Source organism: Oncorhynchus keta, unplaced genomic scaffold, assembly GCF_023373465.1.
Source record: "Oncorhynchus keta strain PuntledgeMale-10-30-2019 unplaced genomic scaffold, Oket_V2 Un_contig_30164_pilon_pilon, whole genome shotgun sequence".
Classification (NCBI taxonomy): Eukaryota; Metazoa; Chordata; class Actinopteri; order Salmoniformes; family Salmonidae; genus Oncorhynchus; species Oncorhynchus keta.
The window spans coordinates 1-67,139 of NW_026286926.1; the positions used below are offsets into that span (position 1 = coordinate 1).

Genomic DNA, 67,139 nt, shown 5'->3' on the forward strand with positions numbered 1-67,139 from the left:
CGGTTAATGTAATAACACGGGTTAACAACACGGAACACCGGTTAATGTAACACTAGTTAATGTAATAACACGGGTTAATGTAACAACACCGGTTAATGTAATAACACGGGTTAATGTAATAACACTAGTTAATGTAATAACACTAGTTAATGTAACAACACGGGTTAATGTAATAACACTAGTTAATGTAATAACATTAGTTAATGTAATAACACTAGTTAATGTAATAACACTAGTTAATGTAATAACATTAGTTAATGTAATAACACTAGTTAATGTAATAACACTAGTTAATGTAATAACACTAGTTAATGTAATAACACTAGTTAATGTAACAACACCGGTTAATGTAATAACACTAGTTAATGTAATAACACTAGTTAATGTAATAACACTAGTTAATGTAATAACACTAGTTAATGTAACAACACGGGTTAATGTAACAACACCGGTTAATGTAATAACACGGCTTAATGTAATAACACCGGTTAATGTAATAACACTAGTTAATGTAATAACACTAGTTAATGTAATAACACCGGTTAATGTAATAACACTAGTTAATGTAATAACACTGGTTAATGTAATAACACTGGTTAATGTACTAACACCGGTTAATGTAATAACACCAGTTAATGTAATAAAATGTTTTTTTTAATTTTTAATTTTACCTTTATTTAACCAGGCAAGTCAGTTAAGAACATATTCTTATTTTCAATGACGGCCTGGGAACAGTGGGTTAACTGCCTGTTCAGGGGCAGAACGACAGATTTGTACCTTGTCAGCTCGGGGGTTTGAACTCGCAACCTTCCGGTTACTAGTCCAACGCTCTAACCACTAGGCTAATGTAATAACACTGGTTAATGTAATAACACCGGTTAATGTAATAACACCAGTTAATGTAATAAAATGGGTTAATGTAATAACACTGGTTAATGTAATAACACCGGTTAATGTAACAACACTGGTTAATGTAATAAAATGGGTTAATGTAATAACACGGGTTAATGTAATAAAATGGGTTAATGTAATAACACGGGTTAATGTAATAAAATGGGTTAATGTAATAACACTGGTTAATGTAATAACACCAGTTAATCTTTTATCAGAAAAAAGCGTTGTTAAAAATGTCATGTGTCCAGCCTTCTACTAGTGATGCTCCTAACATTTCCTGTTCTGTTTTAGTGGACTCTCTGCCACAGAGGCTTCCCCAAGCAACAGAAGTTGCAACAGAGGCTGAAAGGGAAATGGCCGAAATTGCACAGTCTAACAGGTACACCATTGTATCAATTCTCGAAGCATAGAATGTCAGTATTGATTCGAATTTGTTGTCACATCTGTCAATGTTTTTATGTTCTAGAAACACTGGATACCATTACAGATTGTGTCAGAAATGTCAGTGTCACACTTGAGAGGCAATTCTCCAGCAACATACAATTGCAATGTATGTAATTAATTTCAGATGACTGAACAAAGTTGTTATTTTTTTACAGGCATAATTGTATGCCCTGTCTCATTCATTTTTTTTTCAGGGCATAGCAGGAAAGTGGCGATGGAACTGCTGTTGGTCAACTTGTGCAGATCAATAGGTACTTCCTCAGTTTGTAACAGTGCAATATTGTTAGATCAATGAATATAATTCATCTCCCTGGTAAAAGTATTTAGAACCTTTCCGATGACCGAAAAGGCGTGGAGAGGAAGAACAGCATCCCCCATCGATGGTGCCCCACCAGCAGTCGCTTCAACTCATATCAGTTCTATGATATTTCTCGGTGGGCAAACACAATAATACATTTTATTCTTTGCTGTTTCTGAACTTGTTTCGGTTGGTAATGGTCTATTGTCGGATGGTAATAGAGTAATTGTATAGCAGCTCTTGTCATTTTTCAATGTTTTGCCTTTGTCTATTTGTTGTGTGTTTCTTGTTTATTGAACATGTCCATTCTGTTTTAATGTATGTCATTGTATTCCTGTCCTTTGTTTAAAATGTAAGTATCTGTGGACATTTCTGTTTAATTGTTAAATGTGAGCCTGGTATATCCCAACCTAAGTCTAATGGAATAGACAGGTTTGCTTCTTCCAAGGTATTGTGTTTTCATTGACCTGTTAGTTGTGGAGTTTGTATATCAATTTAGATACTTTTGTAAATATTGTCATTTGAACATCTATATCACCATTGTCATCTTTAAATAAAGTAATTACTTCTACACCTGATCCTACCTGCCTCCTGCAACATTTAACTGTCCAAAAATGGATTTAGCAACTAAGGATTCTTGCTTTAAGGGTTAAGTGTGTAGAGAAAAAAAAATAGAGATGTAGACTTCTGATAAATTGACTTTACTGGAGAGAGGAGACACGAGGCCATGGTATGGTTGAAATGTAATAAATCATTATTCTGGGTACATGCATTTATTGGGCAATTCCTCGAGGGCCTGATTGGTGTCACAGTTTTGCTGCAGCCCCAGCTAACACACCTGACTCCAATAATCAACTAATCATGAGCTTCAGTTTAGAATGCAATTTGATTAATTAACTGTGTTTGCTAGGGATGGAGAAAAAGTGTGACACCAATCAGGCCCTTGAGGACTGGAGTTGCCCACCCCTGATTTAGGGCCTAAATTCAACATGCAAGAAGCAAGAGCAAGTTAATCCTACATCTTAGATGTAAAGGCATAGTACAAAATGAATAGCATGGCATTTCCATCTACAGTTGGGTGTCAAAAGCTGTGGCTAAAAATAATTGTATTCTTTACAGTGTACACTATGTTTAAACAAACGGCAGAAGGGGTTAGAACTACAATTTCGGCGCCATTTCCGGTCGCCGCCGCTGGACACAATGCAACGTGAAACAGGGAGTTGTAGTTCACAGAAAGCATAGGTGTATTTGAACCATTATACTTCCTAAGCACTGAAACATTGTGACATTTTTGGTTTTGGAATCCCAATCATGGAACACCCCTTAAACATATTACATAATGTTCTCACTACAATCTAGGACTTATGGTGAACTTAATTTTTTATAAACAGGCCTGTAGGCTTTTATCTAGGGCATAACATACTCCTCAGTAAACTTGGGAAACAGCTTGATTGTACAACTCGAAACGTTTAATGATAAGAATATGCACATATTTGATTGATCAGAGGGGTTATATACACACACGTCAAGCCAACAGGCTCTGGGCGAATTTAGGTCAGAGGTGTGGTGTCGTGAAGTGTTGTCTCACTTGAAGCTAACTGCTGCGTGCCTGAGTGACGCGAGATAGAAGGGAGTTCAGTATGACCATCTGAACTCTGACTCTCCTATTGTACCCACTGATGATGAAACAGGTTTAAGGTTATTCAATCCGCATCGCTGAAGTTCAGCTTTACAGCGTGACTGAAATTTAAAGGAAATGTTCCCAAATCAAATTTTATTGGTCACATACACATGGTTAGCAGATGTTAATGAGAGTGTAGCGAAATGCTTGTGCTTCTAGTTCCGACAATGCAGTAATAACCAACAAGTAATCTGACAATTTCACAACAACTACCTTATGCACACAAGTGTAAAGGAATGATTAAGAATATGTACATATAAATATATGGATGAGCGATGGCCGGACGGCATAGGCAAGATGCAGTAGATGGTATAGAGTACACTATATACATATGAGATGAGTAATGTAGGGTATGTAAACATTATATAAAGTGGCATTGTTTGTGACTAGTGATACATTTATTACATCCACTTATTAAAGTGGCTAGAGATTGAGTCTGTATGTTGGCAGCAGCCACTCAATGTTAGTGGTGGCTGTTTAACAGTCTGATGGCCTTTAGATAGAAGCTGTTTTTCCGTCTCTCGGTCCCTGCTTTGATGCACCTGTACTGACCTCGCCTTCTGGATGATAGCGGGGTGAACAGGCAGTGGCTCAGGTGGTTGTTGTCCTGGATGATCTTTTTGGCCTTCCTGTGACATTGAGTGGTGTAGATGTCCTGGATGGCAGGTAGTTTGCCCCCGGTGATGCGTTGTGCAGACCTCACTACCCTCTGGAGAGCCTTACAGTTGTGGGCGGAGAAGTTCCCGTACCAGGCAGTGATACAGCCCGACAGGATACTCTCGATTGTGCATCTGGAAAAGTTTGTGAGTGTTTTTGGTGACAAGCCAAATTTCTTCAGCTTCGCTGTCTGTGTGGGTGGACCATTTTAGTTTGTCCGTGATGTGTACGCCAAGGAACTTAAAACTTTCCATCTTCTCCACTACTGTCCCATCGATGTGGATAGGGGGGTGCTCCCTCTGCTGTTTCCTGAAGTCCACGATCATCTCCTTTGTTTTGTTGACGATCGTGAGGTTATTTTCCTGACACCACACTCCGAGGGCCCTCACCTCCTCCCTGTAGGCCGTCTCGTCGTTGTTGGTAATCAATCCTACCGCTGTAGTGTCGTCTGCAAACTTGATGATTGAGTTGGAGGCGTGCATGGCCACGCAGTCGTGGGTGAACAGGGAGTACAGGAGAGGGCTGAGAAGACACTCGCTTTCACGGTAAACGCTGCATATGTCAGCTCAGTCTGAAATGACCTATTCATTTCTATCGCCTGTGTCTCAGCTGCGATTCTGTCTGCATTTTCTGATTAATCAATTCTAGTTGCGCCATCGTTCATCATAATCTTTATTTAACTAGGCAAATAAGAACAAATTCTTATTTACAATGATGGCATACCCCAGCCAAACCCACACGATGCTGGGCCAACTGTGTGCCGCCCTATGGGACACCCAATCACGGCTGGATGTGATACCTCTTGCAATGAGACGCCTCTTGCAATGGGATGCAGTGCCTTAGACCCCTGCGCCACCCGAGAGCCCAAAATCACCACTACGTTTTGGTATTACGACGTTGGATTGTTTTAAATCATTTATGTAACAAATAGGCTAACAACTGACATTGTTACAGAGTGAACTACAAATATGGTGCTATTTTGTAGTTTTCTTTCCTAACCCTAGCTCGGTTGATCTTCTTTATCAATATTTTCACCAATATCATTACAATTGACGTGTAACATGAAATGTACCTTCATTAATACCGAAATAAAATTGTACCGCATCAGCACATGCAATTTCAAGGTTTTAAGTGGTGCACTTAAAAAAACTAATGGGTCATTAAAATGATATGTCAATCTATTCATGATTTACAAATCATTAAAGTGTGGTTAAAATGTACCTTTGGGGAGCGCCACTGAGCCCCCCATGTGCCCCCGAGTTATGGGGTTGGAAAATTATCCCAGAATCATCCCAAAGATGTATTTGTGCCAAACCCCAAGTCTGAGCTACAAAATACAAGGAAGTCTGTTTTTGCATACATGACCAGATCTGGCTTGATAAACACATAGGGTATTAGTGCGCCAAAAGCTGAATAATAGGTCAAACAAGTATTTAAATGTAAATATAAAACCAAAATTATATCGACAAACTAACAAAAATACATCATTTCTGTATTATATTATATGTGTAGCCATTGAACCCCCTATAGCCTATACAGGCACATTACCATAGGCCCTATATGTCTATTTTAGAAATTGCGTGACATTGATCCACTGAATTGCCATGATATGTGTTCTAACTTTTGATGACGTTTGCCAACGACAAGTAGGGTCTCAAGCAGAAGGTCACGTTTTTCACCCGCATAAATGACCTATATGCTGCAGCGCCATATGATGCAAGCAGCCTAGCACCATACATGTTAGAACATACACTTATTTGCATGGTTTTAATATAGGCTATGTTGACATATAGATGTAGGTCAATGTCCAGTAATATCCTATGGATTTAGAGCCTAAGCAGATAGATGCACCTGTCGCATCCTTGTCACGCCCTGGCCATAGAGAGGCTTTTATTCTCTATTTTGGGTAGGCCAGGGTGTGACTAGGGTGGCCATTCTAGTTTCTTTATTTCTATGTTTTCTGTTTCTATGTTTTGGCCGGGTATGGTTCTCAATCAGGGACAGCTGTCTATCGTTGTCTCTGATTGGGAATCATACTTAGGCAGCCTTTTTCCCCTTTTGTTATTGTGGGTAGTTGTCTTTGTTAGTAGCACTATAGCTCTAGTAAGCTTCACGGTCGTTTCTTTGGTTCCAGCGGGCGAAAGCCCCCACATCAACTTCACCTCATACACCCTCCATCGCCATGCTGAAAAAAACTATTCAATTGGGTTTAGGAATGGGGGATATGGTGGGAGGTATAGAACAATACTTTGTGGGTGGTTGATGACCCAGTTGCGGACCAGAGCAGCCCGGTGGAAACTCACATTGTCCCAGATGACAACATACCTGGTTCGCTCTGGTCCACCCCTCTGCTCGGCTGGAATGAGGATGCCATGTAGTGTGTCCAGGAATGTGATGAGAAGGGCGGTGTTGTAGGGACCAAGGTTGGCGTGGTGATGGAGGGCACCTTGCTGGCTAACGGCTGCACATGGTGATATTCCCTCCACGCCGTCCAGGGACATTCACAATGGCCAATAATGTTCCATCCCCGTCCCTTTCTTTTGGCTAGGTAGAAGCCAGACTCATCAATGAAAATATTAAACGTGCTGAATTGCAGTGGCATCCAGCTCCAAGACTCTCTGAAACAGACAAGACAATGTGTGACATAGACCTAGAGCAGTCAATATGGTGAGGCACAATACACTGGATCACAGTGCCGTAATGTGTCTATACAGTGCTGATATGATAGTAAATTCACAGTATAGTACTGACTTGCACATATTCATGGCGCTGTTCTTTAACCCTCTCTGAGTTTCACTCAAATGGCAACTTATAGACCTGTTTTAACTGGTTTCGGTTGCGCTGTAATACACAGTCCAAGCCCACCTGGTGAATGTTATTGAATATTGTGTTGTCTGCAATTATGTGGTTCTGGATTTCTCATAGTCTAATGGTATTGTTTGCCACCACCATGTTCACAATAGCGGTCTCCTGTTCTGGTGTGAACAGCCGGTGTCTTCCACCATGGCCTGGCCATCTCTCAGTTCTGCAGAAGATCCACAAATATGATATGATTGGTTACAGTAAGCTAAGATAATCTATTTTCTTTCAATATGAAATTACATTACTGTAACATTGGCCAACAATCACTGAGTAACATAGGCCTACTGATATGTTGGACTGCAGTATACTACAGTATACATACAGAAAGAGCATAGTGTAGATGGTAGGTAACCTACCGGTTGTCATTTCTGAATGTATGGATGAACTCTCTGCCCAGCCTCCCTCATACTCAATCCATGGTTAGGCACATGGTCAACCAATATGGCCCTGATCTCACCTGAGACAACTGTCCTTCCTCATCCTCGTCCTCCTCATCCTCTTACTCTCACTCCTTCACCTGTAGCTCTTGCTTCACCATTGACTTCCATTTTCCTCCAAAACAGGAGAGCTCATCTGTGGCCTTTTATAGTGTTAAAGCTCTGATTTCTAAGTGAACAATTCAGCAACTAGTGCTACACCTGTGAGGAGTGGGTGTTGCCAATTGGTGTATAGAGCTTGGCATTGTGTTTGGTGTTGCTTTCCAAAGGGACTAAAGAGATTTTAATTTTGAATGTTGTGCCTAATGTAGAGAACTGTGTGTCGTGTTTCGCAAAAAGTGTGATATAGAATTGAAAACTGAGTGTAAAGCAGGAATTGTGCTTGCAATTTAACAGACTTAATTTAGGGATTTGGTACATGAGTTTCAGGTTTCGGTGATTGCATTTCTAGTTCCAATTTTAGTGTGTAAACAATTGGGAAAAACTGTAAGAGCTCCATACTGTATGATGTTACATGGTCAATCGTTTTACAGATTTTGGCAGTACGTCAAACCGGCCCCATGTGTAACCACGCCAGCCAAGGACCTCCACATCCGGCTTCTTCACCTGCGGGATCATCAATGACCTGCCACCTGGACAGCTGATGAAACTCAGGGTTTATATAATTGAAGAATTTCTGCACAAACTGTCAAAAGCCATCTAATCTGTGTGCTCATCGTTCTCCCCAGGGTCTTGAACTGACTGCAGTTCAGTGATGTAACCGACTTCAGTGGGAAAATGCTCACCTTCGATGGCCACTGGCATGGTGGAGAGTGTGCTCTTCACAGATGAATCCCAGTTTCAACTGTACTGGGCAGATGGCAGAGAGGGTATGTGAGGTTGTGTAGGTGAGCAGTTTGCTGTGGTCAACGTTGTGAATAGAGTGCCCAATGGTGGAGGTTTTATTTTATTTATTGAATCGTTATTTAACTAGGCAAGTCAGTTAAGAACAAATTCTTATTGACAATAACGGCCTACCAAAAGGCAAAAGGCCTCCTGCGGGGACGGGGGCTGGGATTCAAATTTTAATATAGGACAAAACACACATCACGACAAGAGAGACACCACAACACTACATAAAGAGAGACCTGAGACAACAACATAGCATGGCAGCAACACATGACAACACAACATGGTAGCAACACAACATGGCAGTAGAACAACATGGTACAAACCTTATTGGGCACAGACAACAGCTTATAAGGCAAGAAGGTTGTTAGAGAATTATGTCCTCAATGTTCATAAACCAATTCAATTAAACTACTTTTTAAGATACTGATTGAAATGAGCAGACGGAGGCCCAGCTAAAATAGTCAATAATGTTTATTCACGATGAGCTCGCTGCTCTGTTGTACAAAACAATTCATTTTATAATGGCTTCTCACGCACACACATTCACAAAAACATATGCACACACATTCACACTAACATACGCACAAACATTCACACTAACATTAGCACACAATGTCCTGCTACCCAGCCGACAAAGATTAGGGGACCCCGTGAGACTTACTCCCCATCCTCCCTCAAGACAGGGAGACGCTGGGAGGTACTCTCAGAGGCCCCAGCCAAGGTCGGCACTGAATCTTGCTCAGACAGTCTGTCTGTTATTCAGATACTATTACAGACATATTGTACATGGATATACATAATTCTAATCAATTTCATACTCAGACATATTGTATGGCTTCAGGGTGGAATATTCTAGTCATTCATATAAACTCCATCAACAAAGGTATCGACAACAATACAGCACCCGAAGCAGCCACAACTGTCAGTAAGAGTGTCCATGATTGAATCTTTGAATGAAGAGATGGAGATAAAACTGTCCAGTTTGAGTGTTTTTTGCAGCTCGTTCACGTCGCTAGCAGCAGCGAACTGAAAAGAGGAGCGACCCAGGGATGTGTGTGCTTTGGGATGTGTGTGTTACAGTATAAGTGGAGGATGAAGGCTGCAGTAGGTATCTCAGATAGGGGGGAGTGAGGCCTAAGAGGGTTTATTAAATAAGCATCAACCAGTGAGTCTTGTGACCTGTATACAGAGATGACCAGTTTACAGAGGAGTATTGAGTGAAGTGATGTGTCCTATAAGGAGCATTGGTGGCAAATCTGATGGACGAATGGTAAAGAACATCTGACATGGTGGTGGGGTTATGTATGGGCAGGCATACGCTACGGACAACGAACATAATTGCATTTTATCGATGGCAATATGAATGCACAGAGATACCGTGACGAGATCCTGAGGCCCATTGTCGTGCCATTCATCTGCAGCCATCACCTCATGTTTCAGCATGATAACGCACGGCCCCATGTTGCAAGGATTTGTACACGATCCCTGGAAGCTGAACATTTCCCAGTTCTTCCATGGCCTGCATACTCACCAGACATGTCACCCATTGAGCTTGTTTGGGATGCTCTGGATCGACGTGTACCACAGCATGTTCCAGTTTCTGCCAATATCCAGCAACTTCGCACAGCCATTGGAAAGTGGGGCAACATTCCACAGGCCACAATCAACAGCCTGATCAACTCTATGTGAAAGAGATGTCGTGCTGCATTATGCAAATGGTTGTCACACCAGATACTGGCTGGTTTTCTGATCCACGCCCCTACCTTTTTTTAAGGTATCTGTGACCAACAGATGCATATCTGTATTCCCAGTCATGTGAAATCCACAGATTAGGGCCTAATGAATTTATTTCAATTGACTGATTTCCTTATATGAACTGTAACTCAGTAAAATCTTTGAAATTGTTGCATGATGAATTCATAGTTTTGCTCAGTGTAGTTAGCCGTAGTCATAGTACTGGCATATATTATGGTATTAGAGTACTGTATCGGCCATTGGAATCTTGTTAAAGCAGTGTGAACCCCCCCCCCATCAAAAAGACCCCTACAACTTTGTTTTGGATACATGATGTTTACTGTATAGGGGGTGCATTTCTTTCTTGTTTTGGACTTTCTGAATAATTTGCATATTGGTATTGTATTGATATTATATTACTACACTGTAGGAGCTAGAAACACAAGCATTTCGCTGTACCTGCGGTAACATCCATTAATCTGTGTACCCAACCAATAAACTTTGACATTAATCTGTGTACCCAACCAATAAACTTTGACATGATTTGTTACATACAGTACATCTCTGATCTTGTCATTATCAGATTTAAAAAAAACACTTACTGTGAAGTAAAATTCTAATAGTCATCATCACAGTAGTACATTTGAGTATACAGTTGAAGTCAGAACTTTTCATACACCATAGCCAAATACATTCAAAATTCTTGACATTTAATCCTAGTAAAAATTCCCTGTCTTAGGATCACCACTTTATTTTAAGAATGTGAAATGTCAGAATAATAGTAGAGATAATTACTTATTTAAGCTTTTATTTCTTTCATCACATTCCCATTGGTTCAGAAGTTTACATACACTCAATTAGTATTTGGTAGCATTGCCTTTAAATTGTTTAACTTTGGTCAAGCGTTTTGGATAGCCTTCCACAAGCTTTGCTCAATAAGTTGGGTGAATTTCGGCCCATTCCTCCTGACAGAGTCAGGTTTGTAGGCCTCCTTGCTCGCACACGCTTTTTCAGTTCTGCCCACAAATATTCTATAGGATTGAGGTCAGGGCTTTGTGATGGCTACTCCAATACCTTGACTTTGTTGTCCTTAAGCCATTTTTCCACAACTTTGAAAGTATGCCTGGGGTCATTGACCATTTGGAAGACCCATTTGCAACCAAGGTTCAACTTCTTGACTGATGTCTTGAGATGTTGCTTCAATATACCCACATAATTTTCCAACCTCATGATGTCATCTATTTTTTTAAGTGCACCAGTCCCTCCTGCAGCAAAGCACCCCCAACAGGATGCTGCCACCCCCGTACTTCACGGTTGGGATGAGGTTCTTCCCTCTTTTTCCTCCGAACATAACAGTGGTCATTATGGCCAAACAGTTCTACTTTTGTTTCATCAGACCAGAGGACATTTCTGCAGAAAGTATGATCTTTGTCCCCATGTGCAGTTGCACACCGTAGTCTGGCTTTTTTATGGTGGTTTTGGAGCAGTGGCTTTTTCCTTGCTGAGCGGCCTTTCAGGTTTTGTCGATATAGGACTCGTGAATGAATGGAATTGGAACTGGGATGAACTATACAAATACAGTGGGGCAAAAAAGTATTTAGTCAGCCACCAATTGTGCAAGTTTTCCCCCTTAAAAAGATGAGAGAGGCCTGTAATTTTCATCATAGGTACACTTCAACTATGGCAGACAAAATGAGGGAAGAAATTCCAGAAAATCACATTGTAGGATTTTTAATGAATTTATTTGCAAATTATGGTGGAAAATAAGTATTTGGTCACCTACAAACAAGCAAGATGTCTGGCTCTCACAGACTTGTAACTTCTTCTTTAAGAGGCTCCTCTGTCCTCCACTCGTTACCTGTATTAATGGCACCTGTTTGAACTTGTTATCAGTATAAAAGACACCTGTCCACAAACTCAAACAGTCACACTCCAAACTCCACTATGGCCAAGACCAAAGAGCTGTCAAAGGACACCAGAAACAAAATTGTAGACCTGCACCAGGCTGGGAAGACTGAATCTGCAATAGGTAAGCAGCTTGGTTTGAAGAAATCAACTGTGGGAGCAATTATTAGGAAATGGAAGACATACAAGACCACTGATAATCTTCCTCGATCTGGGGCTCCACGCAAGATCTCACCCCGTGGGGGTCAAAATTATCACAAGAACGGTGAGCAAAAATCCCAGAACCACACGGGGGGACCTAGTGAATGACCTGCAGAGAGCTGGGACCAAAGTAACAAAGCCTACCATCAGCAAGTGCATTGAAGATGAAACGTGGCTGGGTCTTTCTGCATGACAATGATCCCAAACACACCGCCCGGGCAACGAAGGAGTGGCTTCGTAAGAAGCATTTCAAGGTCCTGGAGTGGCCTAGCCAGTCTCCAGATCTCAACCCCATAGAAAATCTTTGGAGGGAGTTGAAAGTCCGTGTTGCCCAGCAACAGCCCCAAAACATCACTGCTCTCGAGGAGATCTGCATGGAGGAATGGGCCAAAATACCAGCAACAGTGTGTGAAAACCTTGTGAAAACTTACAGAAAACGTTTGACCTGTCATTGCCAACAAAGGGTATATAACAAAGTATTGAGATAAACAATACATGAATTTAAAATCCTACAATGTGATTTTCTTGATTTTTTTCCCTCGTTTTGTCTGTCATAATTGAAGTGTATCTATGATGAAAATTACAGACCTCTCTCATCTTTTTAAGTGGGAGAACTTGCACAATTAGTGGCTGACTAAATACTTTTTTGCCCCACTGTAGATACTTTTGTACCCGTTTCCTCCAACATCTTCATAAGATCCTTTGCTGTTGTTCTGGGATTGATTTGCACTTTTCGCACCAAAGTACGTTCATCTTCAGGAGACAGAACGTGTCTCCTTCATGAGCAGTATGATGGCTGCATGATCCCATGGTGTTTATACTTCCATGCTATTGTTTGTACAGATGAGTGTGGTACCTTCAGACGTTTGGAAATTGCTCCCAAGGATGAACCAGATTTGTGGAGGTCTACACATTTTTTTCTGAGGTCTTGGCTGATTTCTTTTGATTTTCCCATGATGTCAAGCAAAGAGGCACTGAGGCCTTGAAATACATCCACAGGTACACCTCCAACTGACTCAAATGATGTCAATTAGCCTATTAGAAGCTTCTAGACCAGGGGTGTCAAACTCATTTCGCATCGTGGGCCACATACGGCCGAGGGAGATGTCAAGTGAGCCGGACCATTAAAATTATACCATACTCTGCTATAAATAACCAAAATATCATGTCTTTCCTTTGTTTTGGTGTAAAGAAGCACAAGAACATTAGGAAAATATTGAAATTTAATGAACTATCCTTTTACAAAACATTTCATGAAACACCTCATATTTCCTTAGACAAATGTGCAATTTACTTTTATCATTCACAAATATGCATTGCAACTGATCCCACTGATTGTACAAAGGCACAAAACTTTAATTGGTACTGAAAAATATAGTAATGCACTTTAAGATTAAATGAGACTTTTAAAGAAAGGAATTTTTAAACCACTTACACATACGCATATAAAATCTAAATGTAATCCCTGCGTACACCTTACAAACTAAGGAGTGATTTTAAATGTGTAATGAAGAAAGTGTTCGCCTGTCCTGTAAATCTGTAAACTTCATACATGAAACATACATACACATACAATACATACTGAAAATGTATGGAGTTGTATGAACAGTAGAATTCCATCACACAACTTTTGTTTTGAAGCTGCTGACTAACATTAAAGTGCACATTTTTTAAATCACCACAGTAAGGATTCATCTTCACAGAGCTGTATTCTTTCAATGCAAACAGTATCTAAGGCAGCATTTTAAAGGTGTTAGTCTAGTCTGGACTTGTATTTGTACCTGAAACTTGGCATCTTTTGGCCTGTACAAGTGCATCAACACCAGGTGTCATGTCCTGACTAGCTGTCACTTTCAGAATGTCATTTAAGTGCTTGTTTGTGAGCCTTGAACGCATTTTTGTTTTATTGATATTCATCACTGAGAAAATTTGTTCACAAAGGTAGGTTGTCCCAAACATGCACAAAATTTTAGCAGCCAGGGCTGTTAATTTGGGGTACCCTGGTAGTAGATACTGACAAAATCTGTCCAGACCTACAGAGGCAAATTTGCCCTTCAAATCTGCCGAGGATTCCTCGTCAGGCTAATATTGGCAAAAGCTTGTCGCTTCTCGGGACATACAAGTTCAGCCGCCTTCATCATGCATCGTTTAACAAAGTCACCGTCGGAATATGGCTTCGATGCTAATGCTATTTCGCTAGCAATTAGGTAGCTGGCTTTACCGCTGCTTCACTGACTTCTCGGCTCTGGATGAAAGTTGACTGCTGTTTCCTCAGACCCGCCAGCAATTCGTTAATCTTATCTCTTCTCAGTTGTCCTTGCAAGCCGTCATATTTTTCGCTGTGATGAGTCTCGTAGTGGCGTCGAATATTATATTCCTTCAATACCGAAACTTGTTGCAAAACACACCAAGCACAAAGGTTTTCCGTGCATCTCTGTAAATAAATAGGACGTGGTCCATTTTTCTTTGAAAATTCTACACTCCTTATCTACTTTTCTCCGTTTGGATAACGACATTTTGGCTAATGAGGGTGTAGCGGAGAGGTAGAGACCAAGGTATTAACAACGTCGTAACAAGCAGCAGATGGCGCATTGATACCATCTGCTGTTTTCAGTCTGTCTCAGTGATGCGGCTTGTCTTCTACTCTGATGGAAAGAGTGCGCCCTTAGCGGATAATCCATGAATTGCAGCGAATTAAAAATATTAATTCCATGTCTTTTATGCATTTTTTCCACTTTCAAATTATCCTGCGGGCCTGATCGAACCTCCTTGGGGCCGGTTCGACCCGGCCCGCGGGCCGTATGTTTGACACCCCTGTTCTAGACCATGACATTATTTTCTGGAATTTTCCAAGTTTACAATTTAGTGTATGTAAACTTCTGACCCACTGGAATTGGAATACTGTGAATTATAAGTGAAATAATCTCTGTAAACAACTGTTGGAAAAAGGACTTGTGTCATGCACAAAGTAGATGTCCTAACAGACTTTTCCAAAACTATAGTTTGTTAACAAGACATTTGTGGAGTGGTTGAAAAATGAGTTTTAATGACTCCAAAAAAGTGTCATTTATTCACCTAAATCTGTTTCTATTGGTTTATTAACAGTCTCTTGATGCATTTCTGTTTTTGATTCATTCATTCTGATTTACATACTGTAAATAAATATCTGTTGCGATGTGATGATGTCTCCCACATTTTGAACAGAAATGACAAGTTATGAAAACAATGCTGGAAAAAAACTATTCACTTTTGATAGATGTTACAAACTAAGTGCTATGCTGTAACACACTGTCAACACGCTGGAAGGAGTATCACTACTGTCTTAATGAATACTATATTAATAACTTTTAGGTTTTTCTTTAGCTTTAGGATTATATTTCTGCTATACAGGTATACCAATAAAAAAAATGTCATCTGGAAATTGTTAACATCAATGTAAAACTAGTGATAAAACTACCTTGTTTTTTGTTGTTGTTTTTTACCCCTTCTTCTCCCCAATTTCGTGGTATCCAATTGTTGTAGTAGCTACTATCTAGTCTCATCGCTACAACTCCCTTACGGGCTCGGGAGAGATGAAGGTTGAAAGTCATGCGTCCTCCGATACACAACCCAACCAGCCGCACTGCTTCTTAACACAGCAAGCATCCAACCCGGAAGCCAGCCACACCAATGTGTCGGAGGGTACACCGTGCACCTGGCAACCTTGGTTAGCTTTTACTGCGCCTGGCCCGCCACAGGAGTCGCTGGTGCGCGATGAGACAAGGACATCCCTACCGACCAAGCCCTCCCTAACCCGGACGACGCTAGGCCAATTGTGCGTCGCCCCACGGACCTCCCGGTCACGGCAGAGCCTGGGCGCGAACCCAGGGACTCTGATGGCACAGCTGGCGCTGCAGTACAGCGCCCTTAACCACTGCACCACCCGGGAGGCCCATGATGACACCTTTTTAGGCTACAAATATATCCCTGGGTTTTTGTGATACATATTCCATGGTGTCCAGTCCATTGTATAGCCGTTTTAAATCAAATCAAATCAAAATGTATTCGTCACGTGCGCCGAATACAACAGGTGTAAACCTTACAGTGAAATGCTTACTTACAGGCTCTAACCAATAGTGCAAAAAGGGTATTAGGTGAACAATAGTTAGGTAAAGAAATAAAACAGTAAAAAGACAGGCTATATACAGTAGAGAGGCTATAAAAGTAGCGAAGCTACATACAGACACCAGTTAGTCAAGCTGATTGAGGTAGTATGTACATGTAGATATGGTTAATTTGACTATGCATATATGATGAACAGAGAGTAGCAGTAGCGTAAAGGATGGGTTGGTGGGTTGGTGGGTGGTGGGAGGTGGGTGGGACACAATGCAGATAGCCCAGTTAGCCAATGAGCACTGGTTGGTCGGCCCAATTGAGGTAGTATGTACATGAATGAATAGTTAAAGTGACTATGCATATATGATAAACAGAGAGTAGCAGCAGCGTAAAAAGAGGGGTTGGGGGGAGGTTGGGGGGGAACACAATGCAAATAGTCTGGATAGGCATTTGATTACCTGTTCAGGAGTCTTAAGACTTGGGGGTAATAACTTTTGAGAAGCCATTTTGTCCTAGACTTGGCACTCCGGTACCGCTTGCCATGCGGTAGTAGAGAGAACAGTCTATGACTGGAGTGGCTGGGGTCTTTGACCATTTTTAGGGCCTTCCTCTGACACCGCCTGGTGTAGAGGTCCTGGATGGCAGGCAGCTTAGCCCCAGTGGTGTACTGGGCTGTAAGCACTACCACTTGTAGTGCCTTGCGGTCAGAGTTTGAGCAATTGCCGTACCAGGCAGTGATGCAACCAGTCAGGATGCTCTCGATGTTGCAGCTGTAGAACCATTTGAGGATCTCAGGACCCATGCCAAATCTTTTTAGTTTCCTGAGGGGGAATAGGTTTTGTCGTGCCCTGTTCATGACTGTCTTGGTGTTTGGACCATTCTAGTTTGTTGTTGATGTGGACACCAAGGAACTTGAAGCTGTCAACCTGCTTCGCTACATCCCTGTCGATGAAAATGGGGCCGGCTCGATCCTTCTTTTCCTGTAGTCCACAATCATCTCCTTAGTCTTGATTACATTGAGAGATAGGTTGTTATTCTGGCACCACACAGCCAGGTCTCTGATCTCCTCCCTATAGGCTGTCTCGTCGTTGTCGGTGATCAGGCCTATCACTCTTGTGTTGTCTGCAAACTTAATGATGGTTTTGGAGTCGTACCTGGCCAAGCAGTCGTGGGTGAACAGGGAGTACAGGAGGGGCTGAGCAGGGTCTAGGGTTTCTGGGATAATGGTGTTGATGTGAGCCATTACCAACCTTTCAAAGCACTTCATGGCTACGGACGTGAGTGCTACGGGTCTGTAGTCATTTAGGCAGGTTGGCTTTGTGTTCTTGGTGGTCTGCTTGAAACATGTTGGTATTACAGACTCAACCAGGGACATGTTGAAAATGTCAGTGAAGACACCTGCCAGTTGGTCAGCACATGCCCGGAGCACACGTCCTGGTAATCCGTCTGGCCCCGCAGCCTTGTGTATGTTGACCTGTTTAATAAAGGTCTTACTCACGTTGGCTACGGAGAGCGTGATAACACAGTCGTCTGGAACAGCTGATGCTCTCATGCATGCCTCAGTGTTGCTTGCCTCGAAGCAAGCATAGAAGTAATTTAGCTCGTCTGGTAGGCTCGTGTCACTGGTCAGCTCGCGGCTGTGCTTCCCTTTGTAGTCTGTAATAGTTTGCAAGCCCTGCCACATAAGACGAGCATCAGAGCCATTATTCTTAACAATTCTGTACAAATTATCTTCTCATATCATTACAGTTTTATAACAGACACATTGGGGGTGGCCTGAGTGCCAGTAGGTTTGTGCTATCATGCCAAAGAGTTGGTAAGAGAGCAGAAACAGTACCCAGGCTATTTAAAAAAATATACTTTGTGTGATTTATTTTTCTATGTAACTGTTAGGTTGAGGATTACAATCATAAATGTGTATATACGGTTGATTTACTATCTGATGACATCATACCTCATCAGATACTGTCCCCTTCATTCTCTGGTACACAGGCTATACTGTTGCCCTCACAGTTAATCTAGTTACTTGACCTTTGACCCCTCAGGCCAGACATCAACATGGCTGTTAAGACACAGTTATCACTAATCAGACATGTATGAAAAGAAAACACACAACTACAACCCTCATTATAGTTCACCCATGGGAACCAACATGGCAGACAAGGCAGATCTATGTAATAGACAGGATCTGAATGACCAGTTGTCTACTGGAGAAAGACTAGTGAACTGGTGTAGATTATGTAAGCATTATTGATGCCTCCATATCAGGGGTTCTCAAACCTCTCCCCAGGAACCCCTATAATTAAATGTATTCATCAGTATCACCATTAAAACATCTCAATAATCAATTACATTTACTTGCACTTTCTCTTTCAACTTATGTTTCTCAGTTCTGCCTGGTGCCTGATGACATTGTAATTATTTAATCTCCTATTGGATCATAATTCCTCCACTGGTGTGTTTTCATGTCATCTACAGCATCATACCCAACAGTCACTCATTTTGATGTTTTATGTGTGAAATAAACATAACACCATAGCAAACATTTGGTGACTGTATTGGCAAAAAATAGTAATTGTACAATATATATAATTAAGTGATCCTATTAAGCTTTTAATGTCATTCAAAATGTAATCTTGCTGAAATATTTTTATACATCCAATTAACAGAAGAAATCAGATGCCTAATAAGGGAAGCTCACCCTAGATCGATAACTAGGGGAAACTTCACCTGACAGACACCAACATTTAAAATTACTCATCATGTGATTTCTTTGAAACGAGTAGTGAGGAGAGTTACAGTCTACATATAGATGGCACTGTGGCATTGTTTATCCTTCACTGTAGCCTATGCGACGGCTGGTTTGTCTCTTATTGTTCATTTCAGGGACTTTCCATTCACAAACTGAACTTGCTTTGGTTATTCCAGTCACGCACATACCAGAACACACTGTGGGAGCTGGCAAGATTTCCAGAACATGGTTCCATCTGGTAGAGAATGTGTAAATATTGGTGAACAATAAGATGAGACCTGGTTAGTGCTGTAGTTACTTTACAACATGGTCAAAGAGTTCACATCTATTATCTCCTGCCACTGTATTTCATTTAACATGTACGTATTTACACAGAGTGAGACAAAAAACCCTTGTTGAATGGCGAGATTGTATGTTCATGACAATAACAAACAACGCATATTTATCAATGCAAAGCATCCCACTCAGCAGTATGGATATGAACAACCATGTATAGGCTACTAGAACTAGATGATGCTTCAGTGTGTCGGCCATCTCATGATTGAGGATAGATAGACACAAGATGGCTGCATACTGACGCTCTACTGGAAAGGGTGTGGGACTTACCTCAACACTTTTGAGTCCTCCCACCACTGTATGTACAAGGTATTTACCATTGCATTTCTATGTTGTATTCTTTCTTCTTTTTAAAAAAAAACACATTTTGCTGTGTTTTTCAATGTGATAATATAAAACTATTTCCTATCAAATGGAGCGAGATCCAACACAATGCACCTCCTTCAATGGGTCACATAATTATGCCAAATAAACCTCCATAGACCTGAGGCCGTGTCTAGACTTGACAGTTCATGCAGCTTTTATTCTGATCATAGAGTTCTGATCATGGAATTCCGTACGTATCATATATTTAAATGTGTCTACCGTGTCCACAGTGTGTTCGCATACCCTTTCCCTGCACTATATTCAAATGACAGTATACATTGTACAAACAGTGGAATCGGCTAAATATGATAATAACACAAAAACTTATGGCAATAGCTAACTACTGTAGCTAACTAGCCAGCAAGCTAGCAAGCAATGCTAAAGGGATTGCAAATGGGTTAGGATAACTCTAGCCAAACAAAAAAGTTTTCTTCTAAATATCAGCTTGCTGGCTAGCATTTATGAGGCCAGCTAACACATGCAACTACTGTTTCGACCACAAAGCGACTTTTGATTCTAGACCTGTCTTTTCAATGTGATCTTAATATTCTGATAGCAGAAGTTGCATGTAAGTGTCAAGTATAGACACGACCTGAGATAGCTCTATTGTGTCATCCTCCCAAACCACAAGCCCTCGGAGAATACTATTGGAAGAATACATTGTTTCTCCTCTTTCACATCAAAGTCATCCTCCTCCCATGTTATTGATTTGAGTGACGGCCATTGTAAGAACTAAACCTCAGCAGTAGATTGCTATAAGACCTCCCTGTATGTAGGTCTACCACCATACGCTTGCAGGTTATCTAGACAGGCTTGTCTTAGATTAGAAATATATTACTTTATTGTCAATTGTCACAGACTATTTGTCTATTTCTTTTATCCCAATACGTCTGACATATGCCAAAGAATGACCCGTCAATACGTTGTGGTACATTTTAGAGCTGGGGACCTACTGTACATGAACCTGGCAAAGATCAAGATATGGCTTCTCATTCCCAGGTCGGACCATAATACAGGTCATTATAAAGAGTGTTGGGACCTCTCAGTGATTGGGGGGTGGCCATTTACTGTATGTTTCTGTATTACAGCCATTGAACTATCATAGACTTAATTACATTATGACTGTCAGGCCTTTTCTTCTGATTCAGATCAAATACAGTTTTACATTAGTTTGCTTGTCTGTCCTCATTTCCCCCTGCAACACGTGCTGTGTTTTCATGACAAGCTGACACTGAAACCTACGAACTCATATTCGTGCTGGGGTGATGCTGTTTGGGACACTGCTCTGTTAATATACAGTACATGATCTCAGTCTAACAGGAGGAGGAATAGAACAGAGATGAACAACAGCCTCAAACACTAGTGCTGATGACCATGACAATGAATCAGCATACTCTAATCTGGACTTCCAAGGGGCATGTGAGGTAATGACATAGATATTGACATAAATAATATGCCATTTGGTCATTTATAGGTCTTTAGTTTGTCACTATGTTTGAACCTACATGCACTCTCTGGAGACACTGTTTTGGGCCTAATGGTTGATTGAAATTCATACCACTTACTTTCAGCTTCGTAAAACATTGCATTTTTTAAATCAAGCTCTGCGGGTTGGTTCCACCCAGATTTTAGGCTACTGGTGCTTGAGGTAGCTCAATTGGAATTGGTTAAAAAGTATATACTAGCTAATATTGTTTTTTTCTGATCATTTGTGCCTGATGCCTCAAGAGTGAAAGATTGGCAGAGAAAACACATCAGGAATTCAGGGGCCAATGTTAAAATGAAGGGTTTTATCCTTCTTGTGCTGGGAATAGGCCTTGTAACAACGGTTAATGGAATAACACTGGTTAATGTAAAAACTTTTCTATTTGTAATAACTTTTAGATTTTTTTACTTAATTCACAAGTGTTTGCTACTGGGAATGGATAGATATTACACACTAGACAACATACCCCTTCATTCTCTGGTACATACTGTAGGCTATACTGTAGTCCTCTCTGCTCTCCTCTCATCTAGTTACTTGACCCCTCAGGCCAGTCACCAACAGGGCTGTTAAGGCACAGTTACTGTCATCACTAATCATACATGTATGAAAAAGAAAGCACATATCTACAACCCTCATTATAGTTCACTCATGGGAACAAACATGGCAGACCAGTTGAATGACCAGTTACCTACTGGAAAAAGACTTGTGAACTAGTGTAGGCTATTAGTGAGGCCTATATACAGTATATCACAAAAGTGAGTACACCCCTCACATTTTTGTAAATATTTGAGTTAATCTTTTCATGTGACAACACTGTTGAAATGACACTTTGCTACAATGTAAAGTAGTGAGTGTACAGCTTGTATAACAGTGTAAATTTGCTGTCCCCTCAAAATAACTCAACACACATCCATTAATGTCTAAACCGCTGGCAACAAAAGTGAGTACACCCCTAAGTGAAAATGTCCAAATTGGGCCCAAAGTGTCAATATTTTGTGTGGCCACCATCATTTTCCAGGACTGCCTTAACCCTCTTGGGCATGGAGTTCACCAGAGCTTCACAGGTTGCCACTGGAGTCCTCTTCCACTCCTCCATGACGACATCACGGAGCTGGTGGATGTTAGAGACCTTGCACTTCTCCACCTTCGGTTTGAGGATGCCCCACAGATGCTCAATAGGGTTTAGGTCTGGAGACATGCTTGGCCAGTCCATCACTGCTACTTAATATAATGTTTACATACCCTACATTATTAATCTCATATGTATATACTGTACTCTATATCATCTACTGCGTCTTTATGTAATGAATGTATCACTAGCCACTTTAAACTATGCCACTTTGTTTACATACCCTACATTACTCATCTCACATGTATATACTGTACTCGATACCATCTACTGCATCTTGCCTATGCCGCTCTGTACCATCACTCATTCATATATCTTTATGTACATATTCTTTATCCCTTTACACTTGTGTGTATAAAGTAGCAGTTTTGGAATTGTTAGTTAGATTACTCGTTGGTTATTACTGCATTGTCGGAACTAGAAGCACAAGCATTTCGCTACACTCGCATTAACATCTGCCAACCATGTGTATGTGACAAATACATTTGATTTGATTTGATTTTACCTTTACCCTCAGCTTCTTTAGCAAGGCAGTGGTCGTCTTGGAGGTGTGTTTGGGGTCGTTATCATGTTGGAATACTGCCCTGCAGCCCAGTCTCCAAAGGGAGGGGATCATGCTCTGCTTCAGTATGCCACAGTACATGTTGGCATTCATGGTTCCCTCAATGAACTGTAGCTCCCCAGTGCCGGCAGCACTCATGCAGCCCCAGACCATGACACTCCCACCACCATGCTTGACTGTAGGCAAGACACACTTGTCTTTGTACTCCTCACCTGGTTGCTGCCACACACGCTTGATACCACCTGAACCAAATTGGTTTATCTTCCTTCTGGGATGACAGCCATGCCAATTTGACAGCCAATGACAGCCAATTTGATGCAGTGTACGGTGTATGGTCTGAGCACTGACAGGCTGACCCCCCACCCCTTCAACCTCTGCAGCAATGCTGGCAGAACTCATACGTCTATTTCCCAAAAACAACATTTACATTTACATTTAAGTCATTTAGCAGACGCTCTTAAACAACCTCTGGATATGACACTGAGCACGTGCACTCAACGTCTTTGGCCTGTTCTGAGTGGAACCTGTCCAGTTAAACCGTTGTATGGTCTTGGCCACCGTGCTGCAGCTCAGTTTCAGGGTCTTGGCAATCTTCTTATAGCCCAGGCCATCTTTATGTAGAGCAACAATAATTTTTTTCAGATCCTCAGAGAGTTCTTTGCGATGATGTCCCATGTTGAACTTCCAGTGACCAGTCAGTATGGAGGAGTGTGAGAGCGATGACACCAAATTTAACACACCTGCTCCCCATTCACACCTGAGACCTTGTAACACTAACGAGTCACATGAAATGGCTAATTGGGCCCAATTTGGACATTTTCACTTAGGGGTGTACTCACGTTTGTTGCCAGTGGTTTAGACATTAATGGCTGTGTGTTGAGTTATTTTGAGGGGACAGCAAATGTACACAGTTATACAAGCTGTACACTCACTACTTTACATTGAAGCAAAGTGTAATTTCTTCAGTGTTGTCACATGAAAAGATATACTCAAATATTTACAAAAATGTGAGGGGTGTACTCACTTTTGTGATATACTGTATATCACACAAGATATTTATTGTATATAACTATAAACAATATATCATGTTATTTATTCATCTGTATCACAATTAAAACATCTCAATAATCAATGACATTTACTTGCACTTTCTCTTTCAACTTATGTTTCTCCGTTCTGCCTGGTGCCTGATGACATTGTAATTCTTTCATCTCCTATTGGATCATAATTCCTCCACTGGTGTGTTTTCATATCACCTACATCATCATACCCAGCAGTCACTCATTATTCCATGATGTTTTCTTTTTTATGTGTGAAATAACATCCATAACACCACAGCAAGCATTTTAACCATAACAACTTTATTGCTAAAACATGTTTTTGTTATAATGAATAGATCCTATTCAACTTCTGCCATTCAAATATTGCCTAATATGTTTTATATATCCATTCAACAGATAAAATCAGCTAACTTTTGAATAGAAAATCTAATTTTTCAGTGTTCCCGAGTCGGAATGTCACAGAATATACTGACTGCAGAATGCAGAGAAACAAGGTAACGAGAAGGATTCCATGACCTGATACTTTCATCTGATTAACAAGCTATGGCTTCTGCTCTGATGATCTTACTTCCTGGTGGTGCATGTGCCAAATTCCAGTTCTCTGTTGACAATAACAACTGGCTTTGCCAGAGGGAGTCGATAGAAGTTTACCCCAACCACTTTACCCCATATTTCTTTCACCACCCATTTTTTATGTTAGGATTGGAAGTAGGGTAATCTGATCCAAGATTTGTGATGAGAGGCAACTCCTACATTGAGCATGACCGAGACGGAGTAGGGGGAAGTTGCCCTAAGATGCTGATCTTGGGTCAGTTTTGCATTTGGGGGAGGGGAAGCGGATCCTCGATCTGTTCCTAGAGGAATCTTTGCCTTGGAGGGACAAAAACACCCAAAAGTCAAGTGACTCATCAGGTGATTTCTTTGAAATAGTAGTGAGGAGAGTTACAGTCTACCTATAGATGGCACTGTGGCATTGTTTATCCTTCACTGTAGCCTGTGGTTTGATCCCTTTTATGAATCTTATCAGGGACTTTCCATTCACAGACTTATTAACTAACTGAACTTGATTTGGTTATCCCCTCCACATACATACTAGAACACACTGTGGTAGTGTTAAACAATTCCAGAACATATTTTCATTGGGGAGAGAAAATGTGAAAATATGATCAAAGATGACTTGGTTGGACCTATAGTTACTGTAGTTATGATCAACAAGTTTTCAGCTAGTATACACTGGCTCTGTTTAAAAGAAAATCAGTAGCCCATTGTGAAACAAAAACACTTTTTAAATTAAAATAATGTAAGCTAACGAGCAAAGAATGTTTCAATGTAAAGTATCCCACTCAGCAGTTTGATTATGTTGAACCATGATGCTTCAGTGTGTCGGCCATCTCAGGGTTGAGGATAGACAGACACAAGATGGCTGCATGCTGACGTGCTTACGGGAAAGGGTGTGAGACTTACCTCAACTCTGTTTGACTCCACCTTCCTCTGTATGTACAAGGTACTTACCATTGCATTTCTATGATTTTATTGCTGTGTTTTTCAATGTGATAATATAAAACCATTTCCTATCAAATGGAGCTAGTTCCAACACAATGTGTGTCCTTCAATGGCTCCCATCCAGTATGCCAAATAAACCTCCATTGACCTTAGCCTGAGATAGCTCTATTGTGTCATCCTCCCAAACTACACATAGCCCATTGAGAATACTTTGCGCAGGCTATAGGCATAGTTTTTTCTCTTTAACATCAAAGCATGTTATTGATTTGAGTCAAGACCATTGTAAGAACTAGGCCTACAGCAGTAGATTGCTGCCAGACCTCCCTGTATTAGGCCTCCCTTAATACGCTTGCAGTATCTCGACTGGCTCGTCTTAAAATGATTTATTGTCCGTTTTTTGTCAATTGTCACAGAGACACTGAGATTCTATTTTTCCTTTATCCCAATACATCTGATATACTGTTTGCCAAAGAAGGACCTGTGAAATTTCAGGGGTGGAGAATTACAGCTGAAGTCGGAAATTTACACACACCTTAGCCAAATACATTTAAACTCAGTTTTTCACAAATCCTGACATTTAATCCTAGTAAAAATACCTGTCTTAGGTCAGTTAGGATCACCACTTCATTTTAAGAATATGAAATGTCAGAATAATAGTAGAGAGAATGATTTATTTCAGCTTTTATTTCTTTCATCACATTCCCAGTGGGTCAGAAGTATTTGGTAGCATTGTCTTTAAATTGTTTAACTTGGGTTAAACGTTTCAGGTAGCCTTCCACAAGCTTCCCACAATAAATTGGGTGAATTTTGGCCCATTTCTCCTGACAGAGCTGGTGTAACTGAGTCAGGTTTGTAGGCCTCCCTGCTCGCACACGCTTTTCAGTTCTCCCTACACATTTTCTATAGGATTGAGGTCAGGGCTTTGTGATGGCCACTCCAATACCTTGACTTTGTTGTCCTTTAGCCATTTTGCCACAACTTTGGAAGTATGCTTGGCGTCATTGTCCATTTGGAAGACCCATTTGCAACCAAGCTTTAACTTCCTGACTGAAGTCTTGAGATGTTGCTTCAATATATCCACATAATTTTCCTCCCTCATGATGCCATCTATTTTGTGAAGTGCACCAGTCCCTCCTTCAGCAAAGCACCACCACAACATGATGCTGCCACCCCCGTGCTTCACGAGTGGGATGCTGTTCTTCGACTTGCAAGCCTCCCCTTTTTCCTCCAAACATAACGATGGTCATTATGGCCAAACAGTTCCATTTGTGTTTCATCAGACCAGAGGACATTTCTCCAAAAAGTACGATCTTTGTCCCCATGTACAGTTGCAAACCGTACTTTGTGTAATCAAAAACATCTGCAATGACAAATGTATTTTGATATATAGTCAATGAGAAAGACGAAATAAAAAATGTGTTTGTTTTTCATTCATAGACCTTTTGTTTCTCACTGTATTTGAACCTGAACACACTCTCTGGATTCATACACTACCGGTCAAAAGTTTTAGAACACCTACTCATTCAAGGGTTTTACTTTATTTTTACTATTTTCTACATTGTAGAATAATACTGAACACACAAAAACTATGAAATAACACATATGGAATCATGTAGTAACCAGAAAAGTGTGAAACAAATCAAAATATATTTTATATTTGAAATTCTTCAACTAGCCACCCTTTGCCTTGATGGCAGCTTTGCACACTCTTGGCATTCTCTCAGCTTCAGCTGGGATGCTTTTTCAACAGTCTTGAAGGAGTTCCCACACATGTTGAGCACTTGTTGGCTGATTTTCCTTCACTCTACGGTCCGACTCATCCCAAACCATCTCAATTGGGTTGAGGTCGGGTGATTGTGGAGGTCAGGTCATCTGATGCAGCACTCCATCACTCTCCTTCTTGGTCAAATAGCCCTTACACAGCCTGGAGGTGTGTTGGGTCATTGTCCTGTTGAAAGACAAATGATAGTCCCACTAAGTCCAAACCAGATGGGATGGTGTATCACTGCAGAATGCTGTGGTAGCCATGCTGGTTAAGTGTGGTTGGAACCAAAATCTCCAATTTGGACTCCAGACCAAAGGACACATTTCCACCAGTCTAATGTCCATTGCTTGTGTTTCTTTTATTTAATTTTTTAATGTTTTACTTTTTAATTGAATATTGAAAGATACAATAGACTTGCAGTGAAGCCGCTCAACAACTACATCATACCAACAGATTCCTATTCAGAGCATCCAGGGTCAATGCCCTGCTCAAGGGTACGTTGACCGATCTACCACCAGGCCAAAAACGTGAACCCGAACCTCCAAGATCCCCCCACAGTTCCTCAATAGCTGTCCCTCAACCATTCGAGACCCCTTCCGCAGTCCCCCAGGAAGAAAAATAATAATAAAAAATACAATTATTTCCATTCCCCACTCCAAAGAACCCCCAATGCTGTAATCAATTGGTTGTACTCTTGGATTGAGCAGACCTTTCTGTACAATTCTGTTAACTCCATGAAGGACATAACTCTACCATTCCAATTTATAATATCATTTAAGAACAAAATACCCTTTTCAAACATCTTTCCCATAAATACAGGTGTTTTATCAACCATCACATTTGAGTTGAGCCATAATATGTGTTGTAATATTTGTTCTATTTTTTCAGGGGGATGAAATTTAAATTGTAGCCAGCTCTGAAATGCTTGTTTGAAAAATAGAGATATTTTGAAAAAAGTATCATTTTCAATTAATCGAAAATGAGATATGGCAATCTGCACAAAGGCAAAAAGGCAATTTTAAAACAATTGATGAGCTTTTCTTAGTCATCTACTTGATAAAACTGTTGAATGAGTGAAGCTTTTAGAGAGAGGTTTAGTGCTTTTATATTTAATGATCTCAACCCACCCAATTCATATTCATCATATAGATAGGCTCGTATTATTTTGTCTGGTTTAGCGTCCCAGATAAAGCGAAATATTTTTGCTCATATGATTTGAAAAACAAATCACCAGGAGTAGGCAACGCCATAAGTAAGTGTGTAAACTGACATATGGAGTTAATCAGGAAAATTTTTCCATAAATAAACAGGCATTTACCTCTAGATGGTTGCAGGATCTTGTTTATTTTTACAAGTTTTCTATAGAAATTCATTGTGGAGAGCTTATGTGTTGTGATCTTTTTGCTCGTGTTTCTTGGTCAAGCAAGTCTCTTCTTCTTATTGGTGTCCTCTAGTAGTGGTTTCCTTGCAGCAATTCAATTCAAGCAGTCTCTCTGAACAGTTGATGTTGAAATGTGCCTGTTACTTGAACTCTGTGAAGCATTTATTTGGGCTGCAATTTCTGAGGCTGGTAGCTCTAATGAACTTGTCCTCTGCAGCAGAGGTAACTCTGGGTCTTCCTTTCCTGTGGCGGTCCTCATGAGAGACAGTTTCATCATAGCACTTGATGGTTGTTGCGACTGCACTTGAAGAAACTTTCAAAGCTCTTTAAATGTTCATTATTGACTGACCTTCAATGTCTTAAAGTAATGATGGACTGTCATTTCTTAGCTTATTTGAGCTGTTGCCATAATATGGACTTGCCCCCCCCACCACCACCACCACACACACATACACACACACACCTTGCCACAACACAACTGATTGGCTTAAACACATTAAGAAGGTAAGAAATTCCACAAATTAACTTTTAACAAGGCACACCTGTTAATTGAAATGCATTCCAGGTGACAACCTCATGAAGATGGCTGAGGGATTGCCGAGAATGTGCAAAGCTGTCATCAATGCAAAGGGTGGCTACTTTGAAGAACCTCAATTATAAAATATATTTTTGATTTGTTTAACACTTGTTTGGTTACTACATGATTCCATATGTGTTATTTCATAGTGTTGATGTCTACACTATTATTCTACAATGTAAAAACTAGTAAAATAAAGAAAAAGCCTTGAATGAGTAGGCTTCTAAACTTTTGACCGGTAGTGTACATTATCTTGAGTTGCAGTAAACCATCAAAGTTAATCGTAAAAATATATAGACCCCCAGCCCCAGGCCCAATGAGAGCACTATTTTTGGCTGAATGGTTTACTGACAACACACAACTTACTTTCAGTTTCGTAAGTGAACCTTTGCTGCTCAGTTCCAACCGGATTCTAATGACGCTTGAGCTGGCTAAAATATCATTGGCTTAAAAAACGATATACAAGCGCATTATAAATTGGTGCGAAAAAAAAAACGTCACCACAGTCGTTCCTTACTACTGAAGTGGGTAACGCAGTGAGAGAATCTGAATATAATCGTCAACATGAAGGGTTTTGTCTTGCTGGTGCTGGGAATAGGCCTTCTTCATATAGCATCTGCTGGTCAGTATAAAGTTATTTTCGATTTTACGTAAATATATTTCGTTTATGTAGGTAATTTATTTAAGGACTATCGTTATGCTGATATTAATTATACTGGATTTGAGCAATGAAGTCTTGTATATACTTCCTCAGAGCCAGATGAACTCGTAGATATCATTTTTATGTCTGCATGCAGTTTGAAGGACGTTGCTAACTAGCGTTAGTTAGCGCAATGAGTGGAAGTCTAAGCCTACAGATAGTCATTGCGCTAACTAACGCTAGTTAGCTCGCAAAACTACCTTCATTCTAACTTCATTCGTACGTAGGTCTACGTTCTTTATTCCGATACAAAAAAATATGATTGATGGATTTATGCAATATGGTAATTATAAATAAAATAAAATGTAGATCTGTAGGAGTATTGGATATTCAAAATCACATTTGGGGCTGCCACCAACATTTTTTTTTTGAACCTTTATTTAACTTGGCAAGTTAGTTAAGAACAAAACTCATATTTAAAATGACGACATACCCCGGTAAAACCCTCCCCTAAGGAAGCTGGCATAATTGTTCTCCTGCCTGTGGGAATCCCAGCAAATTGTGATACTAGCGGGGTTCGAACCATGCACTGCAGTGCCTTATGCCGCTGCGCCACTCGAGCTTCTTTGTTGAATAGTGTTGAATTTACGGGAATGGAAAAACCTGAAGATTTGCTGTCAATTAAGTTACATGACTCCCTTTCCTGCCTAGTAATACCTCTTATATGACTGTTCCCACACCTAACTGATCAGATGATAGTGGGTTGGTACTCGAGAAAGTGTTCACCTGAATTAAATCACGTTTTACATTAACTCGTAATAAGCATATAAGGGGTGCAATCGTGGCTTGGGAATGTGTACTGTAATTCCAATCTTTTTAAGTTACAGTATGTTAAGTTTCAGTTCCAATCTTTTTGTGATGAAGGTGAAGATGTAGGATATTAAGAAAGTACATCAATTTGGCCTGCAAGGAAAATAAGTTTTGCAGTAACATCCTCAAGGTGGCAGTATAATACCAGAAACAAAGTTACTCTACTGTCTCTTATAGAAGCAAGCATCCCTTTGCCTATCTTGAAAAATGTGTCAAATTCACTGAATACAACAGTTGTAGACTTTACTGTGAAATGCTTAGTAAGAGCCCTTTCCCAACGATGCAGAGTTGGATTCAAATAATAATAAAAGTTAGATAAGAACATTTTAAATAATAACACAAGAGGAATTAAATGCACAATAATGAGTCTATATACAGGGAGTAGTTACCATGTCGATGTATAGAGAGAGGTACGAGGTAGTTGAGGTAGATATGTACATATAGGCAGGGTAAAGTGACTAGGCATCAGGATAGATAATATATATATATATATATATATATATATTTAAATAGTAGCGTTGGCATATATGATGAACATGAAAGTGGGTGGTTGTGTGTTGAAGGTACAAGACAGTTAACCCACTGTTCCTAGGACATCGTTGTAAATAAGAATTTGTTCTTAACTGACTTGCCTAGTAAAATGTAATTGGTCAGACCTGGGCAGAAAATTGTTCTATTTTGTAGTTTATTTGAAAACGTTTAAAATACTCAAGGTTGTCAATTATACTTTATATAGTTTCAACTAAAAGGTAACTATTTTCATAGATATTCAAATACATGTCTCAGGAAAAAAGAATATTTGATAGTATTTTGAATACCTCTCAGAAAACTATTTGAATATATGCAAGTTATTTGAAAAAATATATATATTTATTTGGTGTGTGTGTGTGTGTGTGTGGCGTCAGTATGTCTGTGTGTTATGTGTGTGCATAAGTAATGTATGTGCGTGTGTGTTGGTTTGTGTGAGCGTGTGTGGGTGGATAGAGACTTGTGAGTGTGCATAGAGTAAGTGCAAGATAGGTTCAATGCAGATAGTCCAGGTAAGGATTTGAAGCTCTCTCAGAGCCTGTTGGTCAGAGAACCGATGCTCCTGTACTGCTTGCTGGTCTGTAGCGGAGAGAACATTCTATGGCTTAGGTGGCTGAAGTCTTTTCGGGCCTTCCACTGACATCTGTGATGTACGGAGACACGGGACGATAGTAATTTAAGGTTCCTTGGAGTTTCTGGAGAACAGGGATAATGGTGGTCAGCTTGAAATATGTTGGGATTACAGACTGGGACAAGGAGAAGTTGAAAATGTCTGCGAAGACCCTTGCCAGTTAGTCTGCGCATGCTCTGAGAATGTGCCCTGGTATTCCGTCTGGCCCAGCAGCCTTCAATCAAACAATCAAATGTATTTATAAAGCCCTTCTTACATCAGCTGATGTCACAAAGTGCTGTACATAAACTCAGCCTAAAACCCCAAACAGCAAGCAATGCAGGTGTAGAAGCACGGTGGCTAGGAAAAACTCCCTAGAAAGGCCAGAACCTAGGAAGAAACCTAGAGAGGAACCAGACTATGAGTGGTGGCCAGTCCTCTTCCAGGTGAAGATTATAACAGAACATGGCCAAGAAATAATAATAATCACAGTGGTTGTCGAGGGTGCAACAGGAGTAAATGTCAGTTGGCTTTTCAGAGAGAGAGAGAGAGAGAGAGAGAGAGAGAGAGAGAGAGAGAGAGAGAGAGAGAGAGAGAGAGAGAGAGAGAGAGAGAGAGAGAGAGAGAGAGAGAGAGAGAGAGAGAGAGAGAGAGAGAGAGAGAGAGAGAGAGAGAGAGAGAGAGAGAGAGAGAGAGAGAGAGAGAGAGAGAGAGAGAGAGAGAGAGAGAGAGAGAGAGAGAGAGAGAGAGAGAGAGAGAGAGAGAGAGAGAGAGAGAGAGAGAGAGAGAGAGAGAGAGAGAGAGAGAGAGAGAGAGAGAGAGAGAGAGAGAGAGAGAGAGAGAGAGAGAGAGAGAGAGAGAGAGAGAGAGAGAGAGAGAGAGAGAGAGAGAGAGAGAGATCTATTTTGATCCCGTATTAGATTTAGCGGAGTCTGCACTGAATCAAATAGTATAGATCACTTGGTAGTTCCTATCTGGGGATGAATACAGTATAAGGTTGAATGTAAATGTGCTAAAAAGTAGTGCCATCTTATCTATTAGTCTTACAGTGATAGTGGTCTTGGGCCTGAGTTATTATCAGTGTAAGTCTGACACATTCGTTCCAAACATGAACACACATACTGTACATTTGGAAGGGATACCGTGCTTTCATTTGAGTATATCACAGGTAATGAATTCACAGAAATATCTGCTGTGAATGTCACATTGTTCCATTTCAGAATACTTTTCTTAATGTTCAGTGTCTCCATCTATATATCAGACACTGATTCCAGATAATTATCTTGATAAAACGTTGTTGTCTGACACACAGCACGTGTAATATCTTGGTGTTACATGGTGTCTTAGCAACTTTCCTTTTAAAAATGTCATCCTGCAGTATAACAAAAACACCTATTTTGGTAAAAAAGTAAAAGTGTTCAAAGTAATATGTAATAAACAACCAGTTTATTTAACAGTAGTGTGGAGGAAACTAAAATTGTGAATATAGAGAAAATGTAAACCCCAGTTTTGCGTATATGGCTTTGAAAAATGATTGTCTGTTCAGAATTCAACATTAACATTTACTTTCTTTCCTCTAGTGACTCACTCCCTGAAGTATTTCTACACCGCATCTTCTGAAGTTCCCAACTTCCCAGAGTTCGTGGTTGTGGGGATGGTGGATGGTGTTCAGATGGTTCACTATGACAGCAACAGCCAGAGAACAGTGCCCAAACAGGACTGGTTAAACAAGGCAGTAGACCCACAGTACTGGGAGATGAACACTGGGACTTTCAAGGGTTCCCAGCAGACTTTCAAAGCCAACATCGATATTGTAAAGCAGCGTTTTAACCAAAGTGGAGGTAAATCTTTCATCTTTACTTCATCTGATCAGTTGCACTTGTGTTTGTGCTTCTAAACGATCAAAACGGGCACTTCCTTATTCTAGGAGACAAGAATTACACAGGATTAGAGAAGTGATCGCTAAAGTTACAGATCTAGAATATCAGGGATGTACAGATCCGCTCCTCTCGTCCTGTTTCTGTTTTCTCCACACACTTACCACACAGCATCATTTGCTGATATCAGTATTTCAAAGCATCTAGCATGGTCTCCTTTGTTTCTCTGCTTATGTGTACTGTATGTATGGTCCCAATTCTTTCCCACAGCATTCATTTTATTACTACTGTGTACTGTTTTAAGTGTGTGAGGTACAGAGGACAATGACCATGCCACTACTGTAAATGGCATCGAACTATAAGCATGCCATCTTTATGCTTGTATGGCATTGGTAAGGTCACTCTCCAATCACCTGAGTGGCAGGTTGGTGAATGTCAGATCTCAATGTGATTTCTCTTTGAGATACTTGTGTAGGTTTAATTTGTCAGTCATTACTTCAGCGAATCCCTCTAGTCTGATCTGTGGGGCTTCATTGTGTGTGTGTGTGTGTGTGTGTGTGTGTGTGTGTGTGTGTGTGTGTGTGTGTGTGTGTGTGTGTGTGTGTGTGTGTGTGTGTGTGTGTGTGTGTGTGTGTGTGTGTGTGTGTGTGTGTGTACCCAGCTGTGTCCCCCACAGTAGAGCTGTAGTCTCCTCAGCCTCCCTGAGAGTCTCTCTGATCTGATGGGACTGTAGAGCTGTAGTCTCCTCAGCCTCCCTGAGTGTCTCTCTGATCTGATGGGACTGTAGAGCTGTAGTCTCCTCAGCCTCCTGAGTGTCGCTCTGATCTGATGGGACTGTAGAGCTGTAGTCTCCTCAGCCTCCCTGAGTGTCGCTCTGATCTGATGGGACTGTAGAGCTGTAGTCTCCTCAGCCTCCCTGAGTGTCTCTCTGATCTGATGGGACTGTAGAGCTGTAGTCTCCTCAGCCTCCCTGAGAGTCTCTCTGATCTGATGGGACTGTAGAGCTGTAGTCTCCTCAGCCTCCCTGAGTGTCTCTCTGATCTGATGGGACTGTAGAGCTGTAGTCTCCTCAGCCTCCCTGAGAGTCTCTCTGATCTGATGGGACTGTAGAGCTGTAGTCTCCTCAGCCTCCCTGAGTGTCTCTCTGATCTGATGGGACTGTAGAGCTGTAGTCTCCTCAGCCTCCTGAGTGTCGCTCTGATCTGATGGGACTGTAGAGCTGTAGTCTCCTCAGCCTCCCTGAGTGTCGCTCTGATCTGATGGGACTGTAGAGCTGTAGTCTCCTCAGCCTCCCTGAGTGTCTCTCTGATCTGATGGGACTGTAGAGCTGTAGTCTCCTCAGCCTCCCTGAGAGTCTCTCTGATCTGATGGGACTGTAGAGCTGTAGTCTCCTCAGCCTCCCTGAGTGTCTCTCTGATCTGATGGGACTGTAGAGCTGTAGTCTCCTCAGCCTCCTGAGTGTCTCTCTGATCTGATGGGACTGTAGAGCTGTAGTCTCCTCAGCCTCCCTGAGTGTCTCTCTGATCTGATGGGACTGTAGAGCTGTAGTCTCCTCAGCCTCCTGAGAGTCTCTCTGATCTGATGGGACTGTAGAGCTGTAGTCTCCTCAGCCTCCCTGAGTGTCTCTCTGATCTGATGGGACTGTAGAGCTGTAGTCTCCTCAGCCTCCCTGAGTGTCTCTCTGATCTGATGGGACTGTAGAGCTGTAGTCTCCTCAGCCTCCCTGAGTGTCTCTCTGATCTGATGGGACTGTAGAGCTGTAGTCTCCTCAGCCTCCCTGAGAGTCTCTCTGATCTGATGGGACTGTAGAGCTGTAGTCTCCTCAGCCTCCCTGAGTGTCGCTCTGATCTGATGGGACTGTAGAGCTGTAGTCTCCTCAGCCTCCCTGAGTGTCTCTCTGATCTGATGGGACTGTAGAGCTGTAGTCTCCTCAGCCTCCCGAGTGTCGCTCTGATCTGATGGGACTGTAGAGCTGTAGTCTCCTCAGCCTCCCCGAGTGTCGCTCTGATCTGATGGGACTGTAGAGCTGTAGTCTCCTCAGCCTCCCTGAGTGTCTCTCTGATCTGATGGGACTGTAGAGCTGTAGTCTCCTCAGCCTCCCGAGAGTCTCTCTGATCTGATGGGACTGTAGAGCTGTAGTCTCCTCAGCCTCCCGAGTGTCTCTCTGATCTGATGGGACTGTAGAGCTGTAGTCTCCTCAGCCTCCCTGAGAGTCTCTCTGATCTGATGGGACTGTAGAGCTGTAGTCTCCTCAGCCTCCCTGAGTGTCTCTCTGATCTGATGGGACTGTAGAGCTGTAGTCTCCTCAGCCTCCCTGAGAGTCTCTCTGATCTGATGGGACTGTAGAGCTGTAGTCTCCTCAGCCTCCTGAGTGTCTCTCTGATCTGATGGGACTGTAGAGCTGTAGTCTCCTCAGCCTCCCTGAGAGTCTCTCTGATCTGATGGGACTGTAGAGCTGTAGTCTCCTCAGCCTCCCTGAGTGTCGCTCTGATCTGATGGGACTGTAGAGCTGTAGTCTCCTCAGCCTCCCTGAGTGTCTCTCTGATCTGATGGGACTGTAGAGCTGTAGTCTCCTCAGCCTCCCTGAGAGTCTCTCTGATCTGATGGGACTGTAGAGCTGTAGTCTCCTCAGCCTCCCTGAGTGTCTCTCTGATCTGATGGGACTGTAGAGCTGTAGTCTCCTCAGCCTCCCTGAGAGTCTCTCTGATCTGATGGGACTGTAGAGCTGTAGTCTCCTCAGCCTCCCTGAGTGTCTCTCTGATCTGATGGGACTGTAGAGCTGTAGTCTCCTCAGCCTCCCTGAGAGTCTCTCTGATCTGATGGGACTGTAGAGCTGTAGTCTCCTCAGCCTCCCTGAGTGTCTCTCTGATCTGATGGGACTGTAGAGCTGTAGTCTCCTCAGCCTCCCTGAGAGTCTCTCTGATCTGATGGGACTGTAGAGCTGTAGTCTCCTCAGCCTCCCTGAGTGTCGCTCTGATCTGATGGGACTGTAGAGCTGTAGTCTCCTCAGCCTCCCTGAGAGTCTCTCTGATCTGATGGGACTGTAGAGCTGTAGTCTCCTCAGCCTCTCTGAGTGTCTCTGATCTGATGGGACTGTAGAGCTGTAGTCTCCTCAGCCTCCTGAGTGTCTCTGATCTGATGGGACTGTAGAGCTGTAGTCTCCTCAGCCTCCCTGAGTGTCGCTCTGATCTGATGGGACTGTAGAGCTGTAGTCTCCTCAGCCTCCCTGAGTGTCGCTCTGATCTGATGGGACTGTAGAGCTGTAGTCTCCTCAGCCTCCCTGAGAGTCTCTCTGATCTGATGGGACTGTAGAGCTGTAGTCTCCTCAGCCTCCCTGAGTGTCTCTCTGATCTGATGGGACTGTAGAGCTGTAGTCTCCTCAGCCTCCCTGAGTGTCTCTGATCTGATGGGACTGTAGAGCTGTAGTCTCCTCAGCCTCCTGAGTGTCTCTCTGATCTGATGGGACTGTAGAGAGATGCAGAGGAGCAGAACATGGTGATGATGATGGTGATAGTGATGATGATGGTGATAGTGATGATGATGGTGATAGTGATGATGATATTGATAGTGATAGTGATGATGATAGTGGTGATGTGTGTTTAGTCTTCTCTGCTCTAATGGACCAAAGCTCCCAGTGACTCCCTGTGGACTCTGCTGCTGGAGCTGATCAGGACTCTCACAGGAAGGAACTCTACTAGGGCTGACCCCATTTAGTCGACTGGTTGATTGTTTGGTCGCTAGGCTGTTGGTCGACTGAGATTTCTTTAGTGGAACAGTTGCAAATTGTTCGTTTTTTTGCACGGTGCACACGCCATCTGTCTGATTTGCTCTTATCTCCGTAGACTAATCCATTAAGGAGATGATGCCACAGTCCTTCAAATACATGCTACTGAAATTGGATATGTTTCTATTATATAAGAATAACGGTGCAACACTAATAAAAATTATATTATTTCATATCAAATGCGCTTTCACCCACGTTGGTAGTTGTCGCTGTCCGCGGTCCTGAAAGATGATCTACAATGCGCCATTGAATTGGCGCCTTTCCTATATGTTGCTATGTGCATAATAGGAAGTTAACCAGCGTATTGGTTTTGAGAACAATGTGGCGGAGGCAGCATAGAAGTGAGGAGACGTGGAAACAGCCCTTGCCTTAATTGTGAAAGAAAGGTGAGGAGAGAGGAAACCCCAATTTAATAAGGTCCGTAATCAACAGCCCAACTGTTAAACGTTCCTGACTTTGTAAATCATCCATATATATCTCCAGAAATAAGACAGATCCTGCTTGTGTTGCCTGGTTGAGTGTTTAATAGCCTACTGATTCCAAGCGTTGTGCAACTGCAACATGTCGGATAAAACGGTTTCACAAATGAGGATGTTTTTAATATTTGCTATGCTGTAATAAAGGCATTACTATTTATTTTTCGTTAGAAAAGACTGGTATTACTTATACTTGATTTAGTGTTGCTTACTCCGTTTCAAATGGGCAGAAAAATTATATTGTAATCTAACAGCACCTGTTTTGTCGCACAATATGCACGCAGCTCTCACGCCGACACCCTCCTTTATCTTGATCTCCTTCTCACTGTTATTATTAAAGTTATTATTGTGATCATCATTATAATAAGTCATGTTGTTATCATTAGTAGGCTTCGTAGAGTAGTAGCCTTGTATAACCAGCATTGAGCTGAAGGCTTAAGAGCGCGTCCTGTTAATACCGTAACTTACTTACTGGCCAGTATTTCAATATATACATTACTGTATCAATCGATCAATCATTTGTTCATGTCTTCACACAGACCAGTCATTCATGCGTTGAAATGCAATCAAGCGTTTTAGTTTTAAAACTAAATAAGAAAGGGAGAATTTAATAATTAGCCTAAACAGTAAATAAACCACAATCCAGGAATGCATGCAGCTGTTTTTGGTCTTTGCTATTGTAGTGGTGATTCCCTATGATCAGCCTCTGACACAGGAGTGAGCTGTACAAAACACATCCACAAGAATCAGCGGGATGATCTGCAGGACCAGAGGTTGCTAGCACTTAGCCCCATCTCAGCCTATAACAAGGTCAGCTCTGTAGTCGCTTAGCCCCATCTCAGCCTATAACAAGTACAGCTCTGTAGTCACTTAGCCCCATCTCAGCCTATAACAAGTACAGCTCTGTAGTCACTTAGCCCCATCTCAGCCTATAACAAGGTCAGCTCTGTAGTCACTTAGCCCCATCTCAGCCTATAACAAGTACAGCTCTGTAGTCACTTAGCCCCATCTCAGCCTATAACAAGTACAGCTCTGTAGTCACTTAGCCCCATCTCAGCCTATAACAAGGTCAGCTCTGTAGTCACTTATCCCCATCTCAGCCTATAACAAGTACAGCTCTGTAGTCACTTAGCCCCATCTCAGCCTATAACAAGTACAGCTCTGTAGTCACTTAGCCCCATCTCAGCCTATAACAAGGTCAGCTCTGTAGTCACTTATCCCCATCTCAGCCTATAACAAGTACAGCTCTGTAGTCACTTAGCCCCATCTCAGCCTACAACAAGTACAGCTCTGTAGTCACTTAGCCCCATCTCAGCCTATAACAAGGTCAGCTCTGTAGTCACTTATCCCCATCTCAGCCTATAACAAGTACAGCTCTGTAGTCACTTAGCCCCATCTCAGCCTACAACAAGTACAGCTCTGTAGTGACTTAGCCCCATCTCAGCCTATAACAAGTACAGCTCTGTAGTCACTTAGCCCCATCTCAGCCTATAACAAGCACAGCTCTGTAGTCTCTTAGCCCCATCTCAGCCTATAACAAGGTCAGCTCTGTAGTCTCTTAGCCCCATCTCAGCCTATAACAAGGTCAGCTCTGAAGTCGTCCAAGGCAGCATCCTGTAGCATGGAGCGTGTCGGTCCTGCATGTCTCATGTAGATGGGGTGGGCAGTAACAGCAGGGCAGCCAATCTTTCCCGGGTTGTCACCACCTTCTCCAAAGGGACCGCCAGAGACCCACACCAATCGGGTCCCAGCGGTGTGGGGTCCATCTACAACACTGTCGTCATCAGTGGGGGCAATGGCCTGTGGAGCATCGCTGCCAATCAGCAACTCTACGCCGGCCCCAATACGACCCTGCTGTACATAGTCAGACAACATACACGCATGCCCCTGTTTCACACAGTCCACAATTTTGAGTCTTTTTTTTCATTATACATCTGTCAATATCTTAAATGTTCTGCGGATATCTTCAGTAAACATCTTCTCAGAGCAGTTGTTCTGGGAGAGAACGTTGTTCTCCACGTCCTTTACAGTCCGTCTTCATCTCACGCAGCCCATTCAGCAGAATGTTTATTCAACGTTCAGTGTTAAGTGTTAAGATAATACAGAGCCCAATACTCTGTTCTAATGCTCAGAAATGAAGTGTTGACATATCGGAGAGCATTTCCCTATGAAACACTGGCTCCACTTCCTATTCCACAGCTACAATTGACGAAACCGTGTTCAACTCGCACCGCGCAGCACAAGAGTGAAGATCACGTACCAATGTCCTTTTGGTGAGCGACGGCGCGGAGGATTTGGCTCCTGGATTCTTCTCGTTTCTCCGGGAAATGTTTGCCACGACCCTTGTTGGTTGTCGTAGGCACAGCAGGAGTGATTCCAATAATCTGACGTGCTGCATGCAAAGATCCATTAGTCCAGTTTACAACGAGAGTTAAGTTCTTACTGTTGTAGTGGCGATTCCCTATGATCAGCCTCTGACACAGGAGAGAGCTGTACACAACGCGTCCACGAGAATCAGCTTTCCCAAACGTTACTCTTTTAGGGTGAAGTTCCTATTTATTGCTCATATCTAATATAAGTAGCTCTAATACACATGTTCCTGTAGAAAAGGTGCAGAGAGATGCTTCTTTCAGCTGTCTGTGATACGGTAACAACTGTATGTCGTCTACTCTCTCCTGTACTAACCCTTCCTGGTCACCTGTCCTAGCTATACACATGTGACCAGTGACCCATGACCCCAACATATAGTCCCCTCTATTGTACAAAACAGGTTAAAATAGCCCTTGACAGACAACATACACACAACACATAAACAGGACAAAACGGCTCCTACAGCTGTAATAAAGGCTTTATATTTATATATATTAGACTCTCTGGTACACTTATCACTTATTTAGTGTTGTTTACACTGTTCCACACGGTCAGAAAACATGATATTGTAATGTAACAGCACCTGTTTGTCACCCGTCACACAGACCCTCCTTTTATGTGATCTCCAGTAGTTTCCCCCATCTGACTTCCCGTTTCCCTCCTGAGCAACCAGTAAACATTCCCCGTTTCCAGTTTATTTTTTCCCGTCCTCCGCATCCTTTTAGTTGTGTTGCGGTGTTGGGTGTTTGTTCTAACCAGTGTGTTGATGTGATTATGAAAGGCTATAGATCCGGCCCTATTGGTCACGTGCATGCGATGCGTACACGCGTCACGTGAAGAGAGCGAGGGTTGAGGAACAGGGAATGTTTTTCCTAAACAAATTAGGGATTTCGGTTTCAACTTCTCCGAGTCCGAGAAACAAGTTAGAAACTACACGGCTGTAATTGTGTAGCAGCTTCAGCGCGGACAACGACGATAAACGCTTGCTGTGGTGCCTGTTCGCTGCAGCAGGGAGGAGAGAGCGACAACGTGCGCCAGTCACAGGCACTCGCTGTCATTTTTAACACAGCGTAGACCTCCTGAGTCATTTGTTTGTCAAACAGTATTTCATCAAACAGTCTATATATAGAAAAATACACGTTTTGACAAAGAACAGACGACTCTCGTCGACCAAGATTTTGTTTTGTCAGGAGGCAGTCCTACTCTACACACTCACACACACCCACCCACACACTCAGGATCTGGGGATAACACACACAGACTTTATTGCTCCAGTAGACTCACGTTATTGAGAGATCATCTTCCTCATGTGAGTCTCTCCATCTCTCTCCTGTTGTTCCTGACTGAAAAGAGGATCCTCTCTCACTTCCTCTATTTATCTCTGACATCATCACTAGAGGACAGTCTCCATTTATCAACAGGGTTTTATTCATTGACACACCTCACTGAAAACTACAGTGTTATATAACATCCATTAGTTAGAATAACACTACTGTACTGTACACGACGTGCATCTTCAACACAGTAGATAGAACCAAGCCAACATCAGCTGGTGTAGAATAGATCCACACTCTCCTGAGTCTCCTCATCAACTCTCTCTGTCTCCGTGGTGAAGGTGTGACATCATCACACTGTAGAGGTCTGAGCTGATCTGTTTTATTCCAGTCTGGTTGAACAACTAACACATGATGATAGAGATCCCACTGGCAGACTGAATCTGGAGGACAGATGGAGCCATTGATTTACTGTGTTGGTGTTTGTGTGTGTGTGTGTGTGTTATCCACACAGCCCAGCTGTGTGTGCCCCTCTACAGTGGTTCCTCGTTTAAAAGTAGCTTCATACTGCAGCACAGCTTGCAGGGTGCTGGGGTACGGTACAGCATGTCACAGTGCTTGACGTCAGAGTATTCTGCTGTCACCCGTTGTTGCCGTTAATGCTCGTTGAAACGTCCAGCGTGCGTCTTTGAAACCTCCAGCGGGCGTCTTTGAAACCTCCAGCGTGCGTCTTTGAAACCTCCAGCGGGCATCTTTGAAACCTCCAGCGTGCGTCTTTGAAACGTCCAGCGTGCGTCTTTGAAACCTCCAGCGTGCGTCTTTGAAACCTCCAGCGTGCGTCTTTGAAACGTCCAGCGTGCGTCTTTGAAACCTCCAGCGTGCGTCTTTGAAACCTCCAGCGGGCATCTTTGAAACCACCAGTGGGCATCTTTGAGGGCGTCTTCATAAAGCTTTGCTTACTTTCCCAAGTAATCCTACAGAGGTCCATGCCTGCCAGACGTTTTGATCCCTATACCCTATCAGAGGTCCATGCAGGCCAGACGTTTTGATCCCTATACCCTATCAGAGGTCCATGCAGGCCAGACGTTTTGATTCCTATACCCTATCAGAGGTCCATGCAGGCCAGACGTTTTGATTCCTATACCCTATCAGAGGTCCATGCAGGCCAGACGTTTTGATTCCTATACCCTATCAGAGGTCCATGCAGGCCAGACGTTTTGATTCCTATACCCTATCAGAGGTCCATGCAGGCCAGACGTTTTGATTCCTATACCCTATCAGAGGTCCATGCAGGCCAGACGTTTTGATCCCTATACCCTATCTGAAAGAGCATAACAACGTAATGCATTTCCTTGACATGAAGCAAACCATAGCCTCAGCTACTACAGCACAGAAATACATCTTAAAACACACTATTCTGTTCTTTTGAAGAAAATAGTCTTAGTATCATGTTTAGTCTTTTATGATATTAATCTTAATGTAGGCCTACTGCTGGAGTGTAAGATACACATGTTTGGGTAAATCCAGGGACAGGTGGGTTCAAGGTTTTGATTGTATTGACGTGGAGCTGTAGGACTGTTTTACTGCAGCTGTCTGAACATAACTTACATACCCGCCTGAAGGCCTGCGTCAACATACTGGACCTCAATCAATCATTCATGGAGTTGTGCTCATCATCACCCCAGGTGGCACACATACTGGTCCCGCGTGGGAGTCAAACCCACAACCCTGGCGTTGCAAGCACCATGCTCTACCAACTGAGCTACACGGGACTGGACTAGCCTTTTAGTGACTTTGTTTTGTGGATGAAATGAAGAGAGAAGATTCATGTTAATGTCTCGTTTATGAGGATATTGCTACACCATCAAGTTGTTAAAAGAACTCCAGCACCGAGAAGAGAAAAGGAGCCGTGAATAACGGTAAATCAACCGGCAACATGTCGGCTAAACCAGGAACCAATTCAACTGTTATTAATCTTGGCTGTGCTAAAGACTTTAAAACCTTTTCTGTTAGAATAGACCAAATGGGATTGATTCTAATTTGTTAGTCGGTTATTCTTGTGTTTGTTGCATTTCCACGGTTAGAAATGCTCGGAGAACAGATGAATAACGCGCTCCGTAATGAGCAGGCAGAGCTTGCTCCTCCTACCCTCCTTGATCTCCGTCTTCACGTCATTATCATTAGTAGATAAACATCCATTAATACATCTCAAGTCCCTAAAAATAGAAATCAACTTGGCAAGAGACGTCCTGCTAATAGCCCATCGTGGGTGGAGGGATTGTTGCCTCTGCCTGTCTGAAGTGGACTTCCAGAGCTCACTGGTGTGCCTGGCATTGTGACTCCCATCTCGTTCCTCGCCCTCTTCAACGCCCCATTCTCCGTCAATGCCGCCTGGCTCTGGACCAATGCATCAGCTGTGGCCCGTGTCTCTGCCCTCCGAGAATGTTTCTCTCTCTCTGCTGGTCTGCCTTCGATGACTCGATCTCCGTCTTCAAAGTTTGAGTCTGATCCGTGTGCACCTTCATCAGAGGAGCGGAGTGGTACCGCCCTGAGCCCCCATCGATTACAGTGGGCTATGATAGAAACAGCAGGTCAATGATGAATTACAAGCGGCGATAAACACTCTCTACTCCTACACACAAATGCTGTGTACAGAAACACATTTTAAGAATCTAGCAAAACGCACCTCTTTCTTGGCAACCATGTGTTTTGGGGTGCGCCCGTTGTTCAGCCCTTTGTCCACTGATCTCCACGGGACGGTTGTCGGCATGGTTGTATGCTCTGCAAACACACGTTTCACGTTTTTTTAAGTGTACAATTATTGATTTTATTACACAGTATGCCTATACATTGATAGGCTATTTTCTTGTATAGAAAATGCACTGAAATCAAAATACCCTTTTAGTTTCAGTGATCCTCTCAGCCCGGCTCATTTTCAAGTCCTCTGGTGGTTACGGTCCTAAACCCTGGAACGGGTAGCACCACAGAAAGAAGCTGGCTCGCTGAAAACTATGTCCATTCGGTCTGTTCTCTTTGGTCGCAATGAAACAATTCTGAGGTAAACTGATGATTTTTGAATGGTAACTGTGTTAAGGGTGGAGTTTGTGGCGGGGTGAGGAGTACTGGAAAGGTGTGACTCTAGGTTACGATAGGCCATCAGTCTACAGCAGACCTCCCACTGTCCTCACTGGGATGATGCTGTAACACATAATGTAGCGTCACGACCAGGATCTCTATTCAGTGAAGTCAGACGATTTAGGCTTTCAGGAGGAATGGAAACGTTTCCAAAATACTATTAGACTTGGGGGGGATTACGGTCACGGGCAGTGCTATTCTCGCAAACTCTATCGTCAGACTCCTGTGTTACATCGTCCAGTTACAGCTTCTTCTGACAAAGTAGAAACAAAAAGAAAAGTGTTTTTTTTGAGTGTGCTCTCGTGGGACAGAGGAAGAGGAATTCTTACGCTGTTGTTTTTTAAAATTCAATCACTCTTCTTCTTCGTCCTCATCATTCAGTTCACTCAAATTCAATTGTAATACATTTTGTCTCTCCCGTTCAACAACTCCAAATGGCTTCTGCATGTGCTTCACAGGGATAACTTTGACATAACATGATATAGGTTCATGAAATAATCAACCCTCTACACACTCACCTGTCACCCTCAGGACCTGGGGGTCACACACACGTACAGCTCCAGTAGGCTGACACTAGAGCCTATTCCCCTGAGAGAGAATGAAAAAAAACGACCCGGCTCTACGTATTTGACTAGTTTGTGACTCACCGACTCTGCCCCACGGTTCGAGGGGAATAGGGGATAGCCGAGGGTAACGGGGGGGGGGGGAGTGTTGTAGAGAGTTTCCCTGAGAGGCCTGATCAGCTCCAGCAGCCGATCCCACAGGGAGTCACTGGGAGCAGTCCCAAGAGTTAACACACGGGAACTTGATTCACACACAGGAGAACATGACCACGGGGGTGAAACGTGGGAACGGTAGTGGTTCTGTAATGGACAGAAACAGAGGGAATGAATAATACACACATACCCAATGACTACAGCAGGGCACAAAGGCAGAGATACAGAATGTTACAGAATACAGCAGTAATGACTGTATAGATTGCGTATGCCACCTGCAGAGTATTACAGCACACAGTAAACTCACGAGGGGCAACATGCAATAGACAACAGTAGTAACTAACTATGAAGAACGATATACACACGTCACAACTCACCTCGGGCAGCACTCCAACCCATCCAGAGATATGAGGGAGTCCAGTTGTTGACGGGCAGAGACAGAGATGTTGCTCTCTGCCACTGCTTGAGGGAGACTGACAGTATTGTGTGACCTGCAGAGTCAAGAGGACGGGGAGATGTCCAGCCCCCTAGTAACCTCCCTAGCAACCTATCAGGGCTCAGGTCGGAGAGAGTTTGAGAGGCAGGTTTATGGGACCCTCTAGATCAGTGTTTCTCAGCTGGTTTTGCCTGCAGACCCAAATTTGACAGTGACAATTGAGTCGCGACCCAATATTATGTTGATGATTACCTTTTGTAATGTTGTGTTGCAGCTGCCTTCCTGGGAAAGCTTCACTTGTAAAATAGACTCTGTCTCAGTTATGGTTGTAAAGAAAGTCATTACACAGCCATGTTAACTAGGAAGACATTTATTATCAGTTCAGGAGAATGAGCCATTTTTTTTTGTAACAGTATTTTGATTGGAATTTCACAATTTTCACCCATATTAAGAGATACAACAACAGAGACAAAGTAACAAAAAAACAGCACTCACTTACACATATCTACACATATATATATATATATATATATATATATATATATATATACATACACACATACATATACATACACACATGCATATACACATATATACGCGTACACACATACATACCACACACATCCATACATACGTACACCATTTCCCTCTTCCCGCTCGGTGCTTCTCTCACCCCATCCCCATGATTGCGTCTCTCAATACATACATTTTAAACAAACTTACAAACAGAAATTAAACTAAACAAAAAAGCTCAGTTTAGAATGAGCCATTTAATTAGGAGGCCAGTTCAGGAGTGGGGTGTAATACATGATCAGACTCAGAACATCAAAACCAGTCCAATAATGTCAATGAACAGTAACACACATACCAGTGTTTAAAGTAGAGAAAACAACCATCATCAGGAATTCTTAATCCTCAATTACCATGGGAATAGTTTCACAAGCTTGAAATGTCTTTTTAAAGGTGTACGTTTTTAACCCGTTCAATGAAATGTCATATGAATGTCAGAGCTAATTAACCATAGTAATTAACATAGTGAACAATAACTAATTCACCTGTTTATTTATTGTGTGTGTGTGTGTGTGTGTGTGTGTGTGTGTGTGCTTGTGTGTCTGAGACCTATCGGTGGGGGGGTTTCTGCAGTTTGATAAGTTCACTGAAGTCTGAGGAGATGGCTCAGTTGGTAGAGCATGGCGCTTGTAACGCCAGGGTAGTGGGTTCGATTCCCGGGACCACCCATACGTAGAATGTATGCACACATCACTGTAAGTCGCTTTGGATAAAAGCGTCTGCTAAATGGCATATATATAAATGGCATATATATATATAGATGGTTGACAGGCCAACTTGGAGGTCATGCTGGCTGCCCAGTTTGTTTCTGCTTTTAGTTTTCAGCACGGCCATAGCAGAGGAGCCACTTTCACACAGACAGGTAGTGCTGAACGGCAGCATGACTCATGACAGGCGAGAGCAGGATACTCTCCCATTACGCTGCAGCAGAACTGTGGCGGTGTCATTTTCGGGAAGCGCATGCTCAGTCCGCCATCAAATGACAGCACCATCAGCAGATCCTTTTCGTTGCCTGGCAACGTGACGCTTCCCATCTCCACTCGAAAGTGGTTACCTGTCCAGTCATCTAGTCCCCTGGCCTCCTACGGGAAGTGGTGGCTCTCCTCCGGAAGTAGTCGCAAAACTCTCCCAGCAGCTTGACCAAGATGATGTTTAAGGGTTTTTCTTCAGTGTGACGCGGTGCGCTATGTTGATCGGATTCTGAATCTCTACATCAGCATTGGGAAACATGATTTGCCCAAACGGTAAGCTTCATCTTGAAGGATTCCACTTTGTCCCTCTGTTCAAATCGATTGCGCCCCCCCCTTGTATTGACACGTTGAGAGAATTCAGATGATCAGAAATAACCGCCAGCGACCTGCGCGAGCCGTTCCTCACAATGGAAATGTCCGAAGCTCATAAAAGCGACTCAACAGTTTACCCCTGGAGCGCCAGCGGACCCCAGCATGATAAAGCACCTGCTGGTGCTCGCTCTCCATATCCCTGCAGAAGGCCTGGAAACACCTGCTGGTGCTCGCTCTCCATATCCCTGCAGAAGGCCTGGAAACACCTGCTGGTGCTCGCTCTCCATATCCCTGCAGAAGGCCTGGAAACACCTGCTGGTGCTCGCTCTCCATATCCCTGCAGAAGGCCTGGAAACACCTGCTGGTGCTCGCTCTCCATATCCCTGCAGAAGGCCTGGAAACACCTGCTGGTGCTCGCTCCTCATATCCCTGCAGAAGGCCTGGAAACACCTGCTGGTGCTCGCTCTCCATATCCCTGCAGAAGGCCTGGAATCACCTGCTGGTGCTCGCTCTCCATATCCCTGCAGAAGGCCTGGAAACACCTGCTGGTGCTCGCTCCTCATATCCCTGCAGAAGGCCTGGAAACACCTGCTGGTGCTCGCTCTCCATATCCCTGCAGAAGGCCTGGAAACACCTGCTTAACCTGGAACTCTTTTGATATAGTTGACACACTTGATCACATTGTGGAGGGTGGTGTGGAGCTCAGGCACCATGTCCTTCGCCGCCAAAGCCTCCTGTGTAGGAAGCAGTGGTTAAACATCTCACTCGGTGCTCTCTCCACGATCCACTTTACTACCCCGGAGTGCTTTCCCGTCATGGCAGCTGCCCCATCAGTGGTCACACCGACGCACCCATCCCAGGCCAGTCCCAAAGAGCCCAGGTACACATCCACTGTGTTAAAGACAGCCTCTGGCCAGTCCCACAGAGCCCAGGTACATATCCACTGTGTTAAAGACAGCCTCTGCAGTGGTGGTGGTGGGCAAATCAGCAGTCCTCCAAGTTGTTATCCCAGACGTGTCTGACATAGACCATTAGAAAGGCATGGTTAGCCACATCTGTGGATTCATCCGGCTGCAGTGTCTGACATAGACCATTAGAATGGCATGGATAGCCACATCTGTGGATTCATCCGGCTGCAGTGCGTAATGGCCATTTGCACTGATGCTCTCTGATGTCTGCCGTGTTTTGTCCTCAGACACGTCCAGGATTCTCCTCCTCGCAGTGTCATTGGATAGGGGGTGTGGTTTGAAGTGTGTTGGCGGCTGACACTCCCACGGGTTCAGTGCACATATCAATCGCAGCAGGGAGAATGAGATCCTCTGCGCTGGTGTGGGGTTTTTGTTGCACTTAGCAATACGCTGGATGACAAGGTATGAAGGTGCAAAGTGCCTTTTCTTCTACCGTTCAGACGTTGTTCAATGAATCGTGTTCAAGGCCTCCGGATACTGACATTTCCTTTAAATAAAAAAAGTCAGCTGTCTTATCTTTGTGGCTTGTATCCTGGTGCCCAGATGCCTTTTCATGTTGGAGAGTTTCATGCTCTCATTAGCTAACAGCTGTTTGCATAGGATCCGCTGCGGTCTACACTCACCCTGACTGTCTTCTATATATGTAAAACCATATTTGATGAAGTCGGGGCGGCGTTCTCTTCTGACGGGGACCGGTGTTGTCTGCCTTGTTGGTTGACGTTGGAAGCAGCGGTAGATGAAGTGGAGAGCTGCGCGTTTTTAAATGTGACTCTGACAGCAAGCCGACATGATTTAAATGACAGCTGACTATCCACATGTGCAATGCCTGCAGAACACGTCTGCATAGTTATCTGTCAATCAGAAGATCTGTATTATCTGATTGGACGGGTCACATTTAAAACTAAACAATGTTGCAGAACAACGTTTTTATTGGATCAGTGTGTCAAATCAAATGTTTATTGGTTACATACACATTTAGCGGATGTTATTGGGCGTGTAGCGAAATGTGTGTGTGTGTGTCGAGAAATCGGAAATTTCTTTGGATCAGTGTGTGGGGCGAGAACGTTACTGTATTGGTCAGCGAGTGAGTGCGGCGTGAAAACCCCCCGAGTCTGAACGTAGCTAATCGTTTCACCACTGCAGACACACTGCATCTGTTAAGTCAGCAACAATAAGCGTGTGCAGCGGTATCCTGTCAAAATAAAAGTTTTGGTGCAGCGGTTACCTTTCAAAATAATGTTTTCTTATTTTATTATACTCTTGCATAATAAGTCTCGCGACTCTTAAATCCTCCCATGGGGGTCACGACCCCCAGTTGAGAACCACTGCTCTAGACTGTCAGGCTCGAGTCCTGGGGGGGATGGGTAGGGGAGTGTGCAGCTCCAGGTTGTGAGGTGCTGATAACAGTCACCAGCAGGGAATTAGTTCCAGTTAATCTTCCTCATGTGAGTCTCTCCATCTCGCTCTCCTGTTGTTCCTGACTGAACAGAGGATCCTCTCTCACTTCCTCTATTTATCTCTGACATCATCACTAGAGGACAGTCTTCATTTATCAACAGGGTTTTATTCATTGACACACCTCACTGAAAACTACAGTCTTATATAACATCCATTAGTTAGAATAACACTACTGTACTGAACACGACGTGCATCTTCAACACAGTAGATAGAACCAAGCCAACATCAGCTGGTGTAGAATAGATCCACACTCTCTGAGTCTCCTCATCAACTCTCTCTGTCTCCGTGGTGAAGGTGTGACATCATCATCACACTGTAGAGGTCTGAGCTGATCTGTTTTATTCCAGTCTGGTTGAACAACTAACACATGATGATAGAGATCCCACTGGAAGACTGAATCTGGAGGACAGATGGAGCGATGCACAGTGCTGATGACCCTCCGTCTCTCTTTCTCTTTCAGGAGTCCACATTTTACAGGTCATGTACGGCTGTACGTGGGATGATGACAGTGGAGTCACTGAGGGGCATAGGCAGTATGGATATGATGGGGAGGACTTCCTTGTGTACGACATGAAGACGTTCACTTGGATCGCTCCTAAACAGCAAGCTGAGATCACTCAGCGCAAGTGGAACAATAACCCTGCTGAAATGGCACAAAGAAAGAGCTACATCACGCAGGAGTGTGTTGAGTGGCTAAAGAAGTATGTGGACTTTGGGAAGAACACTCTGATGAGGACAGGTACACATTCACAAATGTTCCTTTTTCTTTGTCCTTGTAGTTACGCAACGCTTGAAACCTATTGTTTGATTTGTGAACTAAGTACAGCATGCTGGACCAATAAAGAAATATGTCTCGTTAATGATACAGAAGGCACCATATTGGTGTGACATTCATCCATACCACCATGGTACTTTTATCTTTACTGATTCTGTATATACAGAAATCCACTATAATTGATGGCATAATTTTTGATGTGTTTAGTTTGCTCTCATTTCAAAAATATCTCCCACTGAAATGTCTGAATTCTCTCTCTGTCTCTCTCCAGTCCGTCCCTCAGTGTCTCTGCTCCAGAAGACCCCCTCCTCTCCAGTGACCTGCCACGCGACAGGTTTCTACCCCAGTGGAGTCATGGTGTTCTGGCAGAAAGACGGACAAGAACAGCATGGAGATGTGGAGCATGGAGAGATCCTCCAGAACGATGACGGAACCTTCCAGAAAAGCACCCACCTGACAGTGATGCCTGAGGAGTGGAAGAACAACAAGTATCAGTGTGTGGTTCAACTCGCGGGTATCGAGGATGACATCACCAAGGTTCTGATTGAGTCTGAGATCCAGACCAACTTTGGAAAGACCAACAGGGGTAAGAGGGAGAAAGATTAAAATATACATTTTACCCAACCCTCCTATTGAATGTGCCCAATATTCTTCATTTCTAAGTTCACTCATCTGCTCAGTGGCACTACCTTTCTAACTGCTGTGGTGGCATTTGTCTGCTTTACCAAATGAGGAGAGTTACAAACTACACACCAGTCAGAGTTATACTTAAATGACATCTTTAAAAATAATAAGAGCTTTGCAATGGCCTTTTTGACTTTCAATGATGCGCCATCTCTAATGAACCATTGAAAAGTGACTACAGAAAATTACAAAGATCTTTTATAGCCAAGATACACTCTCTGACCTATCCATGACGAACCACAGATCTTAGAACTCTTCACAAAGGGACTTTTACTTGAGAAAGGAGTATCCCTTGGCCAGATAGCATTTGCCATACATTATCGCTCAGTTTGGTCTCTAAAACGAGGTTCATAATCTTGTTCCTGGTACTTCATAGCACAGAACCATTACCTCATGTTATCTGGAATGCTCTTTTAGGTTTTATCACCCAAAGACATCATAAATCTCCTCTGTCAGTGCTATCTCATAGAGGCCCATCTCAGTGGAACACACACAATACTCTATTCTGTCTAATGTTACAGCTATTATAATGTAATACACGCATTATAACATAATCTTACAAGCATTATAACATAATCTTGCAATTTTCCACGACACTGCATGTTTCTCCTTGGCCTCCTGACCTTTTATTGAAATCGACAGGGATGTTAGCTTAGAGTACATTTTCGACTAAAATGCACCATCTAGTACTAATGTCTGAATGCTCTGTTCTGATGATTACAGATGACCCAGCCCCAACATTGTCCTCATCATTGAGTGGTGGTAGCTCTCCTCCTGGTCGTCGAATTTGCTGTTTTGGGGTCAGTCGTTTGGAAGAAGAAGAGCAAGAAAGGTGAAAGAGGAGAGAAAGACCCCTTTATTTTCCTATGTAGACTACACTGTCACTCAGGTATTATCAGAAGTGTTTTAGTTATAGTTTGTAGTAGTAGTCAAGTCATAGTACTGGTTTACAATCAAGTGTTGTAGTTAATGATGGTAGAAGTATGTTTGATTGATGATTCACATAGTCATGCTGTCGCACTGTATATGTGATGTCTGCAGTAGGATATGCAGTAGAGATACAGGAATCAGAATATACTCTCAAACTGATGTTCTCTTGTAATATTACACCAAAACTGCTTATCAGAGTCAATAACAACATCACGTTCATCTCTGTGTTTCAGGCTTTATTCTAGCCTAATGTAAGTGTCTTCCTTCATGTTGTTCTCTATTTCTGAAAAAATCCTGTTTAAAGTTGTTGACTGTATAATATCTATTTTAGAGTGTGGCTGTGTCTCTTTCTTGTAGCTTCGATGCTTGTTCAAACGTAGCTGTTAACTGATATAGCTGACTTAGTTTAATATGGAGCTGTATTTACTGTGAACCATGTGTTTTACTGTGAACCATGCATTTATCAGAACCATGATTACTGTGAACCATGTATCTGCGTGAACCATGCATTTACTGTGAACCATGCATTTACTGTGAACCATCATTTACTGTGAACCCATGCGTTTACTGTCAGAACCATGCGCTTATCGTGAACCATGCATTTACTGTGAACCACTGTGCATTTACCGTGAACCATGCATTTGCTGTGAACCTGAACTCATGGGATTAACTTTCAATCAGTATTGCTTCGTGGCACTGGGGCCTCATTCCCGCTTTAGCTTCCGACACTGACTCCTGACAATCCTGGAGGTGCCAAGACGACTTTGAGAGACCCCCGCACTTCTGTAACATCAGGCAAGTCACTAAAGGTGTCCTCACATTAATGACCAAACTGATACTAACCATTTCCACACTGGTCCACAGTCTTACTGTCTATACTGTGTTTATGTGTGTGTATAACCTCTCTTATGTGTTTTAGGAAGGAGCGGAAGAGGAAATTCTCAAGAACATAACAACATCAGACACATCAGTCTCTCAAACACTTTCATTTAATCTATTGTTTGGCTTTTAAAATTGTGGTGTTTAATTATAAAATGTCATATTGCTACTCTGTGATAGACTTATCTCATTCTTACAGGTATGTTTGAATCAATGGAACACCATGAAAATGTCTTTCTGGAAAGGATTAGATTGTTGTGAGATGTTTAATTAAGATTTTAACTTAGATTTATTCTACAAATAAACGTAAATTAACTTGGTTTTCCCATAACTGAAGCCACCAAAACCACTCACATTTAAAAGATATTGCTGCAACTGGAAAACATAATTATTTTGTTTCCATGTGTAGCGTAGCTGCACGTATGTGTATGTTTTTAGTGGTATAACGATACAGTAGTTGTGCGACATGTTAGCACTTTTCTCACACTGTAACTTCTTTAATTATGGCCATAAGCCAGACAAGGCCTATCCACATGTTCCATTTGTACATTCTCTTTTTAATGAAAGTGGCTGCATTGTTCTAGTTTTTAGATGTTATGTTATGTTTGATTTCAAAATGTTTTGTCTAGTAGGTTCTGTAGAACAAGTTAGTGATGGAGGCAAGTTGAACAATTATTCTATTGCAAATGTTTGTGCTTTGTACATTATGGATGCCCACACAAAGCAGTGATCGACCAAATCTAATGCAAGTCCAGAAAACAGATTTGAAAATGTGATCCATTTGAGAGATACATAATCAACCAGCCAAAGACAAATTGGAGACCAAATGTATGCCTTCTGTAATAATGTCTCTTACACCTTCTAATAAAAAGTCTACAAAATTTGAATGAAAGTGTCATACTGGGCCTTTAAATATTGTTTGCAGTAAGATATGTTTTAAACCAAAGGATTTGAAGTGAAAGAATATAACTTTGTATATGGGTTTAAGAAGAAGTAATATATATTTTGATGATCTGTATGAAATATGCTGGGGTGGCAGGTAGGTTAGTGTGAGTGCTGGGCCACTAGCCGACTAGGTGTAATCTGTCTGTGCCCTGAGCAAGACACTTAAGCCTTATTGCTCCTGTAAATTGCTCTGGGTAACAGCGTTGGATTACTAAAATGTAAATGTTTGAATAAAATACTTCTTAAAAAGGGGATAATTCCACTGTTTATTTTGTCCCAACATTACCTTCTGATCTCTGATCCTGATAGGATAAATCTGCTGCTGGTTTCATTATCTTCATTATCTTCTCTGATCGACTGAGTCAGACCTGCAAACCAGGTGAGTGAACTTTGGCCATTGAATCAGTGATATATATTGATCAATAAACAGCCAGACAGAAAAGCTGAAGCAGGACATCTGTCTTCTAGGCTGAAATGAATAGTGATATAATACCTGCTGTACAGAATCCTGCCTGGGCAACATGACATCAACGTTGGGTTCATTTTAAAAATGGGCTGCTGTTGAACTGTAAGACTTATGAATGGTGTTACCTATACCTATACTATACTCCCCATATAACTACTGTATAACACTGGGACTCATACTATACTCCCCATGCAACTACTGCATAACACCGGGACCTATACTATACTCCCTCATGTAACTACTGTATAACACACTGGGACCTATACTATACTATACTCCCCATGTAACTATTTTCATAACACTCGGGATCTATACTATACTCCCATCTAACTACTGCATAACACACTGGGACCTACTTACTCATTAACCCGTATAACACTGGGACCTACTATACCCCCATGCAACTACTGTATAACATCAGGACCTATACTCATACTCCCCCATATAACTACTGTATAACACTGGGACCTATACTATACTATACTCCCCATGCAACTACTGCATAACACTGGGACCTATACTATACTCCTCATGTAACTACTGTATAACACACGGACCTATACTATACTCCCATATAACTTACTGCATAACACTGGGACCTATACTATGCTCCCAATGTAACTACTGCATAACACTGGGACCTATACTATACTCCCACGTAACTACTGTATAACACTGGGACCTATACTATACTCCCCATCTAACTACTGTATAACACTGGGACCTATACTATACTCCCATGTAACTACTGCATAACACTGGGACCTATACCTATACTATACTCCCCATGTAACTACTGCATAACACTGGGACCTATACTATACTCCTCCATGTAACTACTGCATAACACACTGGGACCTATACTATACTCCCATGTAATCATTTTCTGTATAACACACTGGGACCTATACTATACTATACTCCCATGTAACTACTGCATAACACTGGGACCTATACTATACTCCCCATGTAACTACTGTGATAACACACTGGGACCTATACTATACTATACTCCCATGCAACTACTGTAACACTGGGACCTATACTACCCCCATGTAACTACAGTATAACACTGACCTATACTATACTCCCCATGTAACTACTGCAGAAACACACTGGGGCCTATACTATACTCCCTAACTACTGCATAAACACATATCAGAGCTATACTATACTATACTCCCCATGTAACTACTGTATAACACACTGGGGCCTATACTATACTCCCCATCTAACTACTGTATAACACATCAGCCTATACTATACTCCCCCATGTAACTACTGTATAACACTGACCTACTATACTCCCATGTAACTACTGCATAACACACTGGGGCCTATACTATACCCCATGTAACTACTGTATAACACACTGGGCCTATACTATACTCCATAACTACAGTATAACACTGGGACCTATACTATACTCCCCATGTAACTACAGTATAACACTGGGACCTATACTATACTCCCCATGTAACTACTGTATAACACACTGGGGCCTATACTATTACTCCCCATGTAACTACTGTATAACACACTGGGAGCTATATCATACTATACTCCCATGTAACTACTGTATAACACACTAAATGGCCTATACTATACCCCCATCTAACTACTGCATAACACACTGGGGCCTATACTATCCTCCCCATGCAACTACTGCATAACACATCAGCCTATACTATACTCCCCCATGTAACTACTGCATAACACACTGGGGCCTATAATATACTCCTCATGTAACAGCATAACACTGGGACCTATACTATACTTCCCCATGCAACCACAGCATAACACTGGGACTACTATACTCCCCATGTAACTACTGTATAACACTGGGACCTATACTATACCCCCCATGCACCACAGTATAACACTGGGACCTATATACTATACTCCCCATGTAACTACTGTATAACACACTGGGGCCTATACTATACTCCCCATGCAACTACTGTATAACACTGCCACATTACTATACCCCCATGCAATACTGATAACACACTGGCAATATACTCCCCATCTAACTACTGTATAACACACTGGGCCTATACTATACCCCCATGTAACTACTGTATAACACTGGGACCTATACTATACTCCCATGTAACATTGCATAGCACATCAGCCTATACTATACTCCCCATGTAACTATCATAACATATCCATACTATACTCTCATGTAACTACAGCATAACACGAGCCTATACTATACTCCTCATAACTACAGTATAACACTGGGACCTATACTATACTCCCCATGCAACTACAGATAACACATGGGGCCTATACTATACTCCCCATGCAACCACTGGTATAACACACTGGGAGCTACTATACTATACTCCCCATGTAACTACTGTATAACACATGGGAGCCTCATACTATACTCCCCATTCAACCATTTTCAGTATAATACACTGGGGCCTATACTATACCTCCCATGTAACTACTGTATAACACACTGGGGCCTATACTATACTCCCCATGTAACTACTGTATAACACATCAAGCCTATACTATACTCTCATGTAACTACAGTATAACATCATGGGACCTATACTTACTCCCCATGTAATTACAGTATAACACTGGGACCTATACTATACTCCTCATGCAACTACTGTATAACACTGGGACCTATCACATACTCCCATGTAACTGCACAGTATAACACTGGGGACCTATACTATCACTCTCATAGAACTACTGGCATAACACACTGTGGGCTCATACTATACTCCCCATGTAACCACTGTAGTGAAACACACTGGGAGCTGTACTATACTATACTCCCATGTAACTCAACTTGTATAACACACTGGGGCCTACATATACTTGCACCCATCTAATTACTGTATAACACACTGGGCCTATACTATACTCCCGTGTAACTACTGTATAACACTGGGACCTATACTACTATACTCCCCATGTAACTACTGTATAACACATCTGGGGCCTATATTTATGCCTCCCCATGTAACTACTATAACACACTGGGGCCTATACTATACTCCTCATGTAACTACAGTATAACACTGGGACCTATACTATACTCCCCATGCAACTACAGCATAACACTGGGACCTATACTATACTCCCCATGCAACTACTGTATAACACTGGGACCTATACTATACTATACTATACTCCCCCATGTAACTACTGTATAACACACTGGGGCCTATACTATACCCTCATGTAACTACAGCATAACATGGGACCCATACTATACTCCCCATGTAACTACTGTATAACACTGGGACCTATACTATACCCTCATGTAACTACTGTATAACACACGGGACCTATACTATACTCCCACAAATCTACTGTATAACACTGGGACCTATACTATACTATATCCTATGTAACTACTGCATAAATACACTGGGGCCTATACTATACTCCTCATGTAACTACTGCATAACACACTGGGGCCTATACTATACTCCCATGTAACTACTGTATAACACTGGGACCTATACTTCATACTCCTCATGCAACTAGCATAACACTGGGACCTATACTATACTCCCCATGTAACTACTGTATAACATGGGACCTATATCTATACTCCCATGCACCACAGGATAACACTGGGACCTATACTATACTCCCATGCACCACAGCATAACACTGGGACCTATACTATACTCCCCATGCAACTACTGTATAACACACTGGGGCCTACTATACCCCCATGTAACTACTGCATAACACACTGGAGCCATACTATACTATACCCCCATGTAACTACTGCATAACACAATGGGGCCTATACTATACTCCCCATCTAACTACTGTATAACACACTGGGGCCTATACTACTCCCCATGTAACTACTGTATAACACTGGGACCTATACTATACTCCCATGCAACTACTGCATAACACACTGGGGCCTATACTATACTCCCCATGCACCACTGTATAACACATGGGGCCTATACTATACCCTCATGTAACTACAGCATAACACTGGGACCTATACTATACTCCCCATGTAACTACAGTATATCACTGGGACCTATACTATACTCCCCCATGTAACTACTGTATAACACTGGGACCTATATTATACTATACTATACTCCCCATGTAACTACTGCATAACACATCAGCCTATACTATACTCCCATGTAACTACAGGCAACATCGGGACCTATACTATACTCCCCATGTAACTACCGTATAACACTGGGACCCATACTATACTCCTCATGTAACTACTGCATAACACACGGGGACCTATACTATACTCTCAATGTAACTATCATAACATGGGACTTATACTATACTATAATCCCCATGTAACTACTGTATAACATCAGCCTATACTATACTCTCATGCAACTACTGCATATCAACCGGGGCCTATACTATACTCCCCCATGTAACTACTGCATAACACTGACCTATACATACCCCCATGTAACTACTGCATAACACTGGGACCTATATACTATTACCCCATGTAACTACAGGATAACACTGGGACCTATACTATACTCCCATGTAATCATTGCATAAACACACAAAATGGGCCTATACTATACTCCCCATGTAACTACTGTATAACACTGGGACCTATACTATACTCCTCATGTAACTACAGTATAACACTGGGGCCTATACTATACCCAATCTAACCACTTGTATTACACTTGCTCTACCATACTCCCATGTAACTATTGTATACTGGGACCCATACTATACTCCCCATGTAACTATTGTATAAACACACTGGGGCCTATACTATACTTCCCCATGTAACTACTGCATAACACTCGGGGCCTATACTATACTTCCTCATGCACTACAGTATAACACTGGGACTATACTATACTCCCCATGCAACTACAGTATAACACTGGGACCTATACTATATACCCCCATGTAACTACTGCATAACACACTGGGCCTATACTATACTCCCCCATGTAATTACTGTATAACACACTGGGAGCTATACTATACTATACTCCCCATAACTACTGCATAACACTGCACCTATACTACTCCCATGTAACTACTGTATAACACTGGACCTATACTATACTCCCCATGTAACTACAGGATAACACTGGACCTATACTATACCCCCATGCACTACTGCATAACACCAGCTATACTATACTCCTATGTAACTACTGCATAACACTGGGACCTATACTATACTCCTCATGTAACTACAGTATAACACTGGGGCCTATACTATACCCCCATCTAACTACTGTATAACACACATCAGCCTATACTACTCCCCATGTAATCCATTGCATAACACTGGGACCTACTATACTCCCATGCAACATACTGATAACACATGGGGCCTATACTATACTCCCCATGCATCATTGTATAACACACAGCCTATACTATACCCTCATGTAATTCACAGTATAACACTGGGACCTATACTATACCCCCATGTAACTACAGCATAACACTGGGACCTATACTATACTCCCCATGCAACTACTGTATAACACACTGGGGGCCTATACTATACTCCCATGTAACTACTGTATAACACACTGGGAGCTATACTATACTATACTCCCCATGTAACTATTTTCTCGTAGTAACACACTGGGGCCTATACTATACCCCCATGTGTAACTACTGTATAACACACTGGGGCCTATACTATACCCCATGTAACTACTGCATAACAATGGGACCTATACTATACTCCCCATGTAACTACTGTATAACACATCAGCCTATACTTCATACTCCCCATGTAACTACTGCATAACACATTGGGCCTATACTATACCCTCATGTAACTACAGGATAACACTGGGACCTATACTATACTTCCCCATGTAACTACAGTATAAACACTGGGACCTATACTATACTCCCATGCAACTACTGCATAACACACTGGGGCCTATACTATACTCCCCATGTAACTACTGTATAACACACTGGGAGCTATACTATACTATATCTCCCCATGTAATCACTGTATAACACACTCAAAGCCTATACTATACTCCCCATCTAACTACTGCATAACACACTGGGGCCTCATACTATACTCCCCATGTAACTACTGCATAACATCTGGGACCTATACTATACCCCCATGTACACTACCGTATAACACACTGGGGCCTATACTATACTCCCCATGTAACTACTGTATAACACACTGGGGCCTATACTATACTCCTCATGTAACTACAGTATAACACTGGGACCTATACTATACTCCCATGCAACTACAGTATAACACTGGGACCTATACTATACTCCCCATGTAACTACTGTATAACACTGGGACCTATACTATACTATACTCCCATGTAACTACTGCATAACACATCAGAGCTATACTATACTATACTCCCATGTAACTACTGTATAACACATCGGAGCCTATACTATACCCCCATGTACATTTATAGTATAACACACTGGGGCCTATACTATACTCCCATGTAACCACACGTATAACACACTGGGGCCTATACTATACTCCCATGTAACTACTGTATAACACTGGGACCTATACTATACTCCCATGTAACTACTGTATGCATACACTGGGGCCTATACTATACTCCCCATGCAACTACTGTATAACACATCAGGCCTATACTATACTCCCCATGTAACTACAGATAACACTGGGACCTATACTATACTCCCCATGTAACTACAGCATAACACTGGGACCTATACTATACTCCCCAGGCGTGACTACTGCATAAATAACACTGTAGATCCATACCATGCTATACTCTCCATGGTATACTACTTAGTAGTAAATACACTGGGGCCTATACTATACTCCTCATGTAACTACAGTATAACACTGGGACCTATACTATACTCCCCATGTAACTACTGCATAACACTGGGACCTATACTATACTCCCCATGCAACTACAGCATAACACTGGGACCTATACTATACTCCCCCATGTAACTCATTTCTTCGGTATAACACTGGGGCCTATACTATACTCCCCATGTAACTACTGCATAACACACTGGGAGCCATACTATACTATACCCCATGCAACTACTGTATAACACACTGGGGCCTATACTATACTCCCCATCTAACTACTGTATAACACACTGGGGCCTATACTTATACTCCCATGTAACTACTGTATAACACTGGGACCTATACTATACTCCCCATGCAACTACTGTATAACACACTGGGGCCTATACTATGCTCCCATGCAACTACTGTATAAACACACTGGGGCCTATACTATACTCCTCATGTAACTACAGCATAACACTGGGACCTATACTATACTCCCCATGCAACTACAGCATAACACTGGGACCTATACTATACTCCCCATGTAACTACTGTATAACACTGGGACCTATACTATACTATACTATACTCCCCCATGTAACTACTGCATAACACACTGGGGCCTATACTTCATACTCCTCATGCAACTACAGCATAACACTGGGACCTATACTATACTCCCATGTAACTACTGCATAACACCGGGACCTATACTATACTCCTCATGCAACTACTGTATAACACACGATTCCATACTATACTCCCAATGTAACTACTGTATACACTCGGGACCTATACTATACTATAATCCCCATGTAACTACTGTATAAATACACTGGGCCTATAATTATATTCTCATGTAACTACTGTATAACACATATCAGCCTATACTATACTCCCCATGTAACTACTGCATAACACTGGGACCTATACTATACTCCTCATAACTACAGTATAACACTGGGACCTATACTATACTCCCCATAACTACTCGTATAACACTGGGACCTACTATACTACTCCCATGTAACTACAGATAACACTGGGACCTATACTATACTTCCCATGTAACCACAGTATGGGACCTATACTATACCCATGTAACTACTGTATAACACACTGGGGCCTATACTATACCCCATGCACCACACTGTATAACACACTGGGAGCTATACTATACTATACTCCCCATGTAACTACTTTTCGTATAACACATGGGGCCTATACTATACTCCCATCTAACTACTGCATAACACATGGGGCCTATACTATACCCCCATGTAACTACTGCATAACACTGACCTATACTATACTCCCCATGTAACTACTGTATAACACACTGGGGCCTATACTATACTCCCCATGTAACTACTGTATAAACACACTGGGGCCTATACTATACTCCTCATGTAACTACAGTATAACACTGGGACCTATACTATACTCCCCATGTAACTACAGTATAACACTGGGACCTATACTTACCCCATGTAACTACTGCTGTATAACACTGGGACCTATACTATACCATACTATACTCCCCATGTAACTACTGTATAACACACTGAGCCTATACTATACCTCATGTAACTACACATAACACTGGGACCTATACTCATACTCCCCATGTAACTACTGTATAACACTGGGACCTATACTATACCTCATGTAACTACTGCATAACACACGGGGACCTGATACTATACTCCCAATGCAACTACTGCATAACACTGGGACCTATACTATACTATAATCCCCATGTAACTACTGTATAACACACTGGGGCCTATACTATACTCCTCATGTAACTACTGTATAAATCACACTGGGGCCTATACTATACTCCCCATGCAACTACTGCATAACACTGGGACCTATACTATACTCCCATGTAACTACTGTATAACACTGGGACCTATACTATACTCCCCATGTAACTACAGGATAACACTGGGACCTATAATACTATACTCCCCATGCAACTATTGCATAAACACACTGGGGCCTATACTATACCCCCATGCACCATTTACTCGTAACACAGCATAACATGAGGCCTATACTATACTCCCGCGACTCTATATCATACTCTCCATGTAACTACTGTATAACAGACTGGGGCCTATACTATACTCCCATGCAACTACTGCATAACACTGCAGCCTATACTATACCCCATGTAACTACTGTATAACACACTGGGGCCTATACTTATACTCCCAAGGGAACTACTGTATACCATCACTGGGGCCTATACTATACTCCCCTGTATGTAACTACAGTACAACACTGGGACGCAGCACGGTAACCCCATGTAACTACCGTAGGTAACACTGGGACACCATACTATACTCCCCATGCAACACATAACACACTGGGGCCTATACTACACTCCCATGTACCACTACACACACTGGGAGCCATACTATATACTATACTCCCCATGTAATCATACTGGTGATAACACACTGTGGGCCACATAGCCATACCTCATGCAACTACTGGGTATAACACACTGGGGCCTATACTTATACTCCCCACATGTAACTACTGGTATAACAAATGGGACCTATACTATAACTCCCCATGTAACCATCATTACATAACACATCAGCCCATACTATACTCCCCATGTAACTACTGTATACATCACACTGGGGCCTCATACTATACTCCTCATGCAACTACAGTATAACACTGGGACCTCATACTATACTCCCATGCAACTACATGCATAACACCTGGGACTCATACTATACCTCCAACCACTGTATACCACTGGGCCTATACTATACTCCCATAACTACTGTATAACACTGAGCTACTATACTATACCCCCATGTAACTACTGTATAACACACTGGGGCCTAGTACTATACTCCCCATCTAACTACTGTATAACACACTGGGGTCTATACTATACTCCCATGTAACTACTGTATAACACTGACCTATACTATACTCCCATGTAACTACTGTATAACACACTGGGGCCTATACTATACTCCCCATGTAACTACTGTATAATACACTGGGGCCTATACTATACTCCCTATAACTCAGTATAACACTGGGACCTATACATATACTCCCCATGCAACTACAGTATAACACTGGGACCTATACTACTCCCCATGCAACTACTGCGTATAACACTGGGACCCATACTATACTATACTCCCCATGCAACTACTGTATAACACACTGGGAGCCATACATCTATACTATACTCCCATGTAACTACTGTAGACATCAGCCTATACTAGCCCCGTGTAACTACTGAGAACACACTGGGGCCTATACATACTCCCCATGTAACTACTGCATAACACACTGGGGCCATACTATACTCCCCATGCAACTACTGCATAACACTGGGACCTATACGTATACTCCCCATGTAACTAGTCCGTATAACACACTGGGGCCTATACTATACTCCCCATGTAACTACTGTATAACACACTGGGCCTATACTATACTCCTCATGTAACTACAGTATAACACTGGGACCTATACTATACTCCTCATGTAACCACAGCATAACACTGGGACCTATACTATACTCCCCATGTAACTACTGTATAACACTGGGACCTATACTATACTATACTCCCATGTAACTACTGCATAACACACTGGGAGCTATATAACATACTATACTCCCCATGCAACTACTGTATAACACATGGGGCCTATACTATACCCCCATGTAACTACTGCGATAACACTATACTCCCCAAGGTAACTACCGTATAATACACTGGGGCCTATACTACCCCATGCAACTACTCGTATAACACATCAGTCATACTTATACTCCCCATGTAACTCCCATGCAACTACTGCATAACACTGGGACCTATACTATACTTCCCATGTAATCTTTGCATAACACTGACCTATATCATACTCCCTATGTAACATACTGTATAACACTGGGACCTATACTATACTATACTCCCCATGTAACTACTGTATAACACACTGGCGGCCTCCACTATACTCCCCATGTAACTCACTGTAGAACACACTGGGGCCTACACTATACCTCCTCATGTAACTACAGTAGAAGACTTGGGACCTATACTAGGTACTCCCATGTAACTACTGTGGTAACACTCGGGACCTATACTGATACCCTCTCATGTAACTTACTGTGGATAACACATGGGGACCTATACTATACCTCCCAATGTAACTACTGTATAACACTGGGACTCTATACCATACTACAACTCCATGTAACTCACTGTATGACACACTGGGGCCCATACTATACCTCCCCATGTAACTCACTTGGGAGCAACACACTGGGGCCTACTATACTCACACCTGATAGACCACAGTACAACACTGGGACCTATACTATACTCCCCATTCAACTACTGCATAACACTGGGACCTATACTATACTCCCATGTAACTACTGTACAACACTGGGACTCATAATACCATACTCCTCATGGTACCCAGCTGTATAACAGACGGGGCCTATACTCATACTCCCCATGCAACTACTAGAGTATACACATGGGGCCTATACTATACTCCTCATGCAATCCATACAGTATAACACTGGGACCTATACTATACTCCCTCATGTAACTCACAGTATAACACTGGGACTTACTATACTCCCTCATGTAACTCACTGTAATAACACTGGGACTCAGCACTATACTATACTCCCCATGTAACTACTGTATAAACACACTGGGGCCTATACTATACTCCCCATGTAACTACTGTATAAACACACACTGGGGCCCAGGACTATGACTCTCATGCAACTACAGAAAGCATAACACTGGGACCTATACTATACCCCCTCATGTAACCACGCTGTATAACACTGGGACCTATACTATACTCCTCATGTAACTATTTCTCGTATAACACATGGGGACCTATACTACACTCGCAATGTAACTACTGTATAACACTGGGACCTATACTATATACTAGAACCCATGTACACTACTGTATAACACACTGGGTGCCTAGACTATGACTCCCCATGTAACTACATTGCATAAACACACTGGGGCCTACAACTATACTCCTCATGTAACTACAGTATAAACACTGGGACCTATACTATACTCCCCATGTAACTACTGTATGCCACTTGACCTATACTCACTACTATACTCCCCATGCAACTACTGTAGATAACACACTGGGGCCTATGCACTATACTCCCCATGCAACTATCTGATAGATTACACTGGGGCCTATACTATACTCCCCAGTAACTACAGTATAACACTGGGACCTATACTATACTCCCCATGTAACTACTGTACAAACACTGGGACCTATACTATACTCCCAATGCAACCACTGTATAACAACTGGGACCTATACCATACTCCCAATGCAACTACTGCATAACACTGGGACCTACACTATTATAATCCCCATGTAATCACCGTATGACATCAACTTACTGTACCTCAACAAATTACTGTATATACCGGGACCTACTATACTCCCAATGTAACTACTGCATAACACTGGGGACCTATACTACCTCCCCAATGCACCATTGCATAACACTGGGACCTATACTATACCATAATCCCCATGTATCTACTGTATAACACACTGGGACCTATAACTATACTGCCCATGTAACTA

General features: G+C 42.3%; 1 protein-coding gene, 3 long non-coding RNA genes and 1 other non-coding gene across 12 annotated transcripts; 3 read left to right on the forward strand and 2 right to left on the reverse strand.

Annotated features, from left to right (window-relative positions):
- Nucleotides 1-53: 53 nt before the first annotated feature.
- Nucleotides 54-2,214, forward strand: LOC118399301 (uncharacterized). The gene is made up of 2 exons (XR_008114801.1): nucleotides 54-1,273; nucleotides 1,533-2,214. It is a non-coding gene; the product is annotated as an uncharacterized LOC118399301 (long non-coding RNA).
- Nucleotides 2,215-29,473: 27,259 nt separating this feature from the next.
- LOC118399302 (class I histocompatibility antigen, F10 alpha chain) lies at nucleotides 29,474-51,408 on the forward strand. The gene is made up of 4 exons (XM_052507605.1): nucleotides 29,474-29,639; nucleotides 33,246-33,506; nucleotides 50,473-50,751; nucleotides 51,059-51,408. Exons 1-4 carry the CDS (start codon nucleotides 29,582-29,584, stop codon nucleotides 51,391-51,393), a joined length of 933 nt encoding a protein of 310 aa, XP_052363565.1. The 5' UTR covers nucleotides 29,474-29,581; the 3' UTR covers nucleotides 51,394-51,408.
- LOC127923601 (uncharacterized) lies at nucleotides 37,010-42,765 on the forward strand. Of its 8 annotated transcripts, none has more exons than XR_008114807.1 (4): nucleotides 37,010-38,870; nucleotides 38,914-38,999; nucleotides 39,086-39,128; nucleotides 39,172-42,765. It is a non-coding gene; the product is annotated as an uncharacterized LOC127923601 (long non-coding RNA). The 8 variants fall into 8 exon arrangements; XR_008114806.1 differs by having other exon boundaries at nucleotides 39,258-42,765; XR_008114802.1 differs by having other exon boundaries at nucleotides 39,086-42,765.
- trnaa-ugc (transfer RNA alanine (anticodon UGC)) lies at nucleotides 43,146-43,219 on the reverse strand. Its single transcript has one exon. It is a non-coding gene; the product is annotated as a tRNA-Ala (tRNA).
- LOC127923602 (uncharacterized) lies at nucleotides 47,649-48,234 on the reverse strand. Its single transcript, XR_008114810.1, has 3 exons — nucleotides 48,175-48,234; nucleotides 48,037-48,128; nucleotides 47,649-47,990 (listed from the first exon to the last, which is right to left on the reverse strand). It is a non-coding gene; the product is annotated as an uncharacterized LOC127923602 (long non-coding RNA).
- Nucleotides 51,409-67,139: the final 15,731 nt, after the last annotated feature.

Excerpts from the sequence above, each read along its gene's own strand:
- LOC118399302 (XM_052507605.1), top strand. The coding sequence starts at position 29,582 with ATGAAGGGTTTTGTCTTGCTGGTGCTGGGAATAGGCCTTCTTCATATA. Across the intron at positions 29,640-33,245 it reads TCTTCATATAGCATCTGCTG|TGACTCACTCCCTGAAGTAT; the intron begins GTCAGTATAAAG and ends TCTTTCCTCTAG. Across the intron at positions 50,752-51,058 it reads GAACACTCTGATGAGGACAG|TCCGTCCCTCAGTGTCTCTG; the intron begins GTACACATTCAC and ends GTCTCTCTCCAG.